This window comes from Rattus norvegicus, chromosome 1 (assembly GCF_021556685.1).
Source record: "Rattus norvegicus strain SHRSP/BbbUtx chromosome 1, alternate assembly SHRSP_T2T, whole genome shotgun sequence".
NCBI classification, from domain to species: domain Eukaryota; kingdom Metazoa; phylum Chordata; class Mammalia; order Rodentia; family Muridae; genus Rattus; species Rattus norvegicus.
In genome coordinates this window covers 269,960,543-270,032,631 of record NC_141534.1, presented here as the reverse complement: position 1 = coordinate 270,032,631, position 72,089 = coordinate 269,960,543, and the positions used below count along the sequence as shown (strand labels likewise).

Genomic DNA, 72,089 nt, shown 5'->3' with positions numbered 1-72,089 from the left:
GCAGAGAGAGCCAGTAAGCTGAGCTCTGCCATGGCCTCGCCTTCAGTTCCTGCCTTCAGGTTCCTGCCTGATTTTTCTCAGGATTAACTAGAACATGTAAGCCAAAGGCAGCTCTCTCCTACCCAAGGTGCCTGTGGTCATGGCGTTTATCATAGCAATAAAAACAAACTAAGCTAGATTCATAGCTTTCATCATAACTTATGGACTTTTCTGAGTCCATGCCCCAGAACGTTGTGTGTGTGTATATGAGTGTGTGAAGTTCTGGGTTCTTCCTTCTTCCACCCTTTCCACCCCCTCACGCTAGGAGGAGAGAAAAAAGGATAGAGGGGGAAGGGGGGGTGGTTATCGTCAGACTACTTCCTGCTGATTAAGGGTGTGGAGTTTCTTGGGGCAAGTTTGATCTTCTCCTTCTGGATATCTAATTTCTTCTTCTTGTCTCTTTGCGCAGGACCACTTGACAAACTGCAACCAACAGCAACCACCAATTAGTCACCAGGTCACCCGGCCACCCAACTAACAACCAGCCAGCCCAACCAGCCAACCAGCCAACCAGCCAACCACCAGCCAGCCAACCAGCCAATCACCAACCACCCAACCAGCCAACCAGCCAATCAGCTAACCACCAACCAGCCAACCAGCCAGCCCAACCAGCCAACCAGCCAATCAGCCAACCACCAACCAGCCAACCAGCCAACCAGCCAACCAGCCAATCAACCAACCACCAACCAGCCAACCACCAGCCAGCCAACCAGCCAACCACCAACCAGCCAACCAGCCAGCCCAACCACCCAACCAGCCAACCAGCCAACCACCAACCAGCCAACCAGCCAAACACCAACCACCCAACCAGCCAACCAGCCAAACACCAACCACCCAACCAGCCAATCAACCAACCACCAACCAGCCAACCAGCCAAACACCAACCACCAACCACCCAACCAGCCAATCAACCAACCACCAACCAGCCAACCAGCCAATCAACCAACCACCAACCAGCCAATCAACTAACCACCAACCAGCCAACCAGCCAAACACCAACCAGCCAACTGTCAACCAGACAACTGTTACTTAGTCACCCAGCCACCCAGCCACCCCTACTGGGGCTCTAGCATTTACATATTCTCTGAAAAGTTCCCATAATTCCAAATGTCACACACTCAGAAACTGTGTACAGCCAGCAAAAACATGCCCTTGCTAGAGCACGACGCAAATCATAGTCAGCTGCTGCAAAGCAGCCCCACGTCCCACCCCTGGGGTTAAAACAAAAACATATTATTCTAATTTCTAAAAAGATGTGCGTGTGTACATACAGGCATGTCTGTGTGTGTGTGCATGTGTGTGTGTATGAGTATATGAGTGTGTGTGCATACAGACATGTCTGTGTGTGTGTGCATGTGTGTGAGTATGAGTATATGAGTGTGTGTGCATACAGGCATGTCTAACGTGTATGTGTGTGCATGTGCGTGCTGTATGAGTGTGTGTGTGTATGTTGGTGTGCTACAGTGTGCTTGTGGAGGTCAGAGGACAACTGTGGAGGTTCTCCCCTCTGCTGTGTGAGTTTGGGGATTGAACTCAGGTCACCAGTTGTGGCAGAAAGCACCTTTATCTGATGAGCCATTACTGCAGGCTCCACGATATTTTTAAATGCTAAAATTGTCCAATCTGGGGGCTAGAGGGATGGTTCGGCAGTTAAGAGCACTGGCTGCTCTTGCAGGGGGACCTGGGTTTGATTACCAGCATGCACGTGTCAATATACAACCTCTTGTGACTCCAGTCCTAGGAGATCTGAGGGCCCTATTTGGCCTCCCCGAGTACCAGGCACACACACACAGACACGCATGCAGACAAACACTCGTGGGTGTACAATAAAGAGAGGGGGGAAATTTTTCCAATATGTGCTGTATCTGTTGGTTCGGTGAGCAAGTTTAAGCGCCAAAGTGTCCAAGCACACAGAATCTGATGCTGCTTGGTGTTCATCGGTGACAGAACTAACTAGATTTATATTGTTATCCTCTAGCAAAGCGCCCCCTGGGGCTTCAGCTGTAAGGTTTAACACTAACAAGCCCAGGGGGGTGGGGCCACACGCTCAGGTATGAGAAGCCCGTGCCATGCTAAAACTATCATTATTTTAAAGATTAAAATCCTTTGAAAAACTGGGTTCTACTTACAGCTCTGTGTTTCTGTTTGACCGGTGGTATGGTTGTTTCTCGGTACATAGGTTTTTGTTTGTTTGAAACAGGGTCTCTCTGTGTGTGCCTGGCTGTACTGGAACTTAGTATATAGACCAGGTTAGCCTTAAACTCCCAGAGATCTACCTGCCTCTCCCTCCTCCAAGTCAGCATTAAAGGTGTGTGCACCACCACTACCAACCCTCCAGTATATAGTTTAAACATTAAAAAGATACGCAGTTATCACAGAGCCTATTTTCATCCACTTCAAATGTATTTGGTATAGCAAATAATATAAGAAAAAAAATCTTGATTCTTCCCTGAGGACTAGCCAATTATTGCATGATCAATCCCCCCTGTTCATGTTCTACCACTTTATGCATTTGCAAACCCATGTGATATCTGTCTCATTGATCTGCTGTGCGGGCCCTGATTTAATACCTTAGCTTCACAATACAGCTTAATATTTTCTATTTCTCTACAGAAATTTGACTTAGCGTTTCCTGTAATTAGAATGTGTTGGTCTGCAATTCTAGGAAAGATTTAGAATGATGGGGACGGGTTAAGAATAGATCTTGAATCTCCTCCAGCAGTACGCTTTTCTTTTAACATGACGTTGTTGGGTGCAGAGTAGGAAAGCCGGTGGTCTGGCCACGCGCTGCCTGCTCGTTCTTTCCCTCTGTCTTCTCAGGTTTCCTTCGATCTCTGTGATGGCTTACATGGTAATCACACAGTAAGCACTCAGCTTGGATTCTAAGAGTCTGAGAAAGGACCCTGCAGAGCTGCAGACAGCCTTGAGTCTGGCGCCTCCCTTGCCAGGACAGGCTGAGCAGCCTGTGAGACCTAGTGAGCACAGCACTCTTCAGAGAGGACCTCACAGATGCCTGGACGCCTGAGGGCTGCTTTCCAGTTCCAGCAAAAGGATGTGAGGGTTGGCCTGGCGTTTTCCAGCTGACTCTCACAATCAGACCCCTCCATTCCATGCAGCAGTAACCTGCTTTTCCCACATATTTTTCCTCATATTTCCTCTTTAGACCAGGACTGTCTCACCTCAGGACCCTTTGGGACCCAATTTCAGCAATCCTGTTGCCTCATCCATTCACAATGTGCGAGGTCCTGGAGTTCACGTTAGATGGGCTGTGCTTGTGTTTTCAGACATTCCCCGTCAGTGTGCTCCATGGAACATTTTGAAGACTCAAAATAGTTAATAGTCTGCTAGTAACGTATAGAAAAAAGAATGCTAGAAACTCTGTACTAGAATAGTCGATCAGGCCTGCATCATGGTGAGGGAACAGACAATGACAAGGAATAAGACGAGTCAATAAAAATCAGGCGCATGCTTTAAGTCCTGCACTACAGAGACGAATAATTTGGATGAAACACAGCATCAGCTAGTGAATGTATTTTCTGAAGGAGCAAGGAAAGGGCCAGAGGATGGCCAGAGATAATTGACTATTGAAAAATGTTACCTACATGTGCCACTTTGAAGATGAATATAATAGGAACGAAGGCTTGAGCGGGGAATATAAGACCTGAGGAGATAAGATGAATGCCCTCTTTCTGCAGAACTTACCTTTCTCAAAACTTCAGCGCTGAACCGCAGCCTCTTTGTCACACATGGCTACGAATCTTATGTGTGATTTGTGACACTTCGTGCAGTGTGATTTGGGGGTTACTCTGTATGAAAATGCAAGTGCATCCGGTGACAAACATCTCATAATAAAAAGAGAAAACAGATTTATCTCACAAGATTCCCATAGGCATAGAAACCTATCCACACACAGGCTCACATTCTGCCATCTATTAACTGCACTTTGGAGGTACGGTCCACATTTCCAGACTCCTGTACAAAGTTTGGGGAACAGCCCTCACTGATATATTGATCACACGTAGAGGGCAGCTGAAATAACCAGCAATTATTTCTTTATCCCATCGGTGGGGCCAGTCAAGGCCTCGCTCTGAAGCTCTGAGGCTGCAGGTTTGAAGGATGATGTCTTGGTTTAGCTGAGCACACATCTCGAGAGAAGCTTGGGTCGTGCTTTGCTTCCAGAACATCCCTCTTTCTGAGAGAGTGGGCATGTCAGCCGGTGCTTTGTCGTATCCCTTTCCCTTGGCCTGAAAAGGACTCCAAAGAACAATTCTTCACTCGAACCAAAAGCTATGCCCTGCAGAGGGAAGAAAGGCAGATGAGCTGGAGCTGACATTATTAAAGACCAAGAAAAGAGAGGAAGCCAGAGGCAGCTGGGGGAGCAGACGTACTAATGATGCTGAGTACCACTCCGTCGCCATGGCCACAGCTACATCAGAATCCGTCTTAGCCACTTCTGTACCGCAGTGACCAACATGCCTCACACATGCTACCTAGGGAGGAAGAGGTTTTGTCTGGTCCTTGGGTTCAGAGGCTCTCAGCTCATCATGGTGTGGGTGGCATCGTGTGGTGGATACATGCCATGGACATGCTTTACAAGGTGGAGGACCAGAAAGCAGTAACCATGGCCAGAACCAAAGCCAGGCTCTACCCTTCAAAGCCTGACCAGTAGTAACCTGCTTCTCCCGCTCAGGTCACATCTCCTAAAGGGTCCAGCTCCAGGAAACAGCACAAGCTGGTGACTGAGCACTCAGAACAGGAGCCTGTGGAGGACATTGCAGATCCAAGTCAAGCCGCTTTCTAATTTTGCTAAACTCCTACTATAACCCTCACTTGCTTTCGCCCAATTTTGGAGTTTCTGTCAACATAACAATACACCCCTCCTGAATTACCCTGCAAATCACATGAAATGAGATGCCTGACTTACTCGGTACTGAAAGCGGCCTTTATAGAGATCACACAATGAAGTCAGAACTCTCAATTGTTCCTGGCAATCCACGCAGTCAATTAAATGGACACACAGTGGGTCTTAAAAATCTCCTTGGGTAAGAAAAGCAATTGAAGATGTATTGGAAAGCACTATTCCACCCACCACTGGCACAAGCTTCCACACCCTGTAAGAACACACAGCTAAGCAAAGGCACATGAGATCTAACAATTACCCGTACGTGGTGACAGGGGTGGAGGGTGATCAAGACTCAGGAACGAGGAACAATACATTTGACAGGGGCAAGGGCTTCAGGACGCCGATGGCGATGTGCCCTGAATCGAAGGGGCAAGTAGTTCAACACACTGCGAGGAGGTTGGAAACAAAAAGATAATAATAGTTATACCTTGTAGAGCTTCCACTTGCCCTCAGGTTGGGATACCCTACATATAGACCCTCCTTGCCCTTACTCAGCTAAGCTTCCTCTGGCTTCCTAGGTGACTTAACACACCAGGGCGTAGATATATGAGAAAGCAGCGTGCTCTCTGCATGGAGTGATTCCGGACTTCAGAGCTAAATTATAGTCAGTTCCAAGTATGTGATTCCAGCTATAAAATTAGGGCAAAGTAGGAAACACACAAAGAAAAAGCAGTGATTTATCATACTGCTATCCCTTTTAATAGGAAGGTCACGATGCCTCTTTTTGGCCCATGAGTTTAAGGCAAGATAAATGGAACACAGTTATTATCTCACACACACACACACACACACACACACACACACACACAAACACACACACACACACACACACACACACACACACACACACACACACACAGGTTTCTCTGCTCACCCCGCTGCGGGAACTCTCCCCTCACATTCCTGGCTGCACAGGCAGCAACAGCATAAGTGACTTTGGCCTGTGATGGTGCAGATCCTTGTCACTTAGCTCCATCTGTACTGGCACAGAGAAAAGGAGGGACTGAAAAATATTGGTAACAGAGCAAAGCTGGAGTACAGTCTCTAGCTGAGCTGAGGACTTTCTGTGTTGACCGATACGGTCTCATGCTTTCCTTCAGTCAGCTGGAAGTGAGCCAGGCTTCAGCGGAACCTTTCTTGTTCCTCCTCCAAGGTCACCTTCAGTTCGAATGGCCTTTTCTCTGGGGAAAGCAATAACAGATTTAGGGGTTTAGGAGTGCTGTTCTGGTATCCATTATAGGATCAGAAATATGTTCCCCTGACAGGCTTTCTGTTTCTAACATTACTCTTCTTCATGGTTACATATACATCGGCATTGTAACCCGGGGAAAGAAAGCACAGAATCAGCCCCAAAGGATTTCTGTTCTACCCCACCCCATGATGCCTGCCTGGATGAAGACCTCCTGCCCTTCACTGATGAAAATGACGCCCTGTGCATAGTCTGTCTCTGTCTTTCCTTGGCTTTTTCTCTTGTGGCTCCTTTGCTCCTCCTCCTCCGTCTTCTTCCTCCTCTTCCTCCCCTTCTCCTTCTCCTCTTCTTCTTCCTCTTCCTTCTCCTCCTCCTCTTGTCCCCATGGGGTGTGTGTGTGTGTGTGTGTGTGTGTGTGTGTGTGTGTGTGTGTTGTGAGTCTAGGTCAAATCAGAACGTGAATTTGAACACGTAGTTTGAAACACAAGCAATTCATTTTTCCAATGCTTGGATTTAGTTAAAACATCAAAAGTTGCTTTTAGCATCAGTAATATTAAGGGAGTTAAACTTTTACATTCAACAAATATGTGTGGATTTGGATGTGAAGGAGTCTGAGAACCCTCTTTTAAGAGTGCTTCTCAGGAGTTTAATCCTGACCGTTGGCTAGCTCCCTGATTCTGTTTTGGTGGCCTTGTCTTTTCCACATGGGAACCCAAACCCCACACAGATCTCACCCACCCACTGTTACAAATTTACTTTTCCCTTCCCTATAAGCCGCTCTAGTTGTTGTTATTCTTATTGTTGTTATTATTACCATCATCATCGCCATCATTGTCATCAGCATCATCGTTGATGTCACCACCACCATCACCATCACCATCACCACCATCACCACCACCACCACCACCACCACCACCACCACCACCATCATCATCATCATCATCATCATCATCATGGCCAGTCATTTTGCCTGGGATAAGGTACACAGCAAATAGATTTGGCTCTCAGACAGTCAGAGCCCCGTATGAGCTTTTCTCTCAGGAGTTACAGACTTGCTGGAAGACCAGTCCTTACCCAGCTAACACTCCAACTCACCACATGCACTCACATTCATTGCTTGTGGATTTCCACAGCTGCCTCTGCCCAGACCTCATGTACCTTCAACAGCACAGAGGAAAGACTCCTGTGAGGAACAAAAGGAGCCCTTTGTGGCTCAGGCTGGATCTGTCATCAGGAAGATGACAGTGTCCATATCCCAGGTCCTTTACACAAGGTGTCCAGTGAGAAGGAACAATGGGAGCCAAATGCCAAAACTTCCTGTCAGCTACCTGGGCAAGAAGGAAACCCTGCATAAGAAAGACCGTAAAAAGCAAACAACCAGGAACGTGCTGAGGACCGACAGGCTGAGCATTTTACTAACTACCACTGCATGCTGTGGAAGGAAGATCTCACGAGCAAGCTTTCACCGGAGCCAAGGCACAGTAGAAGGCGTGGGATGTCTCAGATAAAGGCCGATCCCCTGCCACCAGACGGCCATTTCCAAGTCCTCTGAATCTCTATGTCTGTCTTTAGTTTTCAAAATATTAAAAGATAGAGCATGCAGGAAAAGATAGAGAGGGGACAATGTTTATATTGACTGCCTCTTCCCCCTAAAACATTAGTGTAAGTCCTTTTGGATGGCGCCCACCCAAGATGGCGCCCACTCAAGATGGCGCCCACTCAAGATGGCGCCCACTCAAGATGGCGCCCACTCAAGATGGCGCCCACTCAAGATGGCGCCCACTCAAGATGGCGCCCACTCAAGATGCCGCCCATGGCAGCACGGTTTATTCTCTCTTCCTGTATTACAGAGCAGTGGTCGGAGGGCAGAGCCCCGCACTCCTCTGTCTCGCAGGCTCTTTGCACACGCGCCCGCACGTCCTTGCATACATTAGCCCTTGACAGTTGTTGGACTGAATCAGGTTCCTGAAAGACCTCAAAGGAACTTTCCAGGAAAAAAAAAAAAAAAGACATGCATGGCAAGAGACATAAGCTAGCCTTGCTGATTTGAGAAGCTGCAGCTGTTTTCAAGGAGTATTGATTCGGGAAGAATTGGTGTTAACTCAAAATGGGAGGGTAGCTGCCTCCCAGGGCATCGGTAACATCAAAACCTTATTCCAGGTTCAGAAGCAGAGCTCTCCCTATGCCCCTCGCTCACACCCCAGCTCACGCCCCAGGTCACTCAGGCAGGCTGCTGGTTTCTGGTGCCCTTGCAACATCTACCTTCTTTTGATTTGTTACAGTCTCTAACCAGTAACAAAGTGGACCATCGGTGACCTCCCATCTATTCCTGTTCATACCCTTAGTTCAGTCTCCCCTGCTCTATCTAGTGTACTAACATGGCATTAACCTGCTGTGACCCTAAGTAAATATTGTGCTGAGCCAAATATCAGAATCCATTCTTATCTTTCTTTGGTTCGGTGTTTCATCAATAATGCACTAGAATTCTCAGAGGGATTTGCCACAGAAAAAGGTCAACGGGTAGTTGGCGTTAGTGACACGCTCTCTGGTTCAGGTGACGAAGGGTATAGATTACTCTGGGTGGTCTTCATTGTACCTGTTTAGGGCAACCAAAGACTTAATTGTTTTTGCATTCCCTCTGCGCTCTCACAGGACCCAGGTTTAGATGGCGAGTTAGCGTTATCTTTTTAATTCCCACCCAGGCTTCCATCACAAGTCAGGCAACCGTATATAGATGGCCTCTTCATTTGTGCTGTGCTGTCAAAGGGATAAAATAAGAGTATTGGATTGTCACAGAAAGCACACTCAACAGTGCACACAGGACTCCCATTTCTGGCCTGCTTTCTGAACAGAGCATAAACTAAAATAAACGCATTAGCCCAGATGTTACAGGTCAAGTGGTACTGAAGCGACACACAGCTGTTTTTCTATGAGGGGAGAGTAAAACACCAAAATAAATAAACAAGAATTAAGACTTAGACTACACAGCAAAGTATTCAACATTTAAAGTCTAGGATTATTGGTGGAATTTGAGAGTAGAAACTGGCTTAAATTCTCAAAAGCAGCAACAAACATCTAGCCTGACATTTTTATTACAAATTAGAATGCTCCTTGTCTCTAAGCCTGGGCCAGTCCTCAAAGAAAAAGTTACAGCGTTAGAATAATGTGCAGTTAGAACTGTATTTTTAGCTCAGCAATTTCAGCCCAATTTTCAGCACTAGTGTTTCATTAGAATCAAACATTTCCTGGATAGTTTAAAAACATGATGGAAATCTGGCCCCCTTTTTGGAGTTCATATGAATACAGCTTATTTCCCAAGAATAATGAGATTTCCCATTAAAAATTTAAACCAGGGCTGACAAGATGGTGGAGTAAAGCTACTTGCCACAGAACCTGGGTGCCCAGGAATCCACATGGGAAATAAACACCTCCAAAGTCAACCTCTGCCCTGTGTATGAGCATGCACACATACAAATCCCCAACAAATAGACACAGAGACAGACAGGCAGACAGACAGACAGTCAGATGGACGGATGTAATATTAAAAAAAAAAAACTAAACTAAAAGAATACCCAAGGGGTTTTCTTCATTTTTTTTTAAAAAGAAACTCAACTTGTTGTACACATTAAATAATTCAAATCAATGATCCTTTTAAGTCCCTAGCAACGCATGAACCAGTGGGGGAAAGGCTTCTAATACTTCATGCATTTGGGGGATTACATTAGAAAGACTCTTAGCCTGATTCTGCATTTATAAATGCAAACGTATGCGGAGCAGACAGATTGGGATCTGTACAATTTAGCAGTGATCGAAACTTGTAATTTTTGAAAGTGGGGCAGATGTCCAGAATGGTTACATTAAGATGCTTCTTATTGAAGACGAAACCAAAGCAAACAAACAACCACTCTCACCCCCTTTGAGAGGAAACAAAAAAAGCCAAGGTGGCCTGCTCACAAGGCTGCAACGCGCCGTGTTAAGTCTCGCTTCCTTCCTGGGTTCTAAAGCTGAGTGGCGGCGTGGCGTACCAGAATTAATATCTCCTGTACTGTCGCTGCATTATTTATCATCCTGTTCTCAAGAAACGGGGGAAAGTGTTGCCCATTCAGGGACTACACTGGGTGAGAGTCTAAATTAGCGAATAGCTACTTTTCCTGGGCGGTGGAGCATGCTCTCTTTGAGCCAGACGGACCAACAGGACGCCCTAACCACACTGCGCATGTGCTGGATGAAGGCCGGCTCCCTAGATCTAGTCACTTAAACTTGAGGAGCACTCGCCGTCTTCCATTTGGAACGTCACAGCTTCCGAGGTTTATTCAATGATGTTGACTCTTTAGACTATACCAGGCTCTGGGAAATGTGGACCAAAACAGTGTTTGCTCACCGAAAGCCTCCGGACTATCGGGGAAGAGAGGCAATTAAGCCTACTAGTATAATGGGGTGTTATGTGTAATAATAAGCTTGTGTGTGAGGTGTCAAGGTAACTGAAACGAATATGGGTTAATTCTGATTGGACTAACAAACAAACAAATAAAACAAAACAAAACAGACCTCATTACCAAAAGTCTTAAGTTGAGGCAGCTCTGGTTGGGAGCTGGCTTGAGTGTCTGCTAGAGGTGTGGTCTTCAGTGGGACATTGTGGAGGGAATGGAACTTTTAAGAGTTCGGGGTCCAGGAATTAGGTGGTTATGCTAATGCTGTTTCGGAGGGGATCAGGGTAGTTTTCATGGGCTTCTTGTCAGTTTGAAGAAAGCAGGCAATGATTAAAGGTGAACCTGGCTTTGTCCCTCTGGCTTCCTTGACTTCCACTGTTCCCACCACAGTGCCTCCCACCATGGTGACGTCTGTGGTGAGGAAGCCAGAGAGGACTGGAGCTGTCACCATCCTCTGGACATGCACAGCTCTGATTTCAATCCTGGATATATTGCCAAGTATCAGGTGTTAGTTACAGCAACCCACAATGGCCTAAGAGAGTAGTCAAGGGAGAAGACCATCTTACCCATAAAAGTTAGAGAGAACAGTGAGAGACGCTGTATCCCATGCATTCTGTCAAAGCTTGTGCGTGTACACATTCGTATGTGTGTATAGATTTGGCCACACGTGTGTTTACATGCATGTGGTGACAAGAGATGTTTGACAGGTGTGTTGCTCTATTGCTTGCTTTTTTTGAACAAGATTGCTCTCGCTGAATCTGGGGCTTGCTGATTCAGTTAGACCGGCTGGTCAGCAAGGCCCAGTTGAGCCGTCTCCTCAGTGTAGTAATAAATATTAAAAATCCCAGCCCGGGGCTTCTTCCTCACCTCATGCCGTTTATGTTCCCGGATGGAAGGCACACGCAGCCTTTATATCTTTAATATGCCACAATAGCCAGGCAGCTGCCTACCCTCCGTGCTGCTAGAACCTACTTCCTATCGAAAACCCCGTTACCACTTACTGCGTTCCATCCGGGCTGCTCTGAACTCCAGTTGGGCAGCCCTCTGGGCCCTGGTCTCTTGGCTCCTAGCCCATGGCGGCTCTCCTCCCTCCTGCACAACCATCTTCCATGGTGGCTTCCTTCTCCTTCCCTCCTCGTGGTCCTCTCTCACCCAAGTGAAACATCAACCCCACCTATCTCCCCTCTGCCCAACTATTGGCTATTGGCATCTTTATTTACCAATCACAACTAACTGGGGGCAGTATCTTACCAGCCACTCTCTCCCCTGTAGACTCTCTAGGGCCCCAGTCTTGGAGGCCCCAAATCAGCGTTAGAATACAAGCAGCATTAAGCCAACCCACCACACCTTAGCCCCTGGCAAAGGCTATCTTTTGATTGGTTGGTTGAAACAGGATCTGGGGATTTAGCTCAGTGGTAGAGCGCTTACCTAGGAAGCGCAAGGCCCTGGGTTCGGTCCCCAGCTCCGGGAAAAAAAAAAAAAGAACCAAAAAAAAAAAAAACAACAAAAAAAAAATGTAGAAACAGGATCTCACTATGCAGCCCTGGCTTGCCTGGAACCTTCCGGTGAAGCAGCCTGGCTTCCAACTCCGGGATCCAACTTGGGAGGGTGGGGGTAGCGGGAAGGGGGGCTGGAACCAAAGGCGCGGGCTGCCATGCCCAGCCCCCATCAAATCCTTACTGAAGAGCTTGTGAGAGCAATGAATGCCCCGACTGTGGCTGTGACGGAAACCAGCATGGCCTATCCAGCTTTATTTGGTAGGTGTGAGGTGCTCAGGTAGGCAGAGGAAGATGCCCGAGGAAGATGCCGGGAGCTTAATTACCTCTTCTTCAAGAGCCCTGGTGGGAGAGATCGGCCTGGCTACAGGAAAAAGTGCCTGTGACACATATCCCGCCCACTCCCCCTCCCCCTTAGGCAGCTCCTGCAAGCCCAGAGTCTCCCTCTCAGCCTCCACTTCTTTGTTCCTGCCACACGCTGGCCTACTTGCACCTTCTAGAAGATTTCAGATGCGACAGCTCCTGGGACACCAGGCTTTGTTCATGCTTGATTGCCGTCAGCGGCATCCAGATCAAATATTTATATCCCTCCAGCAAGCTAAGAAGCAGACAAGGCCTGCGCTACAAACGCTCTTTAGACATCCTGCATTCAAAGCAGGAAGGTGAGGTGAGGTCCTCTTCAAGAGAGGAAATGGCAAAAAGAGTTTGCTTCAAAAAATTCTTCATTAAAAACAAAACAAAAGCAGCCGGCAGAGCTGTGAGGCTCACACACGCTAGGCAAAGGACTCTCAGTGAGCTCCATCCCTGTGCTGGCTTCGTGTGTCAACTAGACACAGCTGGAAAGGAGCCTCCCTGAGGAAATGCCTCCCTGAGACCCAGCTCTAAGGCATTTCCTCAATTAGTACTCAATGGGAGGACCCAGCCCATTGTGGGCGGTGCCATCCCTGGGCTGGTGGTCCTATAAGAGAGCAAGCTGAGCAAACCAGGGGAAGCAATCCAGTAAGGAGCACCCTCCATGGCCTCTGCATCATCTCCTGCCTCCAAGTTCCTGCCCTGTGGGAGTCCTGATTTCCTTTGGTGATGAACAGCAATGTGGAAGTGTGAGCTCAATAAACCCTTTCCTCCCCAACCTGCTTCTTGGTCATGATGTTTTGTGCAGGAATACAGACCTTGACTATGACCCAACTCAATTCTCTTTTGCTTTGGTTTGGTTTTGCAGTGTGTGTGAGCACATGTGTGTTCAAGTGTGTATCTCCTTGTGTTTGTGTGAGTGTGAGTGTGTGTGTGTGTGTGTGTGTGTAAAAGTTGGAGTTGAAGTCCTCCTCTATCACTTTGTAGCTTATATACTGAGGCAGGGTCTCTTACTCGAACCCAGAACTCATAGCTTTTGCTAGCCTACTAGCCTTCTTCAGTGTGGGAACCTGTCTCTGCCTTTGATGTGGCAGTACTACTGGCTAGTCACAGCTATACATGCCTGGCATTTATGTGGGTACAAGGGATTCAGATGCCGGTCGTACTTGCCTGACAACTTTCAGCTGAAAGACTATCTCTCCATCGTGTCTTTCTTGTCTTCTGGTTTTGTTTTAATCTTCAGCTTCATAGATGTTTACTGGGGTCTGAAGCTTTCCCCTTCAGCTGGACATGGAGGCATAGGATTCTAATTCCGGTGACTTGGGAAGTTCAGACAGGAGTATTGCAAATCAGCTGGACAAACACACCCTACTCCCATCTACACATACACACACACACACACACACACACACATACACACACACACACACACAGACACACAGACACACAGATACACATGGAGATACAGACACACAGAGAGAAATACACACAGACACAGATACACACAGATACACACAGCCACACACACATATGAGCACACACACGCACACATACAGACACACACAGAGATACACACACAGAGAGATACACATATATACACACACAGACACACAGACATAGACATGCACAGATACAGATACACTCACACAGACACAGACACAGACACAGACACACAAACACAGACACAGACACACACACACACACACAGACACAGACACAGACACACACACACACACACACACACATACACACACTCTTTTATGAATGGCCCTTTTTTCTTCCCAAACTCAACAAGAGGAGAGTGTTTCTCTATTTAAGAGACCGAGGTTCGGTCATTCCAAAGATCCATTCGGATCTTCCCTCATGACAGAAGACAAGGTGTGGCCAGTGAGAAGTGGCCCGACAGCCCACCTTTCACCTCAAAAGACCTAACCCTGCAGGGATACGAGAGATATGTGCTGCTAAGGGTTTTCTCCATTTCAGTCTACAGCTTTAGAAAGGGTCCTTTATCTCAAGAACAAGACGGCAAAGGCCCGGGGTCCTGGTCAACCAGAAGTCTGCTCATCTGGTAGAAGGTATTTTAAGTCCCAGAGTCCAGGGACCGGTGTATTGCTGAATTTTGTTCAGGAAAATATGATTGATGCTTTTTATTGGGAAGCTTTTCTCACATATGAAAAAGCAGAAGGATTAAAATGTACTCAGAGCTTCCTGTGAGCTTCAGGTGATCAAGAGCTTGCCACACTGGTCTCATGTACCCTTCTTTTCCCCTCATCTGTTGCTTTCCTCTTCTCCCTTCTTTCCCTTCATCTTTCTTTGCTGTAGTATTGTAAAGCAAATCTCTTTGTAACAATTTGTTGCATGTTATTAATCCAGTGGATGTAACACTGGGGAAAAGACTTAAATGGCTTACATCCATTTACTCTGTCTGTCGTATGAGTCTGAGTCTGAATGCTGTCTTGTGAATCAGACTGTTCCTCTGTGTGTGTGTGTGTGTGTCTGTGTGTCTGTGCATGTGCATGCGTGTGTATTGTGTTGGTCTGTCTGTTGGTCTGTGTCCTACAGAGGGTTTTGTGTGTGAGTGTGTGTGTGTGTGTCTGTGTGTGTGCATGCGTGTGTATTGTGTTGGTCTATCTGTTGGTCTGTATCCTACAGAGGGTTTTGTGTGTGTGTGTGTGTGTGTGTCTGTGTGTCTGTGTGTGTGCATGCGTGTGTATTGTGTTGGTCTGTCTGTTGGTCTGTGTCCTACAGAGGGTTTTACTCTCTCTTTTATTGAACAACAAAGAAAGAGTCACACGGGGAAGGAATGAAGGATTATCTGCACATATTTAACAGATTTTTATGTGGCACAAAGTCGCTGACTTCAACTGACTCCACCTGACCCAGATTACAGGCAGAAGGACAGACACTACCTTAAAGTAATACCTGGATTCTGCTTTCAGAGTGTATGGTGGATGTTCATTTTATGAGGGCTTTGATCTTATTTGAGATTCTCAGCACAGAATTATCCTAACACACATGCAGTACTCTGGGTCGGGGCACAGGAGAAGAGTTTCAGATTACAGCCATACATTAGCTGAAGTTGTTAAATGAACTTCAAGGCAAGTAAGGTTGTTACATTGTTTCAGTGAAGGCAGGTGAAACAAACAGGCTGCACACACAGTAGGACAGCAGTCCTCAGTGACCCCAAGGTGTATTATTAACTCTGGCTGGGTGGTCTACCTAAAGTCCAAATCCCATAGGATGTAAGAGATGTTTTTTTTGTTATTATAATGAATTGCCACAGATGTTGGCATCTGTCTCCCAGCATTATATGTGAAGGTCAGAGGGCAACCTACAGGAGTCCTGTCCCTTTCTACCACAGGAGTTCTGGGGGGAAAACTTAGGTCATTTGGCTTAGTGGCAATGCCCTTACCTGTTGGTCTGTCTCGCTGCCTCCTCCCCTTTTGGTTTTTGGGAAAGGGTCTCATTTTCCTACCCTGGCCTCAAACTTGCTACACAGATCTAGAATTTCTAATTCCCCTTCCTCCACCTCCTTAATGCTGGATTACCAGTGTCCACCATTATGATCAGTTATATGAGTGCTGGGAGACTGGATTTAGGGCTTCACGCATGCCAGGCAGGCACGACACCAACTGAGCTGTATCCCCAGCCCTGACATTTCCTTATACAACCATGACGCCATTATCACACTGACCAAATGAATAACAATTCTCTAACATCTAATACCTGGCTCCCAAGAAAGTTTTAAAAACCACAAGGCTTGAAATTTCTATTATTGGTTCTCTAGAGAAAGGTTATGCCACAGCCAGCCTTAATAGACTCATTATCAGGAGAAAACTATTATATGCTTAGCTTAAGTCTTCCATACACTGTGCCCCTGTGTGTTCTGTTAAGTGAACCATCTTCCTTTTCCGTGTTACACACTTCAGGTACTTCTATACATCCATCCTCCCTCCTCCTCATCGCTTAGCTGAGCTGCACATATTTAAATCTGCTAGTCTGTACTAATAAATCCACCCACCGGCCCCTCCATCATATTGAGGCTTGTCTTTGAACCGTGCCCATCTGGTTTCTATAAAACTGTGCCGAGCAGTCCCAAACCAGATGCGGTCCAGGAGTGTTCTCACCTAGTAAAGCCGGTTCCAGCCAGTGCTTGGGCTCGACCAGAAGCATCTACTTTTCTGCTGTGCTAGAATGGGGGCAAATGCCTGGTTCTCTGCTTTTAGTCCCGGATTTTATGTATTTTTTTCTTTTTTCTTTTTTCTTTTTTTCGTTTTTCTTTTTTTCGGAGCTGGGGACCGAACTCAGGGCCTTGTGCTTGCTAGGCAAGCGCTCTACCACTGAGCTAAATCCCCAACCCCGTAATTTTTTTTTCTTTTCCTTCCCTTCCTTCCTTCCTTCTTTGTATTTCTTTCTCTCCTTTATTTTTGCACTACATCATGTGTTCCACCCTTCTCTAAACCTCTGTGCCTCTCAGCACTTGTCCCCAGATGCAATGCAATAAGAAAAGTGTGGACAGCCTTAACTCTGCCACCACTATCAGTGTAACTCCTGGTTAGTCGCCACACCCACGGTGACATTTTTAAGTTCTTCACCTGGATAACGTATAAAGACAGATCCCGATGTCACAAGATTAGCAGGAGGGGACTGGTTAAACACTGTGAGCGAAGGGGTTTTAAGGTCATTGGCGGGGGCATGTTCTAGGGTCCCCAGGAAATGCCTCAAACTGCAGATAGTACAAAACGCATGCTAGCCGCCTCCCCTACGCCCTTGTTTATGATGCGCACGAGGCAGTAAGAGAACGGCCACCAGGAACGTTATGTAGAGCTTACGAAACGTTCATTGCTACAATTTTCCGTTTTATAATTTCAGACAGTGCTTGGCTACAGATGAATGAACCTGGGCTGTGAAACCGCAGAGAAGGGGAGCCGCTGGACTAACGTTAATACCGCGTCTATACGTGTATGGGCAAATCTGGCCCAGCACTGCTTGGTACACACATTTTATAGAAAACAGCTGGGCATGGTTCAAAGACAAACTCTCAGATGATGGAGGAGCTGATGGGATGAATTTATAATCAAAGAGTAAATGAATTAAACATGTGGCATATATGTGTACAAACACACACACACACACACACACACACACATGGTTAAGGGCCCTTAACACGCCTACTGTACAGGTTCGGACATCTCTGTTTTCTAAAGTCATTTCTACTTGCACTGATAGCCCATCTCCCCATCCAATCATCTCTTCTCCCCATCCAATAGTCTCAGCTCACATCTTGTCGCTCAAATAAGAGAAAGCACTTCTGAAAAGCACGATTAGACCATAACCCAGGAGCATGTCATCCTCTGCATGGTCAGGAGGTGAGCACCTTAAGTGGATCATCTAATTCGGGGTTCAGGACTTTGTGATAAAGAGTATTGATATCCCCCTCACACATACACCCCACCTCCTCCCCATCTCCCCCCTAGCCACCCCCTGCTTTAAAAGTGATGAAAATGGGCATCAGGAAATGTCACGGTTTGTCTATGCTTGGCCCAGGGAATGGCACTACTTGGAGGTGTGGCCTTGTTGGAGTAGGTGTGTCACTATGGATATGGGCTTTAAGACTCTCATCCTAGCTGCCTGGAAGCCAGTATTCTGCTAGCAGCCTTCAGGTGAACATGTAGAACTCTCAGCTCTGTCCTCACAGTGCCTGCCTGGATGCTGCCATGCTCCCACCTTGATGATACTGGACTGAACCTATAAGCCAGCCCCAATTAAATGTTGTCCTTAAAAGAGTTGCCTTGGTCATGGTGTCTGTTCACCACAGTAAAACCTTAAGACAGGAAAGTAAATTAACTTGCCAAAGGTCAGTAACAGCTGATGGCAGCAGGCAGACTGGGAAAATGTGTCATCCAGAGCCCGCACGTTCAACCACTAGCAAGACTTACTGTTTCTGATCGATCACAGTTAGGGTGCCATTAAGTATGGACTACGTCAACAGACCCCTGCACACCACATGCTCTGAGTATGCGTGGTGGAATCCCATCACAGGCAACTGTTACCATACACCCAGTGCTAAGAAAACGCTGCTCACACAAAACTTCGGCTTCATTTCCTTTAAGAAAACGAATGCTAATCATTTTGTCCCCTGATTCCTCTGTTACAAAGCAAACCACTAAGGGAACATCAGTTTCTCCTTTGCCGTTCATTTAAATGCCCATCACCTAATGAGAGTCCAGTTTATCGTTTGACCTCAATGTGCCGTTTCTGCACTGCTCCCATTTCTAACGTGGTACCTGCCTCCTGCTTCACCTCTTTGGCTGTGCTCCTGAAATCTCAAGATAAAGTGGCCACATGATCCGGTCTCCCCTTGAAGCAACACTGGATCCTGGCCTTCAAGGCTCCAAACGACATCATCCCAAATGATGGAGATCATTTTCCCTTCGGACTAGACTCTATGGAGCCGCGGACCACGCCGTGTCCTCTGCTGTCTTCACAGGACTAGTCTCTCTCCCTCCCTCAGCTGCCCTCTCTTCACGCTGACACGCAGGAGTGGAACCTGTGTTCTGAGATGTGAATTGTTGTTCCGTTAAACCCTTCTCTCTCTCTCTCTCTCTTTTTTTTTTTTTTTTTTGGTTCTTTTTTTCGGAGCTGGGGACAGAACCCAGGGCCTTGCGCTTCCTAGGTAAGTGCTCTACCACTGAGCTAAATCCCCAGCCCCTCTCTTTTTTTTTATTGGATATTTTCTTTATATTTCAAATGTTATCCCCTTTCCCCGTTTCCCCTCCAGAAAGTTTCTGTCCCATCCCCAAACCCCCTGCCTCCATGAAGGTGCTCCCCCACCCAACCACTCCCTCCTGCCTCCCTGCCCTAGCATTACCTACACTGTGGCATCGAGCCTTCACAGGACCAAGGGCCCTTCTTCCCATTGATGCCCAACAAGGCCATCCTCTGCTACATATGTGGCTAGTGCCATGGGTTGCTCCATGTGTACTCTTTGGTTGGTGGTTTGGTGGTTGTTCTTTCTATGGAGTTGCAAACCCCTTCAGCTCCTTCAGTCCTTTTTCTAACTCCTCCATTGGGGACCCGTTCTCAGTCCTCTGGTTGGATGTGACCATTAAACCCTTTTTGGCAAACACACTGATGACATTATATTGCCCTCCACTGCTATTTATCTGTGTGTGTGGACCGTGTTTTGTATGCCGCACCTGATTGCCTCAGAGGGAAGTCCCTTGTGACTATTTTGACCACTGATGCAAACTACACAGAATAAAATGAACCAGCAGTCAGCTTCCAGTCATATTGCCGGCTCTGTGAACCCAGAGCACATCAGTGACTTGATACCTAGCCTCTCAGCACTGTCCCTGCTAATGCAACAATTTGGAGTTGGAAGTCATTTTTCTGTACTGTCTTCTCTTATGACGGAAGAATGAGAAATGAGATATTTCAAAGCACTTCAATACATGAAAAGTTACATGTTTTCATTAGCCTGGTGCTAGACATATTGTGGTTTTTAGTGTGCAGGTGTGGGCTGTGCATGGGTGGAGGACACACATCAACCCGAGTGGCTTTGCAGACAGCCCAGGGAGCATCAGGAAGCCAGGGAGCACCAGGCAGCCAAGGGGCACCAGGAAGCCAGGGAGCACCAGGAGTCAGGGAGCACCAGGAAGCCAGGGAGCACCAGGAAGCCAGGGAGCACCAGGAAGCCAGGGAGCACCAGGAAGACAAGGAGCACCAGGAAGCCAGGGAGCACCAGGAAGCCAGGGAGCACAAGGAGTCAGGGAGCACCAGGAAGCCAGGGAGCATCAGGAGTCAGGGAACACCAGGAAGCCAGGGAGCACCAGGAAGCCAAGGGGCACCAGGCAGCCAAGGGGCACCAGGCAGCCAAGGAGCACCAGGAAGCCAGGGAGTACCAGGCAGCCAGGGAGCACCAGGAGTCAGGGAGCACCAGGAGTCAGGGAGCACCAGGAAGCCAGGGAGCACCAGGAAGCCAAGGAGCACCAGGAAGCCAAGGAGCACCAGGAAGCCAGGGAGCACCAGGAAGCCAGGGAGCACCAGGAAGCCAGGGAGCACCAGGAAGACAAGGAGCACCAGGAAGCCAGGGAGCACCAGGAAGCCAGGGAGCACAAGGAGTCAGGGAGCACCAGGAGTCAGGGAGCACCAAGAAGCAAGGGAGCACCATGAAGCCAGGGAGCACCAGGCAGCCAAGGGGCACCAGGCAGCCAAGGAGCACCAGAAAGACAGGGAGTACCAGGCAGCCAGGGAGCACCAGGAGTCAGGGAGCACCAGGAAGCCAAGGAGCACCAGGCAGCCAAGGGGCACCAGGCAGCCAAGGAGCACCAGGAAGCCAGGGAGTACCAGGCAGCCAGGGAGCACCAGGAGTCAGGGAGCACCAGGAGTCAGGGAGCACCAGGAAGCCAGGGAGCACCAGGAAGCCAGGGAGCACCAGGAAGCCAAGGAGCACCAGGAAGCCAGGGAGCACCAGGAGTCAGGGAGCACCAGGAAGCCAGGGAGCACCAGGAAGCCAAGGAGCACCAGGCAGCCAGGGAGCACCAGGCAGCCAGGGAGCACCAGGCAGCCAGGGAGCACCAGGCAGCCAGGGAGCACCAGGAAGCCAGGGAGCACCAGGAGTCAGGGAGCACCAGGAAGCCAAGGAGCACCAGGCAGCCAGGGAGCACCAGGCAGCCAGGGAGCACCAGGCAGCCAGGGAGCACCAGGAGTCAGGGAGCACCAGAAAGACAGGGAGTACCAGGCAGCCAGGGAGCACCAAGGAACTCTTCTCTCTGCCGCCCTAGTTCTGGGATCAGAAGCATGTGCTTTTCTACAAACACAGGTCCTCATGTCTGCACAGCAAGCATTCTCCTGACTGAGCTTTCTCCTGAGCCCTTGACTGTCTTCTAAGGAACTGAAATTAACGACAACATTGGTTTTGCAAATTAGTTTGTCTTAAAACATTTTCAGGATGCAGTAGATTCCATTTTTTAAGCAAAAATAGACCAAATAATCTCCAAATCTTTTCACCTAGCATGGGGGAGCCATAATTTAAGTGTACAGAAAACCTCAGGAGAGTACCAATCCACGCTAATAGTAACAAAATGCCGGATAGTGCTTTGAGACACAGGGACTGAAGGTCGAAGGTAAATTAAGTTCAAAGGGTGACAAATTCCAGGAACAGACACGCTGTGGGCAGCACACAGAGCTGGCAGGCACCATGACGTGCGGGTATCATCCTGACTGCAGTAGAATTAAGAGTAGATGGGGTGGAGGGATGGACAGGAGGACAGAAGACAGATGGGAATACAAACAACCACTCCTTGTTCCTGGTCTTTGAGTGAGAGCATTTATTTTTATTTTATTTTATTTTTTTTTTTTGCTTCTTTAACTAATATAATAGTGGCTATAGGATTTTCAGGGATGTGCAGGGCAGCGGAAGCCCACGGTTCTCTGTGAGTTCCGGGCCCGCCTGGTCCACAAAGGGAGATCCAGGCCAGCCAGGGCTGTTACACAGAGAAACCCTGTCTCAGCAAACAAAAACAAACAAAAAAGATTTCCAGAGATTTAGTGATCAGGACACAAACACCCACGTTGTTAGCTCTGGGTATTTTGTAGCTTTACCCGGTGGTGATTCCACTCATAATTATTTCCATTGTGATGTCTTTCACCCAAATACTGGAGTTCTCTGATTGGTGTCTTCATTTTATTGTGGTTGGAGATCATGCAGTATGTGACTGTAAAATGCCTGACTTTAATCTTGTGAGTGTGCTACAGGTTGTTCTAGGAGACTGAATGGTTGACCCCGTAGTGACTTAAGTTCATTCTTTACAACCGTGTTTCCACTGTTGCTGGTGGAACATTCTGTAAAAGTCACTTAGGTCACATGACTGCTAGTGTTTAAAGTCCCCACAGCACAGCCAAGTCTGGTTTTGTGTTTTGCTGGGTTTTACCTACTTTGTCTATAAGTCACAGGGAGAGCTGATGTCCCCGGTTCTAACAGTGGCTCCTTGGTCTCTCTCTTCGGCTCCCCACTCTTGCTGTGCATCTGGAGTTGTTTTATGAGCCACGTGCACATGTCACACGCGGAGCAGAGGTGACTCTGGTGTGCCTGGCAGAACAAATCTCCACACCTCGGCAGAGATGTCTGCAGCAGCCAACTGTCCACACGGATAAAGATTCGTGGGATGAACCCAGGACCCCACTTCACAACGCAGAGGACAGTTTGCCTTGGCTGAGAATCAGCAGTTTTACAGCGCATGCAGAGGACAGCTTGTGCATGCTGTAAGAATTTCAGGCGAAGGCCGGAGAGAAGGCTCAGTGGCCTGGAGCACTTGCTGCTCTTCCAGGGGACCACAGTTTGGCTCCCGGCACCCGTGTCAGGTGGCTTAGAGTGTTTAACTCAGGCTCCAGGGAATCCCATGCCTCTGGCCTCTGTGAGCACCTATACTTGTGTACATACTCACATCCAGACAGACAGACAGACAGGCAGACAGGCAGGCAGGCAGGCAGGCAGGCAGACAGGCAGGCAGGCAGGCAGGCAGGCAGGCAGGCAGGCAGGCAGGCAGACAAACAGACAGACAGGCAGACAGACAGGCAGGCAGACAGGCAGGCAGGCAGGCAGGCAGACAGGCAGGCAGGCAGACAGGTGCACGCACACGTACGTGCGCACACACGCACCAACGCAAATCCTGTACTTCGATTTAAAAATAATAAATGTAAATCTAAAAAAGAAAGTAAAACAACCAGAATTTCAAATAAATGAACAGCTAGAAGCCTCTCAACAGAATTAACTAGGAAAGGGACTAGGAAATCAGGCCAAACATAACTGGAGAGGTTGTGGGCAGTGGGCAGGGCGGCGGCTATTCAAGCTGTGATGACACAGGCCCCATCTAAGTGGCTAAGAAGAAACAGGATATTTAACACAGCGCTGTGTGGAACTGCCAGGGCCTAGGTGCCAGAGCTCCTGGGTACTGCTGCTAAGCTTCGGAAAGCTGTTCCCGGAAGCTAACAAAACTTCAGGTGCATATACCTCAGGACCTGGACTCCACTGTTGGAGTCAAGTCCGGATAGTTCTTAGAGCCCCGGAGCAGCGTGGAACCACAGTGAAGGGGCAATGCTAAGCACAGTGGATACTAACCTGAGACAGGAAGGGGACACAATGGCCACTGGTGGCAGCCAGGACCTGTTTCTGACCCCCGATGTTTGAATGTTGGTTTTACATTAGTGCTGTGATAAACACCATGACCACAGGCAGCTTTTAGAAGGGAGGTTTGTTTGTGTTTGTGGTCGGAGAGGGGTCATGATCCACCACAGCAGCCAGGCATGGAGACTGAGGCAGGAAGCTAAGCGCTCACATCATCAATTATGAACACTAAGGAGAGGGCGAGGCAGGCGATGAGAGAGAGCTTTTCATCTCAAAGCACTGATGGACTTCCTCCAGCAAGGTGGTGTCTCCAGACAGTGCTACCACCCAGGGCCAAGAATTCCTTCACCTACCAGAGCCTGTAGGGGACATTCTCATTCAAATGCCGCACTGGCCCAACCCCCAACATGGTCATTTAGTGAGTGGAGCCTCTAGGAACCGATTCAAGCTTTGATGACCCCAGAGGCTAGAGCCCCAAGATGAGATTTGTGCTAGGTGTGGGGATGAGAGAGAATGTCCTCTCCCTGCAGAGATAACTCAGAGTTAGAAGAGACTTAGTCAGGAGCAAGGCCATGCTGGCTGACCAGCCCACCGGTAGTACTTGCTGTGGGAGCCTGGTTCAGGACAGCAAGAGAACTGGTAACTAGAAGATGTGTAATAGGCAAAGCGGTGAAGGGTGAAAATCCTCAGAGCCAATGAATGTGGTAAATCTCAAGTCCCGGGGACACAGTGACCTATGGCTGGAAGCCTAATGCTCAATGGTGGAAGGTTCCAGAAACCAGCCAGACCATCTCCTTTGTCTTCAAAGGTGAGTAAACTGAGTCCCTCAAAGACAGAGACTGGTCTCCGATCAGAGAGCTGGTTAGTGACAGACACAGAAGCTGTCTGTTTTCTGATAGATGAATAGAAAACAATTCCTAACAACTTTCTGACTGGCCTCAGCGTTTTTAATGTCACTATGAAGACATCTGATTGTAGAGCTCGATTTACTTGACAATAAGTGACAGTATTTCCGAATGGAGGGCCATGGAGTCTGTGTTTGACATCTGGATTTAACAGCTGGACAGGGCAAGCTACAGCTGCTCACACAACTCATCAAGAACAAAACAGTTTACAACAGTCCTTCTTCTTAAATTTTAAGGCTGTTACAGTAATTTCCGTGGCCAAACTGCACACTGTTATCTTTGTCTTAATAAATGCATCCCTGCATTACGGTGTCCTTACTACATTTTTGCATCATTCAGATCACGATACGATTTGAATTACCTTCTTCCTCACCATCTAATGGAACCTCAAAATGTTTGCTGTAAGTTTGGTATGGATTTCGACTGGTCAGGGGGAGGGGTATAAACCTTACCAGCGTCCCATAGGCGGGCAGTTCTTGATGAGTCAGGAACCTTGAGTTAACTCATGAGAGAAGGACCCCGTGAGCTGGGGAAATGTCAGTGTATCCCTTGTTCACCAACCACAGCTTTGAATCCGAAAAGAACAAATTCCTGTCATTTTAATCCTTGAAGATTTTAAGGTCAAACAACATTCACATGAGCCCAACATTTCTCAGAAACCTAAGAGTTAAATAATCACAGCGAGGTGACTTGCTATGTTACAGGCTGGGCTATCTGCAGAAAACTCTAACTTCCTTTTTGCCCGTAAGCAAAATGACTTTATCGTGCCAAGTATATTAAGGCCTAGAATACACAAGTCACATGTATTTCTCTGATGTTTTGATTAAATTTTAAGAAGGATGGATCTTGAGCTATTCCAGACCTCGGGTCTTGGTTTCAGCTACCCGTGAAAGTTAAGAATACTTAAAATTTTTAATCAATTTTAATTATTCATACTTACACATCTGATGGTAGCAAAGGGGGTTGAATGAGGAAACTGAGTCAGCAAAACCTAAGACGTTTACAAAGCGAGACACAGGTTGTTGGTGCTGCCAGCCCTGGGCTCTCAAGTGCTCCAGGAGATGGCCCTGGGCATGCCTGGGAGGATGATCCTGACAGGTTAATTGAAGAGGGAGGCCTATGTCAGCAGTGTGCAGGGCCGTTCCCTGGGCAGGGGTCCTAGACTGCGAAAGATGGAGCGAGGCAGCAGAGCAGCACCATTTGCTGCTTGCTATTCCCCACTGCAGATGTGTGTGACTAGGGTCTGGACCTCCCTGCTCTGGGATCCTTTGCTGCAGACAGAAAAGCACCCCTCTTTAGGTCCCTTTTGTCACAGCACTTAATCACAGGTCCTGGGAAAGACACTAAGGAAGGCCAGGAAAACTACTTCTGCTGAGTGCTGACTGCAAATAACTTTGTAACTTATAAAGAAACATACAAAGAAACCACCGAGATGTTTATTTATACAAATGAACAGGGAGTGAAGGTAGGTCACGCAAAGGCAGAGAACTTTTAATAACACTGTATGAAATCCCCGAACAATGGTGGTATGAAATGTTGCAGCCCGGGGGCCACAGAACTGTTCTCATTGCTTTCCCTAAAATAACACTACAAGAATGTGTCCTAAGAAAATGGCTGCTCCTGTGTGCAGCCCCAGGAAAGCAGTTTAAATGAACCGAGGACTGGTATACTCATCAGGACTAAACACACTCAGATAAAATCATATGGAAAGTCTTTAGAGCACACCTAAATAAAGAGGAAAATATAATATAAAAATAAAATCCAAAATGAATGCAATAAGATGGTGAACATTATGGGCATTTTAAAAATCTACATAATTTCTCCAGCATTTTCAAACAAAAGGAAAAGACAGGCTACTGTTTCTAGAACTTGCTTGCTTTTTCATAAATTCTACTCTCTTCTATGACAAGAGTGTAGACATAAATTTTAAATTGAAAAAAGAAAAAAAGGAAAAAAGCAGCCCCTAAGCTGTGTAGTCTATTCAGATTTGAGCTGTTCATGAAGACACACTATGTGCAGACTGAGTTGTTCTAACAGGCAGCAGGATCTAACATCACCTTTGGTTACACAAATTACAGGACACTAGGAAGGAGTAAGGAAAAATATAATCATGCAGGGTCTCACTCTGTGGTCCTGGCTGACCTTGAACTCACAGAGAGCCACAAGCCCATGCCTCCTGCATGCTGGGATTAAAGATTCACCATGACACCAGGTTCAAAACTACAAAACTTCTAGTTCATGAATTTACCATAATACAACACTGGGTGGGGGGGGTTGGTTTTGTTTTTGTTTTGTTCTTACGAATAGTCTTTAAATGTAAAAACATTCCATTCTTTTGTTTAATGTGTGTGGAGGTGGGCATGGGTGTGTGCACACTGCAGGGTGTCTGTGGACAATTAGTAGGGAGTAAGTTCTCACATAGGTCGCCCAGGATCAAAACTCAAGTCATCAGTCCTGGGGTCACCCGCTGAGCCTTCTTGCCTCCCAGAGTTACCTTTGATAATTTTATTAAGAATGTTGCCAGTATACCAAGAATGTCCTGTTGAAGCACCTAACATCTTACATTAGGTTTACATTACATTAACCACAATAAAACCATCAGCCTACCTATTTAAAATATTTTAGAGGCAACAACCTCTGAAAAGAAAAGGTATGGAATATAAAAACTTGTGTCTGATGAAAGGTTAATAAATCACATAATAAACCACAGTGTAGACTGCATTACAGTCCTGTAGGAGACAGCGGTGATGCCCGTAGTCTCTACACTTGGGAGGTAGAAAGAGGAGGAAGCCTGGCTACATGAGGGGGCATCCTGCACTAAGTCTCTATACCTTTTAAAGTAATTATTTTATTTATGTGTGTGGAGGCCTGGGTGTTCACGGGCCCACGAGGCCGGAGGTGGGTGTTGTGTCTCCGGTAGCTGAAGTAACAAGGGCCACCTGCTGGGGGGGGTGGGGTCTACACCCCAACGCCTGCTGGACAGGCAGAGAGTCCTTGCCTCTCAACACACAATGAAAGAATATACATTCCCATGACCAAACAATGACGCACTCATAAGAATTTGTTTTAAAATGTGATCATGTTCCTAGTAACTCCAGAAGCCATGTCACTGGATCAGGTTCCGCAGTCACGGAGAGGCACTAAAGAACGGGCAGCAGAGAATTTTAATTCAAGATACATCCTTTAGTTTATATTCTGAAAGATCCCTTTTTAGTAACTTGACACCATGTGGCTGACCACAGAAATAGCTGCCACAGAGTACACAGCTCCAGGAGCCGAACTCTGCTGAAAATAGGGATGGAATGAATCACCTCTTCAGCTATTTCCACTCTGCCAGTGGTCGGAGCAGGAGTTTGTGCACTTACAAATATTTATTAGGGAAACGTTTCATTTCAAGATCTAAGAAACACAGTCACAGATGACTTCAGCCCACCAGCGCTTCCCAGCAGCCACAGCTCTGCAAACACACAGGACGGGATGGCTCAGCACTGAGCACTTCGAATATTCAGAGGATTTCAGAACAATGAGCGCCCTCCCCAAGTCTGACAGAGTGGATATGATACCTCTGTGGGACTTGCAGCTCAGACCTCAGTCCTCTGTGACTAGAATTCTGTTCAACTTTTTCACAGGAAAAAGACTAAGGGAAGATCAAATTCAGAAAACTTATTTATCTGAATCCAGTCATATCCATCATTCAGAGACATTACGACATCTTGCAAAGACCTGAAGAAGTGTGTGGGCATTCCTGGGTCAGGTCAGGATATACACCAACCCGGAAATGATCCTCCCCGGCCGGGCTCAAAGCGTCTTAACTGTGTCGTCTTCTCTCTTTGTCTCCCTTAGAGTTATGTACCCACAGCTTAAGGCCTGGTCACTGGACGGCTCGGATTTGGATTTTTTAAACGTCAGCTCCTCTGGCAGAAGGGACGTGCAGCGCTTGAGGGACTGTGCGATGTCATTGATGGTCCATCTGTCTTCGGGGAGCGCATGCTGTGCCAGTGTAAAGGGCCCCTGTTTGGTGCGGGTCAGCTCCAGCACGGTGGCACAGGAAGAGAGTTCTACGGCACCCAAAAGTAAGAACGCAAGGTCAGCCACGAGTCTTCCAGTTAACAGAGCTCACCTCTGACCTCTCAGGGTGCCAGCCCAGCACAAGAGCCCAGAGCCTGAGGTAAGTCAATGCTTAGGCAGGGAAGATGACGTAGGGATTTAAACTTACACTTGTTTGTCACACTTGGCATATGAAGCAAGCCCAGGACATGAACATTCCCAATACTCTGCAAATAGGATAATGTAACCTGCCCACCGTCCTGTGACCAGGGAACCGTGGAGGCAGAGCCTGCCCTTTCTGGGTGCTTAAGATTGTGGCTTCCAGGTTTTTTTAATTGACTTGAATCAATGTAAATAATTTTTAGATGGATAAATTTTTTTCCTGACCTCTACTTTCAGTTAAAATGCTTTTTACTTGGAAAAATGTAGGCTTTCTACCCGCTCTCTCTGTGTTCCTCGTCTGCCCGTCTCTGTGCTCCTCCTCCATTACCAGCACCTCGAGGCAGCCACCAGGGCTCAGAAGTGCACACCATAAACCCACAATGCATCTGAGCTAAGAGCAGCCGTTCGCTCAGTTCCTCAGCCGCTGCTCGGGAAAATGGAGAACAGAGATTTCCCTCTCCCGCCATAGAGGAGCGTTACTCTCTGCATGACGGTTCATAATTCACTCCCTGCTTACCTTTGCCAATGTCACTGACCAAGCTTCGGATGTAAAAGCCTCCTCCACATTCAACATCTGGAAGGTTAACAGCACTGGGTGAGAGGCTGACCTCAGAGAGCCCCACTTTACATAAAAACGATGCTCTTCAACACATGTAAAAACGACTATGCAAACAATGGAGCCATAAAATATTTATGTGCTAAACCATAAATTATTCATCTGGCAGCATATGTGTTTGTGAGATTCAAAAGTCTGAGTGTGGAGTCGGCAGAAAGTCATGAACACATTTTAAATTAACTGGCAAGCCAAGCCACCTAATACCTTGGCCTTGTTCATTTAATAGGCTTGAAAGAGAAACCCCAGCTCTGCTCTCATGAGCTGGGGATGCTAAAAGTATTTTCAGATTTGTATACTTAGTTCATTTACTATGCTTGAAGTGGTCAGAAATCAGATTTTATAGCATTTGGGGGAAAAAATATATAACCAAACACCAACCAAAAAATCCCTTTACCAACGAGAACTGTGCTTGGAGTGTGTACTACATGGAGAGTCCTGTGTTCTTGAGTGTTTCCTCAGAATTATTTCTGAGAAAAACGTAACCAAAACATGAAACAAATCTAAGCCACACGGTGCCGTCGAGCTGACAGCCGTCTCCTGGTGCACGCTTGGCAGAAAGCAGGGCGTGCAGTAGGAGCTCATCAGCACCCTGAGTGGGGCATCCACCTTTGTCTCTAGTTGCATCCAAATGCTTTTCTACAGCCGCATCTGAGACAACTGAGACAGGAAGGGGGCGGAGCACCGGATGAACTGGGTGTGTGTGTGTGTGTGTGTGTGTGTGTGTGTGTGTATGTGTGCATGTGTGTGTGCGTGCGTGTGCGTGCGTGCGTGTGTGTGTGCGTGCGTGTGTGTGTGTGTGTGTGCATGTGTGTGTGTGCGTGCGTGTGTGTGTGTGCGTGTGCGTGCTGGTGACATATGTGTGACACTCCTCTTTGCAGGGGCCAGGCACACAGGCTCTTCCACACTCCCCAGTCAATAGAGTGCAGCACTTCTCTGACTCAGGGCAGCCAGGAAACCCGACCCTTCTCGTTCGTTTTATTGCTCTCAGTGCAGTGGGGCCTGCGCCTTAATGGAGCAAATGGAACATGACTGACAACTTGGTAGAACTGGGCTTTTTGTTTGTTTGTTTGTTTGTTTTTGTTCATTTGTCAAGCCATTCAGAGTCAGGAAACATAAGACAGAGCCCTGCTGTAACTACACCACCGTCTGCAGGAACCTCCTGTGTATCACAAGGGAAGGCTTTGGGAAGTCCCATGGGAAAGGGATTCTATTCACAGTTACTGTGAAATTATTCGTTGGATCAATTTCAGGAGCCTGAGGACAAACAACTATACAGCCTTGTATTATTTTAAAACTGTATAAACAAGTGTTTTGGCTTTTTAATTTCCTTGGAGTATGTATCACATATTCAAACTGACAGCCTGAACTGAAACTGTAACCAGGTGTCCAAGAACACTTTTGTCTTAGATATTTTCACATCAGTAACTTGCCGTTCACAGAGAAGGGGGCTGATAAAAACCAGTCTGCCTTTTAGCCCCAATTAACTAAAAATGCTTTGTTTAAAAGATCAATATTGGGGGTTGGGGATTTAGCTCAGTGGTAGAGCGCTTGCCTAGCAAGCGCAAGGCCCTGGGTTCGATCCCCAGCTCCGAAAAAAAGAAAAGAAAAAAAAATCAATATTTACTCTAAAATGAGACATAGTTAAGTGTGAGAAATGTAAGGAAAAGTGTGTAAGATAAAACTAAAAATTTTACATATATGTTTACTTTGTTACATGTGTAGTATTTATTTGCATGTAGGTCTGAGTATCATGTGCCTCACCTCCTTCCCAGAGAGGTCAGAGGTCAGAGGTCCTGAGACTGGAGTTGTGGACGTTATAAGCCACCACTGAGTGCTGGGAATCAAAGCCAGGTCCTCTGGAAGAGCAGTCAGTGCTCTAACCGCTGAGTTATCGCTCCAGGCCCCAACTCTAAAATCTTGAAAATACACATCCTCTCCTTACTCCACTAAAGAGATCCTAGGTATATTACTCCCAGGTTTACAGTAAGACGATCATAAAACATGCGAAAGCCAGTCTAGTCCTGTTGTCTCTGAACCTGTAAGAGGCTAGTTACATTTGCCTCCTGTGAAATCAAACCATAACTTTTCTGACATTCAAAACAATTCCAAGACCACAGAGATCCGTTCCAACCATGTAAAAATAGCCCCACACAAAGCACAAATGTATACTGCGAAGCAGACTGTCTCACGTCTTACCTAGCGTGAAGAACGGTGGCTGGTACTTCAGGAGGGAGATGCTGTGAACAGTCACTGGCCTGGCTGGCCTGGCCTCAACAGTCTCGCCTCTCTTCATTAACGTTGAGAGTCTCTGTCCATCCTTCTTCAGTGCAGAATAGCTTGTGCGTAAGGAGAGAATGGGAATGAGACGGTGAGAGGCTGAGGGAGGAGTCCCAGGCAGCAGGGAGCGAAGGATGATGATCCTCTCACACTGGGAGCACTCCTGAGATCAACTAGTCTTTGCTCAGGGCCTGCCGCTGGCTCAGGACCAAGTCCCTGTGCATCTGAGACAGATGTAAGCAGTGAACAGCATCCATTTTCTTCTTTAACGTTCCTACAGGCAACCTTATCAGCGCCCTTCACTAGTCCCCAGCTCAGGGACAGTTTCTCCCGGAAAGTCTCACACGGTAAACATCACAAACTTGTGGATAACCACAGAGAATGCTAAAGCAGTTCATGTATGATAGACTTATATTTAACTTAGTTTAACAAATGATTCAAACATTTAATGCAGGTTCTGCTGAAAAAGATGTAAAAGCTTTATGTTTGAGAAAAATCTTGAAGAGACCTAAATTCTACGAGAGCTGTCGGTAACGTGTCCTGGGGCATCCTGTAGGCACACAGGCCTTTGTGTCCGACAGTGATGTTCACACGGACATGGCGGCATGGTGCTTCCGCCTCCCAGTCACCCGCTGAAACCCCAAGTACCAAGATGATGGCGTCAAGGGCAAAGGCCTTTTGGAGGGCATCCAGGTCAGAAACAGCCCTTGTGGCAGGGATGTTACCCCAGACAAATGCCTTCATCCCTTTGCCATGCGACACACCTCATGAAAACAGGTGTTCACCATGAGAAATAGCTTCCTGGGCTGTGGTGTTTTGTTCTATGTCCTGAGTTCAATTCCTAGCAACCACACGGTGGTTTGCAACCATCGATCCTGGGATCTGATGCCCTCTTCTGGTGTGCAGGTGTACATGTGGATAGGGCACTCATGTAAGATAAAAAAATCTTTAAAAAGATTATTTAAAAAATTAAAATATTCTGGGGCCAAACAGGAAGCACTTGGGACCGTGAGTCACCATTCTGTCACTCCTGCGTGGTTCTTACACTGTAACTGCGGGACAGTGGCCTCTCTGGCCTCTGTCTACAGATAGACCTGAAAAGCCAGTGAAGCAAGGTGCACAGAGGCCAGGCTGCGCTGACATCCAGCAGAGGGAAACACAGCTTTGCCCTGGGGTCAGGCTTTGGATCCGAGCTGGGTGGGCTCATCTCTTTGTTCTAATACACAATGTCCAGAATCAAACATGGCAGAAGGAGGCCCACCTTATTCTAATTAATGGTTAACCAACAGATGATACAATTAAACATAAATTCAATAACTGCACTTACAGGGGGGGTACTTGCATTATATTCCCAGTAAACTTCTGCAGAATGCCTTCGATATCTTCTTGTGTTATTTTATCTGCCAAAAATGAACCAAGGGAAGATGACAATGGCCACAGAGGCAACGGCCCCAACTGTGAAGTCATTTTTTTTCCTAATAAAACAGGAATTACAGGGGCTGGAGAGATAGCTCAGTGGTTAAGAGCACTGGCTGTTCTTCCTGAGACCCTGAGTTTAATACTCAGCAATCACCCAGTGGTTCACAACCCTCTATGATTCTGATGCCCTGTCTGGCCTGACAAGGCACCAGGTACACGGTAGTATAGATGTACATAGGTAACATCTACACAAATAAATAAACAGAAGACATATGGAGATCTGCCAACCGCCATGCATGCCTCAAGGTGCTGGTGAGGAAAGAGAGACCCGCCCTCCACTCCACAGAGGACTGGGCGGGGCAGCGGACACAGAGTCCAACACAGGAGGATGTCCACAGACCTGCCTGCCACCATGCCACCTAAGGGCACATTGCTTGGTGACATGCAGTGTGGACAGAGGAGGTCACCCAGAGACACACCTGCAGTGGGAACCACTACAATGTACACGCGCGTGGTGGACAGACAGGAGAGAAAGAAAAACAGAACAGTGTGAGAATTATGGAGAGAGGTCGAACTGGAGACGTGAGGTATGGAAGGAACAGCCTGCTGTGAGTAGCCAGTAACCATCTGAGGCCATGCTGCCCAACCTACCACTAAGAGCCAGGTGTGGATCTGTGGCTATGCAGGGTCAGGGGTCGGTGTCAATGTCCACAGCTCTTGCTACTACTAGAGAAAGCTACCTGGGACCATGTAGATGTCCGAGGGCTGTGCAGAACTGGCTCTGCCCCTCAGACTGAGGGACTCTGCAGAGCTAGCCCCATCTCTAACTGGCAGCAGCACGTGGGAGAGCAGGCCCTGAGCCTCACCTGGGCAGCACGGTGGAGCTGGCCCGGGTAGCAGGGCATGGGTAAGCCGGCCCTCAGGGCATGGCTGTAGATCGGACCCCACCACTTCTCTGCTGGGAGGCAGTGTGGGTGCAGCAATGATGCTCTCCCTCCCTGGTCCTTCACCACTTGCAGAAGTCAGGAGAGCTGGTCCCAGGGTCATGAGAGGGAACGAGCTCACTCTGCCCCTTGCCAGCTGCCACACTCAAGAGAGTGTGCCCTACACCTCACCTGGGCAGTACAGTAGAGGTGACCCTGGTGGGGCAGGTGCAGGTGAGCTGGCCCCATGGGCATGAGCACCAGAGAGCTGGTCCCACCTCTCATCTGCCATGAGGTGGGGTGGACAAGTGGGTGATGCCCTCTCCCAACTCTCTGCTCACCACCTGGGGCAGTCAGGGGAACTGGCCCCAACATCTGAGGGCAGGAGAGCTAGTCTTGCCCCTCCTTGTCTGCATCACTCGGGAGAGGGCCTTGTGTCCTGCCTAGGAAATGTGGGAGTGGGTGAGTCGGTCTCAAGGGAAGCAGGAGATCTGACCCTGCCTCCTGCTGATGGGTGGCCAAGCTAGAGCAGTGCAGGAGAGCTTGCCCTGGGGGCACCTGTAAGGGAGAGCCTGTGAGCTGCCCAGCTTAGCTGCCACCAAGACCAATCCAGGGCTCTGAAATGGTCCACCCTAAAATCTACACCATCTGTGAACTGATGGGGCACATGGAAATGCCAGCCAGTTTTGTTGTTCAAAGCTGCAGGATCTCCATGACACTGGGCAACAAGAACCGGGAGGAGTCCCAGTGAGGATCCAGTGTTGATGGTTTCACAGAAACCAGGGACCCTGAAACAGACCAGTGACTCGGTGAGCATTTGCAAGTGAAGATATGTGGGCAGAGGGATAGACTGTGGACACACTAGCGCTTCTGCAACAAGAAGCTGTCTATGACTTGGGCTTTTTATTTTTGTTTTGTTTGTGTGTGTGCTTTTTATTTTGGGGGGATGTTGCAAGGGCAGACTGTGGATAGGAGGGGATGGGGTACATAATGTGAAACTCACAAAGAATCAATACCAAGTTAAAAACAATAGCAAAAACTAAAAATAAATAAAATAAAAATCTAAACATTCCAAAAAGCAAAACTTGAGTTTGCCATGTGGTGAGCTCTCTGCACAGCCTCACAAATGAAATGTCTGGACCTGCCTTCTGCCCTATCATGAACCCCAGACTCTCCAGGGCCCCTTGTTTTAGCCTTGATCCCACCATTTAGTTCATGTGTGGTGTAATTAGACATGTAAAAAATTACGATTAATTTTAAAAGAATGAATGAATAAAAACAGTGAAACTGCAGTGCAAGTCTCATAGGCCAAATGCTGCCTTCGATGAAGAGAATAAAATAAGCATCAGTGAGATGAAAAGAAAGAATGTTATTTTTTTATAGACACTTAATTCCCCCGGTTGGATTCCCACCCTACCCCAGTTACTCCTCGCTTTAAAAGAATGCATCATATATGCACGGGTGATTCTGACGGTGTCTTTAGAAAACTCCAAGAAAGATATGAAATTAGCTACAGACGCGGTCCTATGGCGATCAATACAGGGTGATGACAGGGCAGGCGGATAACACCCGCGCGGGTGCGCTCCCTTGCCTCTGGGCCCTCTGTCCAGTGTCTGTCACAGCAGAGAGGACAGCAGGCACAGCTGTGCCGTCAGTTTCGCTTGATAGAATTTAAAACTGCTCTATGCTGTGGAATAAATTTCATACACGCACATTCGCCTTCATCTCCAAGCAGAGCTATTGATCTGTCTCCCGACCCTGCTCTGCTCTTGGGACTCCCCTCTGCTTTTAAACGATCACTCTTAGTCAGCTTAAAGACAAACCAGCACGGAGAAGGAATCCACGCAGCAAGGACGTTGGCATGCTCCGTAAGCATTTTCAAAGGTGGATTTTAGAAGATTTAAAGACTTATAACACTCTCCGAGTGTTAGACACATTCTCAGGTCTGTTCGGTGCATTTGACAGAAGGACGCGGTGCTGAAATCACTCTCTTGCCTGCAGATGGTCAAAAGCGCAGCACGCGAGCTCAGGATCTGGGTTTCCATACTTGTAGATGAGTCTTTACATCTGCTTCAGGAATGAACCAGGCCTTGGAAACATTCTATAACTCATTTAGATCACAGCCAATGTTCTTATTTTTCAGAAAATTTAAACTTTAGGGTAAATATATATTTGATTTTTTTGAAAAATAATAATCAAAAATTATTGTGCTCTGAATTGTTCCAAACCCATGATAAAAAAGGGCATCAGGGGAATACTGTGAGCACCCAGCAAGACGGTCTTGGCCTCACTATGACCTTGTAACTAAACATGAACAAGGCTCAGTGAGGCGCTGCAGCCCCCAGCACAGAGCTCTGCCCTGTTCCCTGCTCAGCCATGGGGCTCAGAGGCTGGGTCCCAATCTACTGTGACACTAGGAAGTGACTGCAGGGGCACCTTAGTTAGGCTAAACGGAACAGCCTCTGCCACCACCAGGCTGAACTAACAAGATGCCATGGCTGGTAAAACTGCTACGGTGAGTGAACTCAGCCGGGCGGTTCAAAGCCAGACCAGACAGCTTTCCGTTCCTACCTGGCTCTGCTCCTCCCTGACATCCTTGTTCTGCCAGTGTGCTTGCTTCTGTGCTGCTTCAGTGACTCTCTCTCCCTGATGCATGTGTGTGCACCTGCATGCACACACAGACATATACACAGATACACACACACACAGATATATACACAGACACACAGATACACACACACAGACAGACATATACACAGACACAGACACACATACACACATACACACACACGCAGACATATACACAGACACACAGATACACACACAGATATATACAGACACACACACAGACATATACACAGACACACAGATATATATAGACACACACACAGACATATACACAGACACACAGATACACAGACACACACACAGAGACACACACATACACACACAGATATATATACAGACACACACACAGAGACATACACATACACACACAGAGAGAGACATATATACTACATGCAGATACCACACACACAGACATATAGACAACACACACAAGCATAGAGACACCACATATACACACACATAGACATATACAGACACACAGACATATATACTACATGTAGACACCACACACAAAGACATATACAGACACCACACACAAGCACACAGAACCACATATACACACACATAGACATATACATAGACACACACACACACAGAGGCACGTACACAGACAGACAGACAGACACTGAGACATGCTCTTTCTCATCATACTTTCTAGCTCAGGCATCTGTGATACGTGCTGATTGTTCTGCTGTTTTCCACAGCATGCTAAGCTATCAGCTCACCAACGAGATCTTGGGCTTTGAAGACAAAGCCCGTTTTTCCTCTGAGGTAACATACGCTATAAAGATGGCACTCAAGACATTCTTGCTGAAATTTAATTTGCTCAGGGTAATAGAATCTCCATGTTGAAGGACATTTAGAAGTCACCAAGGCCAATAATTTATCCAATGTTAGGATGACCAGATGGAAAGCCCAAAGAACAGGTTACTTGATAATAAAACCCAAGCCTGTGGCACATGTGCATGCAGTGAAGCCTGCCGGCTGTGTCTGAAAACCAGCATTCGTCCAATCAGATGCCTCTACATAAGATGTTAAAAATGCAGAAGAAAATTCCCCACATCAGAGATACCCAGTGATGAACTTAGAGAAGAGAGGCATAGCTCAGGTGCAAAGGGGCCTGGGTATCTCACTCTTTGTTCAGTAAATAAGGAGCCATCAGTGTGAAAGCATTCATTTGAATTGCATTTTAAAAAGTATTTCTCTATGCTTGGGTTGTAGCTCCACAGTAAACCAACTACCTAACAAGAAAAAAATGTTCCGAATTCAATCCCCAACACTAAACATATGCACACGCACACACAGACACACACTCATACACACACACAGGGACACATGCACACAGACACATACACACACAGACATACACGAAACACACACAGAGATATACTCACACACATACACATGGACATATACAGACACACACCATACACAGAGAGACACATTCACACATATACACACAAACATACACAGACACACCACACACACACTGCACACACGGACACATGAACACATGCACACCACAGACACACACTCACACACACACCACACACACACAGAGACACACACACACACTGCACACACTGACACACGGACACATGCACAACACACACACACACACACACACACACACACACTTCATCCCCATGAAATTAACTTGTACGTGAACAAGCTATACAATCACTGATTGCTTACAATGCACCCGTCCTTCCCTGCATACAGCACAGGCGTTGATACCTGAACAAGAGAGCAAAAATCAGAAGGACAGAGTGAAGCTCAATGTTGTACCACAAGAAGTCATAACTGGACAGTCCTGTGACCACAGCAGCTGCTAAGCCAGAAAAGGACTGACCAGTCAACCACCATTCCTGGCTATTCCGTCTAGTGAGGGCTGTTCTCTCTGAGAGGAGAAGGGAAAGGCGACACCCTTAGAATGTGCTTCTGCATGGAATGGTAGAGAGCGACTCCCAGGTAAAGATCAGGATTCCAATGAGCAGGTTAGTGGGTGGGGGGTCAGGGAGAGCCAGGATTGAGACCTGGCTGAGTTCTAAGCTATACATACATATAGTGAATCAGTATAAATTACAAACATAATCACTGTCAAAAGCTGTTACAAAGATCTGCACACAGAAGGACCTGTTGTACACCTTAGACACTCACCATAGACTCCAAAAAAGCTAGAAGCCACTAGCATAGGTCTGAAAATCAGCCTAGATATATCCCAAGAATTGAAATAAAAAGCAATTTGTACAGATGTGTTAAACAAGGTTGAACAGTGAAAGACTAATATGTAAAACCATCCCATTCTATACAGGAGAAAGGAATAGTCAGAAGAGCACCAAAATATGAAGCACACAACAATTTCATACCCTAAGAATGAGCACCCTGAAATCTAGGAGTGTGGCTGCCCAAACTAACGGCCTACACATGGAGAGCTGATCTTGTTTCCTGGGTGGGAGACTCTGCAAACTGAGAGACAAGATCAACTGAGGTAGAAATCTCAGCAAGCATGCATGCGTGCACGTGTGCACATACACACACATGCACACGCACATACACACACACCCCACACATCCAGTCTGTGTGTGTGAGGGGAAGAGTAAGGTACAGAGGGATAGAGAGAGAGAGGGAGAGACAGAGACAGAGATGTGTACAGAGCAGGAGAGTGAAACACAGAGAGAGATGGAGAGATACGGGGGGGGGGAGCTACTCAAAACTTGTACAGAAATCATGGAAAGTAAGTCAGAGTACTAACAACCTATGGCTCAATGTTCTCGTCATCAGACAGAACAATGGGCATAAAACCAGGCAGACAAGGGTTGGGGATTTAGCTCAGTGGTAGAGCACTTGCCTAGCAAGCACAAGGCCCTGGGTTCGGTCCCCAGCTCCGAAACAAAAAAAAGAACCAAAAACAAAACAAAACAAAACAAAAAACAGGCAGACAGACAGAAGGAGGACAGCGGGGACTGCAGAATAAAGCAAGTGTATGAGGCCCCTGGCGTTTGACAGATGCTCAAAGGTATGGAAAGAAGGAGCAGGTTTTGAAAACCTGGCACTGAAATAGCTTAATACCCAGTTGCACGCGCACACTCATACGCTCACATACCCCTCTGAGATCATACACAGAAATTAACTCCCAGTGAGAAAGCTAACAAAGGGCCCCAGGGGGAGCAGGGGGCAGACTTGGCTGATGGGGAAAAGTTACTTTGTCTTTTCTTATAGTTTTATAAAGTTCCATATTCATCAAAAGAATCATAAGGGAACACTATGAACGACTTCACACTGACTAAGTTTGGAATTTCAGATCCACTAGACAGGATCATGGGGAGAAACACCCGTACAATGAAGTGTGCAACAGAACAGCAGACAGGAGTTTAAAACAGCGAGTTTAAAAGTTTGTAATCCGAAACTTTCCTTATAAAAGCACATCTGGTGTTACCAGTAGGCACTACGAAAAGTAGAAAAAGAAATAATTTCAACTGGACAAACGTTCTTCCAGAAAACGGGAAAGCTGTTAAAAGCCAAGAAAAGCAGGGCAAGAGCACAGTTCAGAGGCGAGGCCACCGTGGAGGCCTGGGTTTATGTGTGCAAGCACCACAAAGCCAACACCAGATTTAAACAGTGACATCGGGCTGGAGGGACGGCTGAGCGGCTAAAAGCACTGACTGCTCTTCCCGAGGTCCTGAGTTCAATTCCCAGCAACCACATCATAACCATCTGTAACGGGATCAGATGTCCTCTTCTGGTGTGCCTGAAGACAGTGACAGTGTACTCACATACATAAAATAAATCTTAGAGAGAGAGAGAGGGCCAGGGGAGAGAAAACAAATATAAACCCCACAGTCATAAACGCAGACCCAGCCCCCCCACTCCCCGCCAAATCTTCACCTGTGATGTACACGACATAATACATGCTGACCATGCTGGATCAACTCCAGAAACGTGCAGTTAGTTTACATTTGAATATGGAGAAAACAAAGTGAAACAATTCAAAGAAAACGTTTGTTAACGCTATCTTCTGGACACGACTTGGCTAATCCCCCATTCATGAACCCAGGGCAGCCACGGTTTCCTGCACAAGATTTGCCTCCCACCCCTCTGCAAACCCACTTTCTGTTCATGATTTAAAAGATATCAAATTTCTGTAAAAGAGAAAAGATGAGCTCTTTCAATAAAATAGCTATTTTTAAGGGGGGGGGTCTGTAATACCCAAGGTGGGCAGATCTATTTTTTCTCTACGACAGCAGATCCTTTGGTGCTGAGACAAGGAGGGACCAGCTTGCTGAACCGATAATGCAGATTCCAGACAAACCCACACCTACTGAGGCTCCTGATTTGTGGCGTGCAGAATCGTGGAGAAAGTAGGCCCACTGGCTATCCTCGAAGGTTAAAAAAAAGGACTGGACATGTAATGCCAGAGGCAAAGCAATAAAAATCTCTAGAACACAGAAAAATATTTTCTTGTTTAAAAAAGTCGTGTGTGTGTGTGTGTGTGTGTGTGTGTGTGTGTGTGTGCGTGCGTCTGTGTGTGTGTGTATGTGCGCGCACAGGCAGGCGGATGTGAGCTCTTTACTCAAACACTCAGTGAGACAACTCGCCAGAGAAGGAAGTGGGCAACAGAATGCTAAGGCACTGTCCTGCCCTACCCCTGCCAAAAGCCACCACAGGTCAGCGGATTGCTGCCCACTCACTGGAACGCATGAAGCAAATCACACTGTTGACATGACGGGCTGTTCAGGGTATGGGCCACCTGGAACTTGCACAATGTTGAGGAAACACGACTTTGAAAAACCATTGCACATTTCCAGCGTAGCACATTTCCGAGCACACTGGAACCCAGCTCTAAGAGTTCAAACACAAGAGAAATGAGCTCAAAGTGTAGTTTTGTTCTGTGAAATTCCAAACTGAGAACAACCCACATGTCTACTAACTGAAGAGGCCTAGGTCCAATGCTCAGTGATATATAGCACCTATCGCCATGCATGAGGTCCTGGATCCAGCACCCAGCAAAGCCAGACAAACGTGCAGGCAGGAGAGATGCTCGGTGGGTGAGAGCACTGGCTGCTGTTGCAGAGGACCTGGGTTTCTTTCCCAGAACCCACATGGTGGCTCACAACCGCCTATAACTCCAGTCCCAGGGGATCAAATGCCATACATGAAGTGTAGACATGTGCATGTGCACACATGCCCACGCAGGAACTCACATAAACACATGAAATAAATATGTATATCTTTTTTAAAAGAGAACGTGCTGTGTACGTTACATGTGCATGTGAAGTGGTATGTGCATGTGAAGTGGTGTGTGCATGTGAAGTGGTGTGTGCATGTGAAGTGGTATGTGCATGAGAAGTGGTATGTGCATGTGCAGTGGTATGTGCATGTGAAGTGGTATGTACAAGCAAGCACAGCAATAAAAAGACTTTAAGATGGTGGCATGTAATCGCGTGGATAAATCTCACATGTCCACAGGGAGAATCCAGACACAGAAGGACACACGCTGTGTAAGGCTTCTCACCGTAACCCGGAAGTTAGTCTACACTGGGAAAAGGCAGAAGGGCCGTGGCTCCCGTCGGGCAGGGAGGGAGGGTTCCAGAACCATAGTTGGGAGTTCGCTTCGTGACAAAGGACTGGACTGTGGATTTATCTGTGCTCACTCTATAAAAGCTGATAACAAAGCTTTAATACAGGTAAGACGAGGACCCAGCATGAGGAGATGCTAGAACTTCACGGTACATCTCAAAGCAATCATTCTTCCTAGCGTTCCACGTACTGAGTCACTGACACAAGGCCTGTCACCGCAGTTCATAGCTGCTGCTTCCGGAGCTGCAGTGTCCTAGCGTCTGCATCTACACAGCGGTTACTTGGTGCAAGTTATTCCTTCTTTACAGTCCGTGGACTGCACTGTGTTGATTTTAAGTGTATGTGTCTGCAGACAGGTCCAGGCACTGATTTTATTTCAGGATAACACTACAAAGGCACATGAAACACTTGCCTCAGAGGGCTGTAAGCAATTCCCCCTTAGGGCATAAGCTAGACTTTAACCCCCCTTTTCTTGTCCTTGGTGGCTTCACCACTGTGGCTTCAGATAGCAAATATTTGATGATTTACTGAGGGAAATGAAAAAATCCTGCCAAACTGCTAAGAATGTCTGGAGCTGTCATCCTCCAGTCTCAAATACTGCTCGGCAAACAGTGTGACGGGCGCGCCTCTCTGGCGTCCCATGAAAGCTACTCTTTAGCTTTTAAAAAATGTGTGTGTGTGTGTGCCTGTGCATGTGAGTGTCTGTGAGTGTGTATGTGAGTGTGTGTGTACATGTGAGTGTGTGTGTGAGTGTGTATGTGAGTGTGTGTGTACATGTGAGTGTGTGTGAGTGTGTATATGAGTCTGTGAGTGCATGTGAGTGTGTGTGTGAGTGTGTATGTGAATGTGTGTGTGCATGTGAGTGTCTGTGTGAGTGTGTATATACATGTGAGTGTCTGTGTGTGTATGTGAGTGTCTGTGCATGTACATGTATCTCTGTGTGTATATGCATGTACATGTGAATGGGTTGTGTGAGTGTATATGTTAGTATGTGTGTCAGAAAGAGGGCATGTGCATGTGTAAGTGTGTGTCTGAGAAGGCATGCATGTGTCTGTGTGAGTGTGTATGTGTGTCTGTGCATGTACATGTGAGTATCTGTGTGTGTGTATATGTACATGTGAATGTCTGTGTGTGTATGTGAGTATATGTGTGTGTGAGAGAGAGGGCATGTGCATGTGTAAGTGTGTGTTTGAGAATGCATGTGTGTGTCTGTGGGGGAGTGCCCATCCATGCACACATGTAGAGGTCAGAACCTCGAGTCCTTGGCCGCCACCATGCTTGCTGCTGCAGATGCCAAAGAAGCGGGCCCATGATGCTGGAGTCTCCTGTGCTGGATCTCGAGATCCGAGTATGGATGCAGACCTACCTGGGTCCTGGGGATTAGAACTCAGGGGTTCACACTTGAGCAGCAAATCACTTCACCCACCAAGTCTCTCTCTAACCCTGAGCTTTCTTTAGCATAAACAAAGGTACAAATTAACAAATGCTTCTTTGTTAAAAAAGAAAGTGTTCCCCTGGGCGGCGGCATTCCCCAGCCAGTTTTATAACCTCAAGCTTGGGTCACCTCGGACCACCTCCTTACTGTCCCCACAAGGCATCGGGAATCAGGGAGTATCACCTGCCCTTAGTAAGCTCAAGGCTAACTACAGAAGTCTCTGGCTCAACTCCCAGCTCCCTAGTCCAGTTGCTATCAGTTCTGCCTCAGCTACTGCTCCAGCCTTGCGGCCATGACGTGTCTGTGTGGCGCCAGACACCTTTCAGTACAACAGGAAGCTAAAGCATCACTACTTAGGAGATGGCAGATAAACAGGTAGGAAATGCTCACAGCCCGGGCTAGGTCATGGCAGACGGAAGTTAAAGCTTCCTCCGGCCCTGCTTCCTGTTCCACCACAGCTCTGAAGCTCCCTTTCCCGTTATGCTTGGCCAGTGGGGATAAGGACACGGGAGGCTTACTTGTCTATGTGCACTGACTGGAGGGCAGCACCCCTGGCAAACTCCGAGAGTCTGTGTCGCTTCTTGTCAGGTGCCTGTCTTCCCTTTCAACTCCACTGGCTCCAAGCCATAGCTGGACTTCAGCCGGGTAAGGGTCTGCTAGCGTCCAAAGTGTGGAAATAAGTGAGTGTTTTTAATTTTCATTACATTGCTTGACTAACTGAACCACATACCAAGTGCCACAGGGGTGTCAGCAGGGCAAGAGAAGCTGCGTCAGCAAGAAAAGCCTGGTATCGCTGGCGTGATGTGGAATATGTCATGAGGGCAATCAACACACAGGCACAGGGAGCGGACACTACGCTGTCTGCAGCCAAACTGAGGGGAGTTCGTGTCAGACATGGGGGAAAGCCAGAATGCCTACGAATACTCCACCATCGGTGACACACCACGCAGGTGAACTCGCTGGCAATACCACAAGTGCTGCGTTATAAATACCCTGGGCGCTGTGGGTTGCTAGGAGACCAGGTCATTTATGTACCCTTCTTAGAGTATGAAAGGCACTCTAAAGGCACTCCACAAACACAGGTGGGCCCTGGGGAGTTCCCTCCATTTCAGAGAATTACTTCTCCCCTGTTGGATCTTTTCACGCCAAAACACAGGCACGTGGTGACTTTCATAGCACTCACTCAGGCACATTCATTCCAACAGCTGGGAAGTCACTTAAAAAAAATAGAGGCGTGACATGGGTCAAATCCAACATGACAATAACTGTGTCTTGTTACCCGTTCATGGGAGAAACCAGCCTGAATCCCAGCTATACTTACACGTAGTTCTGAACATTACAAACACTCCTCTCGGGGCGGGGGAAGGTACTTCCAAAGTCTTTACTAAACCTACGGTAAGTGAAGCTGCAGTGTGATGGTGGTGCTGCTTGTTCGAGCTGGAGAACGCACTGAGACCTGACAGCATCAGGCCATGGGCTTGCTTTAATTCCTCTGGGGATGGGGTCTCACTTGTGTGGCCAGGCAGGGCTAGAACTTGCAATCCTCCTGCTTCAGTCTCCCAAGTGCTGGGATTACTAGTGTATACCACCTCATGCTACTTAAGTTCTGCATCCTGCAATCACAGGAACTTTCTTATCAGCAGAGGGGAGTGGCCTTAGGGGCTCCTTACCATATGGCTTCTCCTCTGTTACCTTCCCGGTAGAATCCAGTGTGTCCGTGGCTTTCCCCAGTTCTCCAGTGGCGATATACCTCTAGGAAAGAAAATGACAAAAATGGCCCTGAGTAACACAGGACTGTCAGGCTCCCTCCTAATGGAGAGAATTATGAGCACTGCCAACCTGAGACAAAGTGAAGGCAGGACACCGCACTGAGACCACGTCATTGTTTCTCTCTGTTCTGTGGGAAGCACCTGCGAGCCCAGAAACACTCACAGACACCCCACAGCAGCCAGCCAGGGAAAGAAGAGTAAAGCCCCCTAGGATGGCTTTATGGCTTATAGGTGTACTTTGATTGTAAATTTCCAGAACCATTTTATACTAGGCACTCTGGTTTTTAAAGAAACTGCAAACACAGTCAATTCTCAGCATCATGAGTTCCACATACGCACTTTCAATCAACCATAGATCTGAAATATCCTAAAAATAAAAAGGGTCTGTGCTAATTATGTACAGACTTGTCGTTATCCCCTAAATAACTCAGCTTAAAAACTGCTTACACAGCGTTTCCTTTGTGGGAGGTGCCTGTGTTACAAGTCTGGGATAGTTGGCGTGTGAGGGAAGAACAAGTCTCAGGATAGCGTGTGAGGGAAGAACAAGTCTCAGGATAGTTAGCGTGTGAGGGGAGAACAAGTCTGGGATAGTTAGCGTGTGAGGGGAGAACAAGTCTCGTGATGCCCTGTGAGGGGAAGCGCTGTATACATCACATCATGGTTTAGCAGGGGGTAGGAGCCATGGACGTCGGTGCCCACAGAGGCCCTGGAACTAAGGCTCTGCAGAGGGTGGGAACATGATGTGCCCAGTGCAAAGAATGAGTGACAGACCACGACCCGGCATCCTGAGAATCAGTCATTTCGGCGGCAAGCAATGAAAGTGACTTCAAGTCGAATGACCTGCCACCTCCCCATGAAATACCAACACCTTTCCTAGTGACCCGATCCCTCACATAGAGAAACCTATGGGAGTACTAGGCTGGATCGCCAATACAGCGGAAGCTCCCTTACCCAGCAAAGTCCTCATACGAGGACTAATACTAAAGCTCTCTGAAGGAAGCTGGCGTCAGAACCGATCCTGCTCTGTCCTCGTGGAACGAAGACGTCTTGGCTGGGGCAGGCCATGTCTTCTCTTAAGCCACACCTGCAGGATACCATCTTTCCCCACTCTTCTGGACGAATTCTGGTTTTGTTGGGTTTGACATGAAGTGCTATCATTTCTTGGAGAAAGGAATCTGTACTTGTGTGAGTCTTACAGTGATGTCCCTCAAAGGTGTGGTGCTGCACCCTTTAATTCCAGCACGTAAGACACAGTAGAGGTCAGATGTCTCTGATTGGACCATCCAGGGCTACAGAGAGAGTTCCAGATAGACTACATTAATGAGACCCTGTCTGGGGACAAAATCTCAAAGTATTTTATAGAAATGCAAATTATTAATGATAAACTTGTAGTAGTAAAAGACGTAAAACGAGAAAAAGAAAATTAAAATTGTGACTGTTGACGTCCATAAATGTGCAGAGACCTAACAGCAAATGGCCTTAGCTGGGGCCACCTTCACATCGCATCGGATTCCTTAGCTCAGATGCAATGCAGGAGAAAATTCCCTGATATATTTGACTCATTGTTTTGAAAGTTTCATTAGGACTGCAAAAAGAGGTAGATGTTCACAGCCATCCATTAGACTGAGCATGGGGTCCCCAATGGAGGAGTTAGAGAAAGGACTGAAGGAGCTGAAGGGGTTTGCAACCCCATAGGAAGAACAACAATATCAGTCAACCTGACCCCCCAGAGATCCCAGGGACTAAACCACCAACCAAAGAGTACACATGGAAGGATCCATGGCTCCATCCGCATATGTAGTAGCAGAGGATGGCCTTGTTGGGCATCAGTGGGAGGAGAGGCCCTTGGGCCTGTGAAGGCTCAATGCCCCAGTGTAGGGGAATGCCAGGGCAGGGAGGCAGGAGGGAGTGGGTGGGTGGGGGAGTACCGTCATGGAGGCAGGGAGTCAGGGGATGGGATGGGGGTTTCCAGGGGGGAAACGGATAGGGGATAACATTTGAAATGCAGATAAATAAAACATCCAAATAAAATTAGTTCGTCTTAATTCTAACTCAGACCCATCATCTGGGACACGTGGCTTTTCCCTTCAGCTAAGAGCAGGCAACCTTGAGTCATTGTCCCTCGGGGAGGGCATAGGAGGATAAGTAGCAGGAGCGGAGACTCGGGCTCAGGCTCGTGGGAGGCAATTACAGCTCCCTCACAGATGGCAAAGTGCTTAAGCACATCTTAACTGCTCCAGAACCAGCTCATCCTAAGGCAGGGAAAATGCTATGTGCCTCCTGAGGAGCAGTGAAGAATTAAAACAACAGTTTCTGTCCCCAGTAAGCAATGGCTAACAGTCACTACCATACAGAAGCACAGGCTGATACAGAGTTAGCAGTGGTCGCCGTGATCCACACAGCTTAAGTTCTCACAGGTGACATAGAGGCAGGCTGGGGAGATGGCTCAGCGCTTGCTACACCAGGAGAACCCAGAAAAAGCCAGGCACAGTGATGTGTGTTTGTAAAACCAGGGCTTGGTAGACAGAGATGAGTGGATCCCTAGGGCTCACTGGCCAGCCAGGCCAACCTCTTCAGCAAGTCCTGGTCCTAATAAGAGACCCTGTCTCAAAACTAAGGTCAGTGGCTCTCCAGGAAAGCACCCAAGGTTGACCTCTGGCCTCCATTACATATGTAGACCAGCACAGGCTCAAGGAGGGGTGTGGGTGAGGGGTAACCCACTGTCTACACTTATAAGAAAACCTTAATAATGTTTTATATACTGTGCCTCTGAATACATCTACAGTAGACTGATATATAACATGTTTGAACTGGGTGTCCTATGCTTGCCAAGTGTCCGGTGTCCATTTTGGTCTCCAGATTCTGGATGTCCTTGGAACAAGCCAAGAGAATGATCTCCATTTTCTTCTCCTCACTGAACATCAAAGCCTTTCATTTCTCAAGGCTGCCCTGTTAATCTCCCCTTCCCCAGAGATTTCAAACCCTCCCCTCCGAAAGATGGACAACAGTAGGTGGTCCAATATAAACTGTGAAACATAGAAACAAGTGGAGGGCTGTCTCAAACCCAGATGTCACCGTACTTCCAAAGAACCATGAAAGGACAAGATATTGTCCTCAGTGTGTGAAATTCCCAGATACAAGGTAAACAGGCCTCAGGGACTTTACACCTCTAGGAAGTCACTATGAAGGGAAGACATTAGAGAGAACTGTGCGGAGGGAAAGGGACACTCGATGCTCACCTTCCTGGGCTCTCGCACCACAATGCTCAGCACATGACCGCCTGTGCACATCCACTGTTTCCAGTGTTTCACAACCTTATCCGCACTTTTCCAAATTATAAACAGTTAGCAGGATTTTACACTGTGGTCTGCTCTTTCCCTACCGAACGGAAATGGTATCAGCCTGACACAAAGTTAGTAGACTTACACACAGACTAGAAGAGTGTCTGTGTGCAATTCTTCACACTTCTGTCATAACATTAGATATTTAGGCTATCAATGGCAACTCTCAAAGGACTCCTGGGTCTTCCTTCTGTCCTAGAACATGAGTGTTTTGTTTTGTTTTGTTTTGTTTTTAGAGGATATGATATCTACACCAGTGGTTCTCAAACATTTTGGTCTCAGAACCTCTACATGTACTTATTAAGACTTACTTAAAAACCTAGTGTGGTGGTTTGAGTATGTCTAGCCCATCAAGTGGCACCATTCGGAGGTGTGGCTCTGTTGGAGTGGGTATGTCACTGTAGGCGTGGGCTTTAAGACACACATCTTAGCTGCCTGGAAACCCATATTCTGCCAGCAGCCTTCAGATGAAGGTGTAGAACTCTCAGCTCCTCCTGTACCATTCCTGCCTGCCTGCTGCCCCTGAGACACCTTAATTTTTAAAATTGAGAATTATTTACTTGTATTTTATGTGCCTGAGTGTTTTGTGTGCACATGTGTATGTGCACCATTTGAGTGCTGGTGCCCACAGAAGTCAGAGAAGGGCATCAGATCCCTGGACCCGGAGTTACAGATGGGTGGGAGCCATGATGCGGGTGCTGGGGACGGGCCCAGGTCTATATAGTGTAAGTTTCACTACCTCCTGCATGTATTCACCACCACAGCCATCACAGTGCACATCAGGTAGGAATTCTGTTTTGTGTGATTTTACGTTCTGAGATTGCAAAGGGGAAAAAAAGGCAAAATTATCGGCATGGTTGCAATTTCCATGGAGCCTCTGAGGAGTCCGTGAGTACACCTTTCAAACCGATTGTCTAAAAGGTGGCTGCTTTCTCTTTATCTCCCACTGGCATCTAAGGAGAATAAATCTTATGTTCCACTCAGTTATCGATAAGCCACTTGGAAAAGCCATGCAGACAAAGCAAACCTCCAGCCCACCCCCCAAAAAGATACAGGAAAGAAGAAACAGGACACAGAGCACACAGCCGAGCGTCCTCCTGTGGGGTGTGAAGTGCTTCTTCTCACTGCCTAAGCTGCACACAGAACTGGGCTCTGGAGTTGTTTATTCTCTGGGGTGACACCTGGGCCCTGTGAACTCGCCGTGCTCATGGATTTATGACAGCACATTCTAACACACAGAAACCTGCAGAAAACCCCACTGAAGTATCTGTGTTCTTCAGGGCTTGGGATTTCTGGCTAAGAGAACTTTGCCCTCTCTCATTTCAAGCTTGACTTGGAAGTTCACAATTCAAGACTGCACAAGAGGGGAGGGGCGGCGGCAGCGATCACATATTTGAAAATTAAGAGGATACGGAAAAGGAACAAATTGCATAGGCCTCTGAAGACCGGTGGTTGCTGAAATCTTAAAGAACTGGCTAAATTTCACCGGTGTACCATGACTGCTGAACCCAGAAAGACTGGCATTCTTGGAGAAACCTCTGCCCTCTGACCACATCCGGGTGGGAACCTGTAGCCAGTGATGGTTGTTGTGGGACGTGCCAGCCTTTGCCTGAGATACCACTGCGCTCTGCCTCCTTGTAGGTACGGGTAGCCTCGTATCTGTGCAATGCTAATTACTCTCACGTTCCACCGTGGGTTGACTCTTTCACTTGCTCATCTGGACTCTAAGACATTACAGAGTAGCCAACTTTAATCATCATTTAGAACGCTTGTAAAGGCGGTCTCCAGAACCCCATCAAAGACTGAGACTTCAAAGGACATGTGCTACCCAGCTTTTGCTGAATTAACTGCTTCAAAGAGTTAATTTAGGAAGAGTGGGGAGGCACTGGCTTCCTTTCACACCACCAGACATCAGTTCACTCTCCCAGAATAAATTTGTCTAAATTATATTTTATGCAGACCCATTTCTACATGGTTCCAAACTTTTTTTTTCTCCTGAAACAGGGTCTCAATGTGTAGCTCTAGCTGATGCTTCTATGTTGACCAGGCTGGTCTCGATAGCTACTGCCTCTGCCTCCTGAATAGAATGCTGGGATTAAACGCAGGTACCAGCATGCCTGGCTTGTAAACTATGTTTAAGACCCACACCTATCCATACTCCAAATCCTTTACTACGTGAAATGTCTGTCTACAGAAATAGCCTCGTCCCTCCCCTCCATCCCCCTTCTTTCCCTGCTCCTCCCTCCTCCTTCTCCTCCCTCTCCTCCCATTCTTGTTCTTTTTTTTTTTTTTTAAGAAAAGCTTTTTTTTTCTTTCTGATGACTGCTGTTTTCTCTACAATGTGAGAAATTACAGGAATTTTTAAAAAGGAGAAAAATCAACTGTATTCAAGATTCCCACCGGAACTTGTTTGGATAAAATTGACTTCAGGTGTATTCAGAACGTGCAGCTAGAGCAATCAAGCAGGCCTGGAATTGAGAAGAGAAAGGAGTTGATGACCCATGAAACACCTGGGAACAGTAACTTATGTGCTCTGAAGAACTGCAAGGAGACTCTAGATTCGTTTCGCACACGTTACACACATAACTTCGACAGAACAGTGAGAAATGCAAGACTGGGGGAAGAGGACCACGGGGGAGCCTAGCAAGGACCCGAGCCTACAGGCCTGACATAAGAGACTACAGGGAAAGAGCTGGGAGTCCCTGCAGTCTCTTCACAGACATTAGTCATAGTAGACGGCCTGAAGATTTTATAAGAGTTCCGTGGTGGCACAACTTTAATCCTAGCACTCGGGAAGCAGTGAGTTCCAGGAGAGCTGGGGCTAGGTAGAGAGACCTCTAATAAGCAAACCAAGTAATAAAATAAAATACGGCACTCTGCCTGTTGATCTTGAGTGACTGCATGAAAGGGGGCCAAGAGAGGAGACTTCTAATGATGTCCCCGACTGCAAAGAGACATGCAGCTGGAAGGGGCAAGCCTGCAGGCCAGCCCAGCTCACCAGGAGAGCTTCCATGATGATATGTGGTAACGTAGATTGAAATAGTGCAGCTGCACCCTACACAACCCTGCACACAAGTGTAATGTTTCAAGCAGTGTGTGATACAGATGAAAATCCACCTGTGCATTTAAGTAGAGAAAGTGAACCATGGCTCAATCATGTCTGTGTCAGGTTAGGGGGCTACAGCACCGAAATCTTTTTAAGGGAACTAGAAACAAAATGTCAAATGTACACCAGGGACTATGTGTCACAGTCACGTGGTGGTACATGCCCCTAAGCACTTGAGGAGTCCTGGCAGGACAATCAGGAGTTCAAGGCCAGTCTTGGCCACATGAGACCCTGCCTCAGACAAAGGTACTCCATGTATAGGACAGGAGTTATTCATTGAAGCTGTTTGCTTATACAGAAGTTGGGGTGTGTGAGTGTGTGTGTGTGTGTGTGTGTGTGTGTGTGTGTGCATGTGTGTGTGAGTGTGTGCATGGGTGCCTGGATGTGTGCATGGGTGTGTGTTAATGTGTGTGTGCGTGTATGTGTATGAGTGTGTGTGCGTGTGTGCATGTGTGCGTGTGTGTTAGTGTGTGCGTGCGTGTGAGTATGTGTATGAGTGTGTGCGTGAGTGTGTGTGTGCGAGTGCATGGGTGTGTGTGTGTGTGTGTGTGTGTGTCCTCACAATAAAGTGAATTTACTACGGTCTACATGATAGCTAATCTCTACTGTCAACTTGATGGGATTTGGAAGCACATTGGAAACAAATCTTTGAACCTACTAGTTAGGAATTGTGGAAGTGAGTATACATAAGGTGGGAAGATCTATCCTACTGTAGGCAGGACTGGTCCACAAGCTGGGGTCCCAGAAGATTCACCCTAATGTCGGCTGGATGGTTCATGGGCTGAGTTCCCAGACCAGCTGAGCATAAGCATCCATCACCCTCTGCTTCCTCACTTACACAGTGTGGCTGGGGCCTCTGCTCCGACCACAATGCCCTCCCCACCATAATGGACTGAACCCAGGAGCTGTGGGCCCAAAGAAACCCTTAGGTTACTTTTGTTATGTATTTGACCACAGCAACATACAAAGTGGAAACACAGTCTATCAGAACAGGATCTACTAATAGTTATAATTACTTTCTAACAAAATGTAATCTTCAACACAAGTCAAAATAAGATGACTTCATCCTTTTAACAAATGCTCAACATAAAACGGAAAGTTTAAGAAAAGCCACACCTCGATGCCTGATCCACAATCGTGAAACACGGAGCCAGGCTCCTGTGACAAGACCCACCTGGGGTGTTCTATCTCCATTACAGTCATCTGAGGATCCCCGATTTCTCTGTGTCTGACATCCGACTTTTCTAGCACCAAGACAGTTTGTACCAAATAAAACCTGGACCAGATGTGTTTATATCTTCAATCATCATTTTTTTTCTGAAAATATGCCTGGAATTTACAGCGTCCATGGAGCACTGAGTGTGCGTATGGCTTTGTGGAGAGGATGGACAGCAAATATTTCAGCGACCGCCACCAATCTTAGCTTGGGGGAAATGTTTGAACAAATTATTAATGTAAGTATGCCTTTTTGTTACTGACACAAAAGTGATTTGTTTATTGTAAAATCTTTAGAAAATACCAGATAGTATAAAAAATAAAGTAAATATCCTAATTCCCCTACTGAAGAGCCATAATTTACATTTTCTAGTTAAGATACAAATCAACTGGCAAAAACTTGTGTCGAAAACAGAATGTTTGAGAACAATATATTCATCTACCTGAAATCGATGACTTACAGTTCAAACACATTTTATTTTGCATGTGTGTGTGGGTTTATGTACATGGCAAGGGTGGCGTGGGGGGTGTTAGCCCATGGAGGTAGACAACTTTCACATCCTGACCTTCTCTTCAGTACTCCTTCTACAATGCTCAATGCCCCAAATCACCCCAGAGGCTTCCAACCTCCTCCTCCCCTCCCAATTGCCTAGAAAGTACACTTGGATTTAGTCAGGATTACCTTCACAGACAAACAGCACCATTCATCATCTTATAGGGGTCCTGCTGTCTTCTGTGGTGCATTTGTGGGTGCCTGTGTGTGTAAAGTATATGTATGTGTGTGTATGTGTCTGTGTGTGTGCCTGTGTGTATGTGTGTCTGTGTGTGTGCCTGTGTGTGTGCACACCCGTGTGTGTACGTGTGTATACATGTGTGTGTGTGTCTGTGTATATGTGTGTGTGCGCACACGTGTAGTGGGGGTGGAGGCATATGTGGGGATGTGTATGTAGAGTATATATGCATGTGTGTGTGTGTGTCTGTGTGTGTGCACGCGTGCGCACGTGTGCAGTAGGTGGAGACATATGTGTGGAATATATGCATGTGTGGAGACAGATCAACATTGGAATATCTCCCATGAATGCCTCTTCGTTCTCTGTTTTAGGTTGGGTCCGTCACTGAGCCTGGAGCTCAGCTTTCTGCCTACACTGGGTGACCAGCTCCTGGATCCTCTGGTCTGCACTCCTCAACAGTAGGTCAAGGCCGTGCCAACATGCCTGCCCTCTTATGTTGAGTGCCAAGATCTGAATCATCTTCCCGGCAACCTTCAGTGCCTCCATTTTACCGCTACTGAGAGAGCCCCATACATCTGGGGACATGGCCTGCAGGTGGTGGGTCTGTTTGGGAGCCATTAGGTGGTGTGGCCACTGGAGGTGGGCTTTGTGGTTTCAGAAAACTCCTGCCATTCCCAGTGTGCTCCGTGCCTCCTGCTTGCGGTTTGAGATGTGAGCTCTCAGCGGCTATGCCAACCACCTGTCACCAGGAATTTCCTCAGCATGGCAGATTCTAACCTGGGATGGTTTACACTCTTCTGTAGGTTGGGTGGTCATGGTGGTTTGTCCCAGCAATAGGAAAGCAAGACAGTCACTGAGAAAAACATCCAAGAAAGAAGTGCACTCTCACAATCTTACCTTGGACCCCGACAACATACTGGTCAACATTTTTGTTCCTCTTCCAATCCCAACCACTGTGAAAGAAAAAAAATATTTTGACAATGTATTCTGAAAGTGAGGTTTTTCAAACGTCTGCGTATCTTGGTCATAATTTACTGGCCAATACAGTGCACAGTTGTAAAGAAAACACTTAACAGAACTCGGGGCCGCCATTACTCCAGTTAGATGATGTCAGACAACTAAGAAATTCTGAATATGGAAAGGAAGAAAAGAATATTTTCCTGTTCCCAAATATTAAACACAGCAAATACCTCAACCCAGCCAATTAGAGGATGAAGATTGAGAGCAGTCTCAAAGGACGCACTGGGATTTTATATGGGTGCCATAAAAACAATACATGGTACAATTAGCCATGTTCAGGCTGAGGAGACCCTGACAGGCTTCATCACTAAACAAAGCAAAAGCCATCATCGTAGCTAACGAACCATTAGAGATGATTAGTAGCACGCAGCACACAATCAAGAAGAGAGAAACACGGGTGATCAGCCCAAAAGAGAGAAAGCTGCAGCTGGAATGAGGGCCAACAGAACCGCTTTAACCAGACCAGCCAACCACAGCAGTCGCCGCTGTCTTCCTGCTTCAAACGTGGCTCACCAGGGACAGTGCATTTAATCATCTCTTTATATAAAAGTCTGGCCACTGCTCGTCTGCACCCCAGTCTTCCTTTTCCAGCTCAGACCACTTCGTAACTGTTTCTGGAACCTCACTGTGCACACTACAAAGTTCACAGCAAACCCAATTCCTAAGTCCCAGCTCCTTAATACTCAGAGCTTAACCTTCAAAGTCCGGCTCAAGCCTCAGCTCATTCATAAGGTCTACCCCGAGTTCCCCTGACACCGCGGCAGCCAATCCTCCATCTCTAAGTAGAATCCCAATCGTTCAAGAACTAAGATCAAAGGTCGTTTGCCTTCGGTAGCTCTGAAGAGCTCGACAGTCTTCAAGCGGCAGAACTTGCTAATGCTGATGATGAGGCAAAAACTTTGTGTAACAGCAGCAAAGACCTAATGTAATTTGATCACATGCAGATGAATCAATAGCTTTTGAACGGCTGCTCTATGTAGTCCTGAGAGGACAACACAGAGCGGGAGAACCATTTCCTGACTTTGAAGCTTAAGGATTCTCAGGGGGGGGAAGCAAGTGATAGACAGGGAGAAATCAAAGTGCTCAAAACTGTTGCCCCAGTGAGTGGGTGGACACTGCTAACAGTCATGGTGTATGGAAGCGTCAATGTGAACCGAGGGAGGAGCCGCTGGGAGAGGTCCAGAGAGGAACACCCGGAAGTCTGAGGCCCGAGAAGGCTTCATCCATCGGCACTGCAAAGGGAGGAAGCTGATGTGCTCGCACACGAAGAAGAAACGCAAGCTCTGAAGGAGAAAACCGCACTCGGTCTCGGGACCAGAGTGGGGGTAGCGCGTTCGTCAACCTCACAAGCCCTGACCTGGGATTTTGACTCAGTCACGTGCTCCGCTGGGACGGTGGCTTCCAGCCCAGCTAGGTGGTCCAGAGTGATGAACTGTGAAGCAGGCACTTGAGAGTCACCCAGAAAAGCCCTCTCACCCTGTGTTGGAGAAGAGACGAGGCGGGAGAGGCGGGGTGGTTAGCAGAAGTAGAATTTGGAGAACGCTCGTCCAACAGTGCCATCTTAGGAAGAGTATCTACAGCTGGGATCCTGCCAAAGCGGCTTTTCTATGAAGGGCAGAGTCGAGGGCTGGGTTCTGCAGTTTTACTTGGTGACTCTCCCATTCCCAAGCTCTGCTTTCCTTGATCATCAAAATCCTACTCTGTACTTAACTGTATAGGTGCGGAACTGAGTAAGACTTGGCCTACCCATCCGAGCCACAGTCTAACAGGGACACAAAAGTTAAGAGGGCAGCCCTCCCATGTATAAGCAGAAGAGAGCGTCCCAGTGAAACCTGGAAAAGGGAGCATAGGAGACGAGAGAAACTGCAGGCCCAGGAAGGGAGGTGCCTGACCTGGGAAACGTGGAGCACACGGTGGATAAAATAAGGGTCTCCTCACAATCACTATTTTGTTTTCCAAATTGCCTATGACTAAAAAAAAAAAAACAAAAACAAAAACAAAAACCCTTAAAAAAAAAAGCCTATGTCAGGTCCCACCAGGATCCACAAGGTGCCCACAGGTGAGGGAGGGCACCTCTCGCTGACGTTTGTTAAAGTCTCTAACACCTCCGTCACAGTTGGAGGGATCTCCTTAGTTTGCTAAAGTAACTGACAGTCCACAGAAGGCTGACCCTAACAAGTCAGCCTTTGAACAGTGCTCTGGTAATGACCTCCGTGGCCTCACAGAGGACCAATCACACGATTGAACTTTTGCTGTTACATAGACAAGAAAAAAATAATGTTTACGACATTTTTCAAGGTTTTTAAAAACTAACATGGAAAATATTTATGTTATGTGTGAACCAGAGCAGGAAACCGCAAAGCAGAGCTCCGTTTCGGAACAGGCGTGAGAGAGATGGAGACACGGCTCTGCGCCTGTGCACTGCTCTGACTGCTCTCCCGGAGGACTGGGGTTCAGTTCCCGGCATGCATGCAGCAGACTATAACCAACCATAACTCTGATCTCCAGGGGACCCAACCCCCTCCTCTGGCATCACTCAGAGACACAAAATAAAGTAAAAAGTGAGGGTGAGCAGAACTAAGAAGAAACACGCAAACAGAATTAAGAATGGTCGTTTGGTAGAAGGAGCAATCATAAGTGCTTATCAGCTTTGTGATGCTTCTGAAACTTTCACTGTGCTTTTATAACCTGTAAAGGTAAACACATCGAGTTAAAGTGGTTATAGAAACTTGTTTCCATCTTAAGGGGCTGACGGTAAGAGTTATTTTCCTATGGCTGCTGTAACAAACTGTCCCTGTGGTTTAAGGAGACCCCACCATCCCTGGCATATAGTTCCCAGGTCAAATCTAAAGCAGGCGGTCATGGGCCACGACAATGATTAATATCAATCTTAAAAGAACTGTGGGGACTGGCGTGGCTGTGCTCCTTCTGCAGTCCTGGGCTCAGCTAAACGCAGCCCCACGTTCAAGTCTTCCCTTTTCCAGCTCCCAGGGGCTGCCCACGTTCTTGGCTGTGGTTCCTTTCACCTTCAAAGCCATCGATCACAGCCAGGGATCGCATCCCTGCAGCCTAACGTCCTGGCTTTCTTGTGCCTCTTCCACTTCTAAGGATGCTCACTGGGCTAACCTGGAAACTCCAGGTTATTACATCATCTGCTCAGCAGCATTAACCCTGGCTGCCCCTGTGACATGGCCTAGCATGCTGGGGGGAGGGGAGAGTCAGAGAGGAAGATGACGTAACTCCAGGAAACCACTCTTAGTTCATTTTCAAGGCTCTCAAGTAATATATATTTTTATATAAAATAGAATGAAAATTCTTCTTTTATTCTTAAATTGTCACCTTAGATCAATGGTTCTCAACCTGTAGGTCACAGCCCCTTTGGGGTCAAATGACCCTCTCACAGAGGTCACATATCAGATATCCTGCATAAGAGACATTTTACAATTCACAACAGTAGCAAAATTAGTTATGGCGTAGCAATGGGATATCGTATGGTTGGGGGGGGGGGGGGGGTCACCGCACCGTGAGGAAGTGTACTGAAGGGTCACAGCCTAGGAAGGTTGAGAGCCCTGCCTCAGACCTTGGGCCTGAACCATTACTGCAGAGAACACGGTTTATAAAATGGACAGAGCTCTGGCAGTAAGATGATGGATGAAACGCTGCAAGAGCAGAGTCCGGATGGGCACGAGTGGAAGAGGGAGAAAGAAGACAGGAAGTCACCAACAGACAGGAATGACAGGGCGGCTGGAAAGCACAGAGACACAGCATGGTGACCCAGTGAAAAAGGAACGCCAACCACCGCCCCAGCTCCACCTGATGCTCGCTGCAGAGGAAGGGGAAGCCGAGGACACAAAGGAAACAACAGCACAAGAACCACAGGGCAACACAACCCTTAGAACCTCTACCATAGTTTTAAACCAAAAAGTTTGTTTTAAATTTCTCCTCTTAATCAATACACCAAGTTTTCCTCCACAAGCAACTAACCAGTGACCTATCAGGTTATGTTCTAAAGAAATTAAACTGAGATGAGATGAGATGAGATCAGATTAGATTGATATGGCGGCACCTCCAAAACTGTTTGCTGTACCTTGTCAGTAGCTGCACAACTATCCCATGTGCAGAGACTCATAAATAGCGAGGATTCATGATTCACAGAACATCTATGCCTCAGTAAGATGGCCTGATGTGGTAAGAGTGTACCACTGGGTCACCAGGGACAAGCCTTCTACTTCCTGGTTAGGGGAGACATTTGCTTGTCTTTCATCAACTGTGATAAAATACAACAATGAATACGATGTTCCTCTCAGGGAAACATATCACAGAGTACCCAAGTTTTATTTGGGGTTGGGAATTGTCCCCAGGCTCCCTCTGCCTGTACGGTAGCCCAGAATTCCAGATTCCTATAAGAGGACAGCAGTCCACTGTCAAAGAACAGCAAACCAGGATTATGGCCCAGGGAGAGTGGAACAGCTCCTCGGACCCAAGCTCACAGGTGCTAGGCAAGACACAGCGAGCGGTTTCATTCCTGCTGTGCTAACTGCTGTCCTGCTCGGATTCAAGCCTTCACTCAAAGCTCTGTGCACACATAGAAGAGGCAATGGTGCTGTGTGCTATGTGCTCTGTGGTGCTGTGTACTATGTGCTGTGTGGTGCTGTATGCTCTGTGGTGCTATGTGCTCTGGGTGCTGTGTGCTCTGGGTGCTGTGTGCTGTGTGTTCTGGGTGCTGTGTGTTCTGGGTGCTGTGTGCTCTGGGTACTGGGTGCTCTGAGTACTGTGTGCTCTGGGTGCTGTGTGCTGTGTGCTTTCTGGTGCTGTGTGCTGTGTGCTGTGTGCTGTGTGTTCTGGGTGCTGTGTGCTCTGTGATGTTGTGTGCTGTGTGCTCTCTGGTGCTGTGTGCTATGAATGCTGGGTGCTGGGTGTTGTGTGCTCTGTGGTGCTGTGTGCTGTGTGCTGTGTGCTCTGGGTGCTGTGTGCTCTGTGGTGCTGTATGTTCTGTGTACTGTGTGCTCTGTGGTGCTGGGTGCTATGGTACTGTGTGGTCTGAGGCACTGTGTGTTCTGTGGTGCTGTGTATGCTGTGTGCTCTGTGTACTGAGGTGTTGTATGCTGTGGTGCTGTGTGCTATGATACTGTGTTTTGTGTGCTGTGTGCTCTGTGCTATGGTACTGTGTGCTCTGAGGTGCTGTGTGCTCTGTGGTGCTTGTGCTGTGGTGCTGTGTGCCCTGCACCATTCAAGGGCTTGAGGGAAGAAGGACTGTAACCACAGTACAGCTAGAATATCCCAGTGTATACTGAGGCACCAGGGCTCAGCTAGCATTTCTGGTATTAATGGAAAGCATCATTAAACTTCCCTTGTGTCTCTTACCCAGAACACCTTGCGCTGCGCTGTCCAGTGTCCCTCCGTGTCCAACTTTCAATGTCTGCTTTTGCCTCTTGTTCCATTCTGGAGATGGCAATCCAGCTTCTACGGGAGTAATCAGGATGAAAAAAGGGTAATTACAAGTCAGGAGGAGCGTGGGAGACATAACCTATTCAAGACAAAAGGTTCAATACATGTGTAAGGCTATGACTGCATAACTAGCAAAAACAAAAAACAAAAAACATATGTTAAAGGTGGGCTCGGTGTGGTTATGCATGCTTTTCAACAATGAGTTCGAGGCCATGGTGGCCTCCAAAGTGAGTCCCAGGATGGCCAAAGATATACGGTGAGACCCTGTCTCAAAACACAGCAAAACTGTACAGCCAGACCCAGGAAGACAGCTCAGATGGCAAGCTGTTTGCCACTCAAGCATGAGGAACTGAGTCCAATCCCCAGGCCCATGGTAAAGAAGTTGGGGGTGGTGATATGAATTTATAATGCCTGAGGCAGGGGCTTGCTGGCATCTACTTGGTAAATTCCAGAACAGTGAAACATCTCTCAAAAAATAATGGGACAGAGGAATGACTCCTGAGGTTGACCTCTGGCCTCCACACACGTGTGTACACACACACATACACACACACACACACACACACACAGAGAGAGAGAGAGAGAGAGAGAGAGAGAGAGAGAGAGAGAGAGAAAGAGGGAGAGATCCTAAATTACAAAAGAACAGTATTTCAAAAATAGTGAACTAGAAACTAGAACTTATGTAAGTACATATATATATGTATGTATGTATGTATGTATGTATCTATCTATCTATCTATCTATCCATCCATCTTTCTGTCTGGGTATCTATCTATCTATCTATCTATCTATCTATCTATCTATCTATCTATCTATGTGGACATTCTAGTTGCATGTATGCCTGTGTACCCTGTGCATGCAGTGTCCAAGGAGGCCAGAAGAGGGCAGCAGAGCCAGAGGAACTAGAGTTACAGATGGAGATGAGCCACCAAGTGGATGCTGGGGACGGAACCTGGGACCGCTGGAATATTAGTCAATGTCCTTATCTGTGGAGCTATCTTTCCAGCCCCAAAGAAGTGAGTCAATATTTAAGCTAACCGGGTGAATTCTAGTGATACCTCTGGAAAAATAAGAAAAAAGTTAGCTTTGGCACGTGCAGTTAGTTTTAAAAGAGCTCAGCTAAGGTCTCTACATGTCTGTGATTTCCTCTGTCCCTCTCTGGTGTCTACTAACTTGGAGCACATCATACCAGGCAATCTCTACCTACACCTAGTTCTCAGCTAGCTTTATTAGTTGTCATCGCAATGGTTCAGAACCTCGGGATCGGGTGTACACTTGGGCTCTAACATCACCATACTTGGAGGACATGACCCCAGCACCATGGGCCTCTACTTGCTGTTAGGTGACTTCAAATACTCCACCTTCCACTTGCAATGCATCACGGATCTCGTCAGTGAAATTACAAAAGTACACTGGGGAACTCTGTATTTTCAACTTGATATGTCTTAGTATAAAGGTCCCATGAATTCAATCATCTTGTCTGAGCCCAAATTTATCAATAATTCACACTGTTGAAATTGTGTTCACTCTTCTGGACTGAATATTCAGATGACTGTTTACGGATGACCATTTAAAGTCCTAACTGTGAAAACCTATATGCCTCAGGCCTTGAAGGGTTCAAAGTTGAGGAAGAGAAGGGTTCTACAATAGGAGGAATCAATGCAAGGGAGGCAAGGAATGTTTGTAAAGAGGTTATGCCTTCGGGCTGAGTAAATCAGTGTTTGTCAAGCCTGGGACAAGAGAGAATTGCTTGCTATCTTTAAGAATCTTACAGGGTGATTCTGATGGGTTAGCAAGGCACTGGGGAAGCCTGGGCTTGCTAATAGGAATACGGAATCGTCCAATCACAGGCACTGGGGAAGCTCACTTAACTAATAGGAATATGGAATTGCCCAATCACAGGCACTGGGGAACCTGGGTTAGCTAATAGGAATATGGAATTGCCCAATCACAGGCACTGGGGAACCTGGGTTAGCTAATAGGAATATGGAATTGCCCAATCACAGGCACTGGGGAACCTGGGTTAGCTAATAGGAATATGGAATTGCCCAATCACAGGCACTGTAGGAGAGGAAGGTGTCAGCATCTCAGTGAGTGCTCTGCAGAAAGCAGCCTAGTGTCAACCTTGAAACCATCAGTCCCAGTAAAGTGCATCCAAGAAACTTCAGAGTTTTGATCCTATGAAGATCTTTTCTAAGAACTGCAATCCTTGATCCAAAACCAAGCCAAATGAAAACAACATAACTGTGAGGGAAAAAACAAGACTCCTAAGATATCACAATGCTTCCCTTTGATGCAAGCCCTCAGTTCAATATGCCCTAAATGACACGTCCTGATAGACAGTGGCATATAAGGAAAACTCAATACTCTAGTGTCGTTAACCCTGTAATAAAAGACCTCCACAAAGGTAACTCACCAGAGTTTATTTTAGCTCATAATCCCAGCTTACTCTCTACCACTGTGGAGCTTGAGAGCTGGTCACCACATCCAGTCAGGATCACAGTGAGACTGAAGGTTTGCATGCTTGTGCCTAGCTCAAGTTCTCCACTCTCACACAGTTCAAATTCCACCTAGCAGAGGGCACCACCCAAGCAGGCTGTGTCTTCCTAAGTCAATGAACTCAATTAAAACAATCCCTCACAGACATGCCCATGGGCCGAGCCAATAGAGACAACCTCTATCCTTCACTGAAATTCCCTACCCAGGGAATCCCAAATGATTCTGAGATGGCAATCAAAGTTAACAGATGAGTGGGTACAACACCAGCACTTAGCATCTGGAAGAATGTACGTATTTGTCAATAAGCATTAAAACTTCCACTTTACCCGTTACAATTAGCAAATTTCTATCAGAATAGTTTGGCTCCTCGCTAAAAGACAAATTTAAATCAGGGCGGGGGTGCACACCTGTTAAATCTCACCTTCAGGAGCTGAGGCAGGAGGATCACTGAGTGAGTTCAAGGCAAACCTATCTCGAAACAAACAAAAATAGATTAACTCTTCCAGGAGACACTGAACAGTGTAAGAGGTCTCTCTGGACAAGCTAAGCCAAAACTCTGGAGAACCTGGAGCAACAAACAACTACAGAGATCACAAGACTACAAGCCGAGTTAAGGGGAGAGACAGCCACTGTTCGTCCTGTGTCCCTGTAGGATAGCACAGGGACAGGGTAACATGAGAATCCAGTAAAAGAAAGGCTCTGTAGGGACTGTTCACAGGGTAAAGTGCTCACCAAGCAATCCTGAGGACCAGAGTTTGGATACCCAGTACCCACATAAACATGAGGGTGACAATGAAGCCTACCTGATTCCCCATGGGTGCCAGCTAGAGCAAGCTGAGTAGGCAGACTTGGCCTAATTGGCAAGATCTGGGTTCAAGTGAGGGAAGCACTCTAGCTCAATGTGCAAGATGGAAAGCCATCTCTAAAAATGGACATCACCTCTCTCTCTCTCTCTCTCTCTCTCTCTCTCTCTCTCTCTCTCACACACACACACACACACACAGACATGGGAATACATACACACAACACAGACATGGGAATATATACAGAGAGACAGAGACAGAGAGGAATACACAAATACCCACACAGGAATACATACACTAAATACACATTCACACGCAAAACAAAATGAAAGGGTTTGTTTTGTTCTTTTAATGCTATTGTTTTAAATGATCAACAGGAAGAATGGTTAGAAAAATGGCCATCTTCTATTTTAATGTTCCTCAAAAGATGTTCCATTAAAAAAAAAAAAAAAGAAAAACAAAACAAAAAACAGCAGAATCAGGAGCAATAGAGTGCAATTTCCAAAATACATCTGAGATCTTCAGAATTTCAGCGTCTGCAAGTGTGGGCACTAGGAACCTGTATTTGTATAGAAGATGAATTACCGTGCCCACTAAAAGGTGAAAGTGGTGTCCTTTCTAGACCTAGCTAACTCAGCCTACGTGTTTTTCAAAGTTTGCAACTTGGGGGTGCAGAGTCAGCGTTTCCTCTGGTGGGTTTCCTCATTTGCAAGAGCCAAATAAAAATCCTGGGAGGGATCAAACTACAGAAAACGGGGCTGCAAGCATCAGGGTGGAAACTTGTGTGTGCAGACTGGCCCCTAACTCCACACATACTTCCCGTGAGAAGTTCAAATGGCCACTGTTGAAAGAGTCTACACTTGGGTAAAAGTCCAAGGCCCAGATGCCCTGGGTTTCTATCCAGAGTTAATTTGGTGGTCACTCTTTATCTCTCTTGAGCCATGGGCACGCAAATTAAGTCAGGAAGTTAAAAAGAAAGAATAAAGATAAAAAATCCCAGGGTGCTAGCCCTGCGGCGGAGAACGCCTTAGCCTGGTCCCTACCCGGGCGGGTACCTGCCAGCAGCTTCTCCTTCAGCCGGTTCAGCAGCTCGGCTGAAGTGGGCCCTTTGGGCTTGTGCACGGCGAACACGCCGCTGAGCGACATGAGCTTAGCAGCCAGAGCGGCCTTGGAAACCTGGGCTTGCGATCCAGTCCTAGCCGCTGCCGCAGCAGCAGACACCGCTGCGGCTAGTGAGGCCGCGGCTGTTCCTGAAGTGTCTGGGGCTGTGTCCACAATCAGAGGTGAAACAACCTCGGCCTCCTCAGCTGCCATGCTTTCACGGCCTGGACCAAGAGGCGCACAGATATGACACAAGTTGTGTTACAAGGCCTTCTGGGAATTGTAGTCCATAGGCTCCTTATAGCTTGCTAGGGCACCTCAGGATTCTGGTGGAATCTCTAAATATCTCTATTTCCAAATGCTCTTATTTCCCTGAAGCAGAGGTACATTGGGGTTGCCATTGTAAACCGCCCAAGCAAACACCTAATTTGTGTATTTGAGGTGAGGGAGTCACTTCCTTTCCTTAAAAGAACGCACTCCCCCCAAAAAAACCTACGAGAGTGTGTGTGTGTGTGTGTGTGTGTGTGTGTGTGTGTGTGTACACATACATATAGATTTTGAAATACTTTATTTTGATAACTCCACTTTTTTGACTGAAGTCTTTACGATTCTAAAAAAAAAGTTAATGTTCTTTTGGAGTTTCTATTCCTTTATAGACATTGGTTAGGTATCAAAAACTGTCGTTGAGCCATTTGTGATGGTGCATGAAGGTCACTGACAGGTTTTGCACTTTCCCCCCCTTTTCCTTCTCCCTTGCTAAACTGTAGGTTACATTTCTAAAGCTGGCCCCCAAGGTCCATTCCCTCATTAAGTCACTGACTCATTCCTAAGACAAAATAACCAACAAGCAAAACTCACTGTTTGACTAACATACCCCATCAGGATTTATCAACTCACCCTAGCACGGACTCTCCCTACCCCTCACACTGCATGCCTTTCATCCCAGTATTTAGGAGGCAGAGGCAGGCAGATTTCCATGTGTTCCAGGCCAGCCAGGGTAACATACTGAGACCCAATCAAAACAAACAAACAAATGAAAGCAACAACAAAAACTCCTATGGTTTTAATTAATAATTAAACTCTTTGCAGACCTGGCATTAGACCATCTCTCTAAGAGTAGTTCAATCCACCACAGAAGTTTGATCCTAAAATAAAGCAAAATGGGGGGGGGGGGAACACCTTACTTCTTCCCCCAGACACAATAAATGGAAGTGTGGCTATTATGGGATAGCCACTTTGTCTTCCTCGTTTCTCCACACTGCCTTTCAGCCATTCTTTCTCATAGTTCTCCCTGAGGCTAGCATTCTTTCTTAATGATGCCTCCTTGCCTAATGATTTTGGTCAGGAGATGCCATTCACATTTCTACCATTCATGCAACAGATATATGTCAAAGCAATTATAACAAATACAGCGTTCTGGGCATTAGAAGCACCTAACTCTGATTTTCTAAAGTAGCAAACATCTTACACATTGGGCAAGCCTTTAACTCACAGGTCATTTTATTTAATATTTTATTTCAGATGGACTAAGATAGTCTGAGATCTCTCTCCTTCCCTCTCCCCTATCCCTACTGTGATGGTTTGCATATGCTTGGTCCAGGGAGTGGCACTATTAGAAGGTGTGGCCTTGTTAGAGGAAGTGTGTCACTGTGGGGTAGACTTGGAGACCCTCCTCCCAGCTCCTCCTAGGATGCTGAGACTGTTCCTGGCTTCTTTCCAATGAACGTGTAGAACTATCAGCTCCTCCTGCACCATGCCTGCCTGGATCCTGCCATGCTCCCGCCTTGATAATAATGGACTGAACCTCTGAACCTGTAAGCCAGACCCAATTAAATGTTGTCCTTTATAAAACTTACATTGAGCCCAAATCCTTCGGGGAAGAGAGCCGACCACCCAGGAGCGCAGACATCCTGAGGCCGCAGGAGGGACTGCCAGCTCTACACACCTCAGCCCACATCCCGGGTCTAAGGGGAAACTGCACAGTGCCTCTGGACACAGGGATATAGGAACAGACAGCCACAGGTACCTACGGTTCTGGTCTTCGCACAGGGCCAAACAGCTCCCTGCACCCAAATCCCATAGGGGAGAGAGCTGGACCCTCAGAAGTGTGGATACTCCTGAGAAGTCAGAGGAGACTACCCTCTGCCAACAGTCCAGACCCAAGAGAGGAATCACATAGTGCCAACTGTGTCCTCGGGGTGCCAGGACCTACCCGAGCCATCAGGGGCAGGACCCTTTGATTCCTGAGGGTGCCTAGAGCAGGAAGACAGTCTTCAGGAGCACCACCACAGCTGAGAGCAGAGCACCTGTTCTCAGGAAAGGCTGAAAGAAAACAGGAAAACAGTTCTACAGGAGTGCTGACACAGAGGCCTACAGCAGGGCCAAGTCACTCCCAGAAACAGCAAGACAAGCAAACACCAGAGACAACCCAATGGCTAGAGGCAAGTGCAGGAACCCAAGCAACAGAAACCAAGACGACTTGGCATCATCAGAGCCCAGTTCTCCCACCAAAGAAAACACTGGATATCCAAACACACTGGAAAAGCAAGATTTAGATTTAAAATCACATTTTTTAGTAATGATGGAGGACTTTAAGAAAAACCTAAAGAACTCCCTTAGAGAAATGCAGGAAAGCACAGCTAAACAAGTAGAAGCCCTTAGAGAGGAAACACAAAAATCCCTGAAAGAATTACAGGAAAACACAACCAAACAGGTGAACGAATTGAAAGTGGAAATAGAAACAATAAAGAAAGCACAAAGTGAGACAATCCTGGATATAGAAAACCAAAGGGGGGTTGGGGATTTAGCTCAGTGGTAGAGCGCTTGCCTAGGAAGCGCAAGGCCCTGGGTTCGGTCCCCAGCTCCGAAAAAAAAAAAAAAAAGAAAACCAAAGGAAGACACAAGGAGCCGTAGACACAAGCATCACCAACACAATACAAGAGATAGAAGACAGAATCTCGGGGGCAGAAGAAAACATCGACACAACTGTCAAAGATAATGTAAAACGCAAAAAGCTCCTAGCCCAAAACATACAGGAAATCCAGGACACAATGAGAAGATCAAACCTAAGGATAATAGGTATAGAAGAGAGTGAAGACTCCCAACTTAAGGGGCCAGTAAATATATTCAACAAAATTATAGAAGAAAACTTCCCTAACCTAAAGAAAGAGATGCCCATAAACATACAAGAAGCCTACAGAACTCCAAATAGATTGGACCAGAAGAGAAACTCCTCCCGTCACATAATAGTTAAAATACCAAATGCATAAAACAAAGCAGTAAGGGAAAAAGGTCAAGTGACATATAAAGCCAGACCTATAAGAATTATACCAGACTTTCTCACCAGAGACTATGAAAGCCAGAAGATTCTGGACAGATGTCATATAGACCCTAAGAGAACACAAATCCCAGCCCAAGTTACTGAATCCAGCAAAACTTTCAATTAACATAGATGGAGAAACCAAGATATTCCATGACAAAACCAAATTTATGCAATATCTTTCTACAAATCCAGCCCTACAAAGAAAAATAGATGGAAAACTCCAACACAAGGAGAGAAACTACACCATACAGAAAGCAAGAATATAATTTCCTTGCAATGAAACCAAAAGAGAGACAGACAAACACAATTCAACCTCTAACAATGAAAATAACAGGAAGCGACAATCACTATTGCTTAATATCTCTCAATATCAACAGACTCAATTCCCCAATAAAAAGACATAAACTAACAGAGTGGATATGTAAAGAGGACCCAGCATTTTGCTGCATGCAGGAAACACACCTCAGAGACAAAGACAGACACCACCTCAGAGTAAATGGATGGAAAGCAATTTTCGAAGCAAATGGCCCGAAGAAACAAGCTGGAGTTACCATTCTAATATCAAATAAAATTGACTTTCAACCAAATGTCATTAAAAAAGACAAGGGAGGACACTTCATATTCATCAAAGGAAAAATCCATCAAGATGAACTCTCAATCCTAAATATCTATGCTCCAAATGCAAGGTCACCTACATTCATAAAAGAAACCTTACTAAAGCTCAAAGCACACATTGCACCTCACACAATAATAGTAGGAGATTTCGGGGCTGGGGACTTAGCTCAGTGGTAGAGCGCTTACCTAGGAAGCGCAAGGCCCTGGGTTCGGTCCCCAGCTCCGAAAAAAAGAACAAAAAAATAATAGTAGGAGATTTCAACACCCCACTCTCATCAATGGACAGATCATGGAAACAGAAATTAAACAGAGGCATAAAGAACTAACAGAAGTTATGAACCAAATAGATTTAACAGATATTTATAGAATATTCCATCCTAAAACAAAAGGATATACCTTCTTCTCAGCACCTCCTGGAACCTTCTCCAAAACTGACCATATAATGGGTCACAAAACAGGCCTCAACAGATACAGGAAGATAGAAATAATCCCATGCATCTTATCAGATCACCACTTTCTAAGACTGGTCTTCAATAACAACAATAATGACAGAAAGCCCACATATACATGGTAGTGGAACAATGTTCGACTCAATGACAACTTGGTCAAGGAAGAAATAAAGAAAGAAATTAAAGACTTCTTAGAATTTAATAAAAATGAAGCTACAACATTCCCAAATTTATGGGACACAATGAAAGCGGTACTAAGAGGAAAACTCATAGCTCTGAGTGCCTGCAAAAAGTAACAGGAGGAAGCATATGTCAGCAGCTTGACAGCACACTTTAAAGCTCTAGAACAAAAAGAAATAAATAAACCCAAGAGGAGTAGAAAGCAGGAAATAATCAAACTCAGAGCTGAAATCATCCAAGTAGAAATGAAAAGGACTGTACAAAGAATCAACAAAACCAGGAGCTGGTTGTTTGAGAAAATCAACAAGATAGATAAACCCTTAGCCAGACTAACCAGAGGTCACAGAGAGTGTATCCAAATTAACAAATTCAGAAGTGAAAAGGGAGACATAACAACAGAATCTGAAGAAATTTTAAAAATCATGAGATCCTACTACAAAAGCTTATATTCAACAAAACTGGAAAATCTGGAGGAAATGGACAATTTTCTAGACAGATACCAAGTACCAAATCAGGAACAAATAAACCATTTAAATAACCCCATAACTCCTATGTAAATAGAAGCAGTTATTAAGTCTCCCAACCAAAAAGAGCCCAAGACCAGATGGGTTAAGTGCAGAAATCTATCAGACTTTCATAGAAGACCTCATACCAATATTGTCCAAATTATTCCACAAAACAGAAACAGACAGAGCACTACCAAATTCCTTCTATGAATCCACAATTACTCTTATACTGAAACCACACAAAGACCCAACAAAGAAAGAGAATTTCAGACCAATTTCCCTTATGAATATTGATGCAAAAATACTCAATAAAATTCTTGCAAACCGAATCCAAGAACACATTAAAACAATCATCCATCATGATCAAGTAGGCTTCATCCCAGGGATGCAGGGATGGTTTAATGTACAAAAATCCATCAATATAATCCACTATTTAAACAAACTCAAAGATAAGAACCACATAGTCATTTCACTAGATGCTGAGAAAGCATTTGACAAAATTTAACACCCCTTCATGATAAAAGTCCTGGAAAGGTCAGGAATTCAAGGCCCATATCTAAACATAGTAAAAGCAATACACAGCAAACCAGTAGCTAACATCAAACTAAATGGAGAGAAACTTGAAGCAATCCCACTAAAATCAGGGAATAGACAAGGCTGCCCACTCTCTCCCTACTTACTCAATATAGTACTCGAAATCCTAGCCAGAGGAATCAGACAGTGAAAGGAGGTCAAAGAGATACAAATTGGAAGAGAAGAAATCAAAATATCACTATTTGCAGATGATATGATAGTGTACTTGAGTGACCCCAAAAGTTCCACCAGAGAACGACCTAACCTGATAAACAACTTCAGCAAAGTGTCCAGGTATAAAATTAACTCAAACAAATCAGTAGCCTTCTACTCACAGGATAAACAGGCTGAGAAAGAAATTAAGGAAATGACACCCTTCACAATAGTCCCAAATAACATAAAATATCTTGCTGTGACTTTAACCAAGCAAGTGAAAGATCTGTATGACAAGAACTTCAAGTCTCTGAAGAAAGAAATTGAGGAAAATCTCAGAAGATGGAAAGATCTTCCATGCTCATGGATTGGCAGGATTAATATAGTAAAGATGGCCATTTTGCCAAAAGCAATCTACAGAGTCAATGCAATCCCCATCAACATTCCTACTCAATTTGTTATAGACATAGAAAGAGCAATTTGCAAATTCATTTGGAATAAAAAAATCCCAGGATAGCAAAAACTATACTCAACAATAAAAGAATTTCTGGGGGAATCACCATCCCTGACTTCAAGCTGTATTACAGGGTAATAGTGATAAAAACTGTATGGTATTGGTACAGAGACAGGCAGACAGATCAGTGGAACAAAATTGAAGATCCAGAAATGAACCCACACACCTATAGTCACTTGATCTTTGACCAAGGAACTAAAACCATCCAAAAGGAAGAAAGATAGCATTTTCAACAAATGGTGCTGATTCAACTAGCGGTCAGCATGTAGAAGAATGCAAATCGATCCATTCTTATCACCATGTACAAAGCTTAAGTCCAAGTGGATAAAGGACCTCCACATCAAACCAGATACACTCAAACTAATAGAAGAAAAAGTGAGGAAGAGTCTTGAACACATGGACACTGGGGAAAATTTCCTGAACAAAACACCAATGGCTTATGCTCTAAGATGAAAAATTGACAAATTGGACCTCATAAAACTGCAAAGTTTTGGTAAAGCACAAGACACTGTCATTAGGACAAAACAGTGACCAAAAGATTGGGAAAAGATCTTTACCAATCCTACAACAGATAGAGGGCTAATATCCAAAATATACAAAGAACTCAAGAAGTTAGATTCCAGAGAGCCAAATAACCCTATTAAAAAACAGGGTACAGAGCTAAACAAAACATTCTCAGCTGAGGATTATCGAATGGCCAAAAAGCACCTAAAGAAATGTTCAACATCCTTAGTCATCAGGGAAATGCAAATCAAAACAACCCTGAGATTCCACCTCACACCAGTCAGATTGGCTAAGATCAAAAACTCAGGTGACAGCAGATGCTGGTGAGGATATGGAGAAAGAGGAACACTCCTCCATTGTTGATGGGATTGCAAACTGGTACAACCACTCTGGAAATCAGTCTGAAGGTTCCTCAGAAAATTGGACATTCCACTACATGAGGACCCAGCTGTACCTCTCCTGGACATATACCCAAAAGATGCTCCAACATACAACAAAGACACATTCTTCACTATGTTCATAGCAGCCTTATTTATAATAGCCAGAAGCTGGAAAGAACCCAGATGCCCTTCAACAGAGGAATGGATACAGAAAATGTGGTACATCTACACAATGGAGTACTACTCAGCTATCAAAAACAATTACTTCATGAAATTCATAGGCAAATGGAATGAACTACAAAATATCACCCTGAGTTAAGTTACTCAATCAC

The 72,089-nt window shown here is 46.5% G+C and overlaps 1 protein-coding gene and 1 long non-coding RNA gene across 10 annotated transcripts; both read right to left on the bottom strand.

The window, feature by feature from the left end:
- Window positions 1-2,421: 2,421 nt before the first annotated feature.
- Window positions 2,422-6,123, bottom strand: LOC102551125 (uncharacterized). 2 transcript variants are annotated; one of them, XR_015648328.1, is made up of 6 exons: window positions 5,817-5,918; window positions 5,434-5,571; window positions 5,199-5,328; window positions 4,964-5,076; window positions 4,428-4,799; window positions 2,422-4,333 (listed from the first exon to the last, which is right to left on the bottom strand). It is a non-coding gene; the product is annotated as an uncharacterized LOC102551125 (long non-coding RNA). The 2 variants fall into 2 exon arrangements; XR_015648325.1 differs by lacking the exon at window positions 5,434-5,571 and having other exon boundaries at window positions 5,817-6,123.
- Window positions 6,124-25,855: 19,732 nt separating this feature from the next.
- Window positions 25,856-64,791, bottom strand: Trub1 (TruB pseudouridine synthase family member 1). 8 transcript variants are annotated; one of them, XR_015632616.1, is made up of 9 exons: window positions 64,504-64,787; window positions 60,075-60,173; window positions 54,588-54,643; window positions 45,199-45,280; window positions 44,047-44,181; window positions 32,871-32,943; window positions 31,463-31,602; window positions 29,168-29,224; window positions 25,856-28,499 (listed from the first exon to the last, which is right to left on the bottom strand). XR_015632616.1 is itself a non-coding variant. In XM_087575629.1 (8 exons), the coding sequence occupies exons 1-8, from the start codon at window positions 64,772-64,774 to the stop codon at window positions 28,240-28,242; spliced, it is 1,038 nt and encodes a 345-aa protein (XP_087431755.1). In that variant the 5' UTR covers window positions 64,775-64,787; the 3' UTR covers window positions 25,856-28,239.
- Window positions 64,792-72,089: the final 7,298 nt, after the last annotated feature.

Excerpts from the sequence above, each read along its gene's own strand:
- Trub1 (XM_087575629.1), bottom strand. The coding sequence starts at position 64,774 with ATGGCAGCTGAGGAGGCCGAGGTTGTTTCACCTCTGATTGTGGACACA. Across the intron at positions 60,174-64,503 it reads GCTGGCAGGTACCCGCCCGG|AAGCTGGATTGCCATCTCCA; the intron begins GTAGGGACCAGG and ends TTACTCCCGTAG. Across the intron at positions 45,281-54,587 it reads GTATGTTGTCGGGGTCCAAG|AGGTATATCGCCACTGGAGA; the intron begins GTAAGATTGTGA and ends TTTCTTTCCTAG.